The 72,089-nt window shown below is 38.9% G+C and overlaps 1 protein-coding gene across 2 annotated transcripts; it reads right to left on the reverse strand.

Annotated features, from left to right (window-relative positions):
• Positions 1–16,618: 16,618 nt before the first annotated feature.
• On the reverse strand, positions 16,619–43,345 carry cdh19 (cadherin 19, type 2). Of its 2 annotated transcripts, XM_080515027.1 has the most exons (13): positions 43,182–43,345; positions 39,616–39,678; positions 34,529–34,908; positions 34,126–34,420; positions 31,647–31,766; positions 30,307–30,474; positions 29,006–29,196; positions 27,659–27,915; positions 26,385–26,521; positions 24,473–24,594; positions 23,814–23,931; positions 21,623–21,874; positions 16,619–19,483 (listed from the first exon to the last, which is right to left on the reverse strand). In XM_080515027.1, exons 3-13 carry the CDS (start codon positions 34,826–34,828, stop codon positions 18,963–18,965), a joined length of 2,481 nt encoding a protein of 826 aa, XP_080371153.1. In that variant the 5' UTR covers positions 34,829–34,908; positions 39,616–39,678; positions 43,182–43,345; the 3' UTR covers positions 16,619–18,962. The 2 variants fall into 2 exon arrangements, with proteins under 2 accessions (XP_080371153.1, XP_080371154.1); XM_080515028.1 differs by lacking the exon at positions 39,616–39,678.
• Positions 43,346–72,089: the final 28,744 nt, after the last annotated feature.

Consider the following 72,089-nt stretch of genomic DNA (forward strand, 5'->3'; position numbering starts at 1 on the left):
TAAACTTTGAAGCTTGCGCTGAGAACCTGCTCGCTGCACCCTCTGCATTATTCATGATGCAGGGACGAGAGCATCTTCAAATGGCCTGTCATTTCCTTTTACCCTCCATCACAATGGCCATATGCTGCACACACAAGGAGGAGGGAAGGTATGAGCGAAAGGGGGGGGGGGATCTGCAGCTAAGCCGAGCCAAACAAGAACGCATACATTCTAACGGATGCGCTCAGAGGTAAAAACCCACACAAAGGGTTCATGTAGAAGAGTAAAGCTTGGGAATTCAGAAATCTGCCATGACATATTTCAATCTTATGCCATTCAAAGCTAACCTCCTCCCACTGCCAACACCCCACGCAGCTACAGCTGCTGTCGTAAGTACAACCCCCCCCCCCCCCCCCCCCCCCCCCCCCATGCTCCTGTCAGCGGATAAGTCATGAATGGACAAACAAAAGGAACAATCAAAAGTTTTCTGCAATCATTTAAAAGATACCTCTAAGTTGTTGTTTTTTCTGTTTTGTTTTTTTACATGTGACATTCTTGAAGAATTACGCCAGAATAATTGCTCTCGCAGGAAAAGTGAAAGATGTAAATCTCTCACAGCGAGATGCAGCCATTTATTTATTTGTTTTTGTGGGTTTTTTTCCGAAGCTAAACAAAGTGTGGAGGCGTAATCATTGTTTGAGTATATAAGTCGCACGGTCTTCAGTTCCTCAATTCTTCTCCTCAGATCCATGACATTTTGTCAGCCACCCCGGAGTCCTTTCAGCCAATGTTCCGCGCATTATTTGTATTTACAGAGTTTGTTTGCGTGACAAAACCACACAAGGCGCGTCCCTCAGAGGTAATTGGGATTGCCGTCATTTGGCCTCCCTAATGTCTGCCATTCAGCATTAACATATCATTAGCTCTTTCTGGGACCATTCACTCAGAAAATTGGAGGTCTCCATAGACCCCCGGCTCCATCAATTGGCAGAAAAAATAAAGCAGCTGACACGTTTTCTTTGTAGTTCTCTGGAGAAAAAAGAAAAAAGCAGGTGTGGGAGTGAGGATGGTATTTCAAGGTGTTCTTGATTATACTCATTTATAAAACTTTTGTGTTTATGGCTGCAGCCTATGTGAAATAATTTACTTTTCTCAATGAAAATTACTGTAATTCCTGTCCTGACCTTCACCTTGAAGAGGAGAGAAAAAAAAAATGTGGTGACAGATTGCAGAACGTGCTCAAATTATAGACGGCTCCCGGAGACTGACGTGGGTTGTTTTTTTCTACAATAATTTGAAGCCTAAAGTGATTCGTTAAATGCTATTGTAAAATCCATGTCCTTGTTGAATGGTTGAGATGAAGTGTGCTGCGTTGATACCTAATGACAAAACATCTGGTCGATTGTTCCTCCACTGTGATGAAATTGCTGTCGCTCCAGCATTTAGTCTTTGTAAATACTTTGTTTTGACACCTATAATGGCACGAAGCCTAACTTGTTTTTGTTGCTGATGCACACACTAAATAGGTAGTGGTTGTAAAGTGAAGCTCTTCTCGTCTGGGGTAATTAGAGGTTAAAATTAAATCCAAATAGAGATACAAATGTGCAATGACACAAATAACTCGCTAACTAGTTTTCGTTCACATTTCCTGCAAAAAAAAATAAAAAATTCTTTTCAGAATGAGTGTGCCTGGAAATACAAAAAAAATAAACCTCAATATTTTATTTTCTTCTCCTTCAGTGAATGTCTTTATTTTTCCCAATTGATCTTAGTTTTGATAGGCATGTAATTACTGGCCTACATGGGCTTTTATTTCCCCAAATTCTTGTGCTCAGAATGGTTTTACTTTGTGGAATTTATTGGTGGACAGAACAGACTATCTGCATTCATTTATTTCATTTAACTCTAAGTGATTCCTGTACTTTGTGATGTGTGAGAAAGTAACAAGAGGAAATGATAAAAAAAAAAAGTCATTTGGTCATTTTAATAAAAATATTCTCTCATTATTATCTTTTTTTTTCTTTCCCAAAGAACTGGTACAAGGCTAAGTTTGAGAGCTCTGTTGTGATTTACTTAAAACTTTTCACTTGTTGATGTTATAAAAGATGGTGAAATTGTACTTTAAAGGCTACTTGGTCAAGTAGACAAAATGATCTTTGCTCTAGTATTGATTGGTGTAGTTTCAATGCCACAAGTAGCTGTACATATGGGAACAGTCAACTAGAAACTTGTACTTCAATGTTATGAAAGATGTTGGTATTAGACCGGCAAACTAATATTTTGATCATGCTGGAGATTAAAAAAATTATGCCATTCTTGGTATGTATTTGATCAGATTTTTTTCCTATTTTGCCACAAACTGCATTACAACTACCCTCATTCACATAATTTCCAAGTCCAGGCACTTCCTGTGCTTCCTGACCCCCAAAACAAAAGTTGTTGGAGCAGGAATCATATCTGTGTCATTGAATTTGTAACCAGCGTAGTTCCGTGTGACCATGTATTGATTTCTAAAGAACAGCAGACTTGGCCTTGAGTCATAAAAATGATACTCAAAAGTTCAGTCAAAGAGTCTTATCACTTTAATATTTTTAGTAGAAAACACAGTAATATAAACCAAAATCATTTGCCTTTGACAATGAATGGTACAAAAATATATCAAAGACTTTTGGAGAATAATAATGGTAGATATAAGGCCTCTCCTGTTTATAGAAACACATATATGAATGATAATAGCTCCGTTGTCAAGTTTAAAGCCGCTTTATTATGACACACGTGCCAGTTTAGTACATGTGCACTCCACCTTCTGTTCTTCTGATAGCGCTGGTTAACTGGACTGGTGACCCTGAACCGGTCACCCATCCATCACAGGACAATGTTTTGCAGTCACACCAACAATGAATTTACATTTTTGGACTGCAACTCACCAGAACCCGAACTTACCTATATGACAGTGACGACTTCAAATATATGAAGAAAACAAGCAAACGCCTCACAGAATATTCTCATGTGAAACAAGCGGGCAAACCACTGCACCACCCTATGACCTCTCTTAGAATATGTTCATGTGAAAGACTGACAGATAAATAATTTGCGAAACATTAAAACACACAATCCTGTTAATGACACTTTAGTGAGTGACATGTGCTTGTTGCAGTAGCAGTTTTCCTCATCGCTTTGCGGTACTGCTCTTATCACAAACTCGTTACAAACTCAGTCAGAGAGAAAAGTTTGTGCCTCGCAGGGTTCCTTGTATTAATCAAACACAAGAAAATATCCTCAAGGTTGCCACATAGCTGGCAGCTAAACAAAGCTATCTGGCCAGGGGACAAGTTGGAGCTCCTGATGGGCGTATCAACACATGCGAGCACTAAGTAAATATTTCCCATCGACGGCCAGTAGAAAGTCACTGTATGTTGGTAAAGGCTGTCTAATCCCCGCTGGTATGTGTTTCGAATTCAGCAGACAGAAGGAAGCTGATCCAATTCCCTGCATCCTGCAGGACACAGATCTGCATTTCCTCTGCACTTTGATGAAACAGCAGCCAAGCTGTCCGCCTCCATTAACAGCCCCTCTGATTTTACACCCAGCTCTGACAACTCGGTGTGTTTGTGGGTTTGCTTGAATGTGTGTGTGTGGGTGCGCAAAATAAATGCGTTGTACCGCATATGCCTGTGATGCACGTTTGGAGATGTTTAAGTTTATAGTGCTTTGCAGAAAGCAGCTTGAGGTATCATGACTGGGACACGTTGAATTTATTTTTGGTGTGTGTGGACAGCTTGAGATTTGTTAAAGGTTATAGAAAAGGTGTAATTTGCATCCACCTAAATCAGAACACGATAAACCAATGAAGATGCAGTAATGAGACGCACAGCTTCTGAATCATGTCACATTACTTTTTCAACAACAGACTATTTTTGTTCAAGTTTTACAAACTCACTTTAGTAGTGAGGATAAATGAGCCCATGGATAATTCAGAAACTACATAGAGACATATTACATTTTTAAGTCTTTTACTTTCAAATGGAATGAAAAGATCATGTAAATAAAACATTAAAAATATCATGTACATCATGTGATAAAGATGGCATTGTCAACCGGATAACATAAAACAGACAATCTGTATTTAATTTTGATAATCAAGACTGATTAACAAATTGGACAGACACAGGAAAAGTGAGTATGCTATACTTCAGTTGTCACAATAATAAGTGGTTTCTGTCTCAATCAATTACAGAAAGATGAAGACGAAAATATGATATAGAAAACACAAATGTAAATAAAATGGATGTCCAAATTCAAAAGTTTAAAATTGGCAAAGTTTAGGGCCTTCTGTTCTCCTCACTACTGAAACGAGAGATGTCGTTGTGCCAAGATCTAAAGAGCTCTCTGAGGCCTTTAGAAGAAAGGTTGTGGATGCCTTTGTGTCTGGTGAGAAATTCAAAAGATCTCCAAATGATTTAGAAAAAAATCTTTCCCAGAAAAAAAAAAAAAAAAATCTGCATGTCATGTTGATACAACATGATCAACATGTGTGGAAGAATGAAAACATGGAGAAAAAAAAAAAAAACTTCTGAACTACTGAAGTTGGTTTTTGCCTCATTTTTAAACTTGTCCAGTGTTGTTATGAACACGGGATTTCTCTGATTCATTTATCTTCCTTTCATTACAGTGATTAAAAAAAAAAAAAAAAGAAGATTTCTAGACAGAAATCAGTTTTTGGGAAGCATTAGAATAACACAGTAGCTATGCAAGGGCATGAATACTTAGTATAATAGTCACAATGTCCTCAGGTTTAAGATACCTTATCGTCTTTAACATGAAGAAGCCTTCTGCCCAAAGCAATGAAGAAAATAGAATATCTATCTAGTTTTTCTTTGGTAGACAAAGTAACACCTTCCCGAAGGCCTCAAACAGAATTCCTGACTCATAATGTGATATATCAAGATATGTGAAGGTTTCTGGATGTTTTTTCCTTTTTCTTTTTGCAGACAGAGCTCAGGTTGGTGAGCTGGGCTCCAATCATCTTGGAGTAGACTGTTAGAATGCTATTCTGGCGGTTTTTGTCCTGTACGGACAGATGAGACTGAGGGAGTGGATGAGGAGAGGGTCTGTAGAGCAATCGCTGCTACCTCGGTGCATGTTTGTCATGACGATTGTCACAGGGAACCGTGGCCACTGCTGTGATGTAAGAGCCGGATGAAAAGCAACATGATATTTCAATAAAAATCCACATTGTGAATCAATGTTCCTGATTTACGACAAGCAGCCTCAGTGAAACAGATTTGAAAAGAGTTGTCATGGGCACCGCTTACACCACAACAAAATATTCAATTTTGAAGCAGAATGAATTCATAAAAACACATATATACTGCTCATTCACCAGTGAGCTATGGTCTCAGTAATATTCTATACAACACATTTTCTTCCAAGTCACTACAAATACTGTGAGACTGTCACTTTGTCACCAGCAGCTATAAGAGCCACCAGCAGCAGATAATGTGATCTTATTGGGAGGTTTTTTTTTCTTTTTCTTTTCTTTCTTTTATTGGGGGAGGAAACTCTCTTCTCTTGGGCTTAATTTGCTGGGACGGTCAATCATGGACACATCGACATTCACTTGAACTCATAATTCTCCTCACAGTGGATTAAGTGATTTAAAACAACCTGGAACTCTTTTGAAATCTTTTGCCAGGCTCAAAGGCACCCGTAAGCTTTCTTCTGATGGCCTTAGAGGGCTCCTTAGATGTTGGCATGATGACACCAAGCCTCAATAGGGAAAAAAAAGAAGAGCAGACCCTAAATGTCAGAGGTTTGACTGAGACCGGTCGTGTAGAAAAGTACTCTAATTGATCTGGAAGCTCTCATGTCAATGTTTGAATTGTACAGTGAAAATGTGGCTATTTTCTTTTTCATTTATGTAGGTATCTTATCTTATGGATTATTATTGTGGTAAAAAGCACTTTGACATTATTTCAACAAGTCTGCTTCACTATTTAATGTTTTATTTTTATTATTGTTATTATTATTATTTAATGTTTTTCCCCGTGCATGTGTGGGTTTTCACCAGATATACCGGTTTCCTCCAAAAACATGCCAACAAAGCTGGATAGAAGAAGGACGGACAAAGGAGTTGCAGTCAATTGAGATTATTTATTCATTCATTCATTCATTCATTCATTCATTTATTTAGGAACTAAATGGTCATGAAAAAAACTGAAACTGACGCAAACAAACAGCAGCATTTTAAACCAAGATTCCTGCTGCTGCTAAAGATTGAAGCTTATCTGCCTGCGGGATTATGTCAGCAGGAGACCGGGCATATTAAAACAACACATGGCACTATATTTATTGTTATGTGCTGTCATCTCTTAATACATGTGTTATTAGCCAGAGACAAGGACACCATAGTGTAAACCAGCCCTGGTGTTTCACCACAAGAGTTTCTAGGTCACATCATTCTAACGGCATCAGTATAAACATGGCTGTTGGCTGGAATACTCACACTAAAGGGTCTGTTAAATGCCACGCGAGCTTGTCACACTTATGCAAAACAATGATCCACACAGCTTGAAGGGCAAGGCGGGGATGAAAAAAAAGGCAAAGACACCGGGCATATTTTTGTTCCACCTCCATGACGACGCATGTACACAGGGTGGTTAACGATGCTAAATTGGCCCGAAATTGGCCAATGAGTTCAGACGTGCTTGTAATGTGGCTTAAATTGCATGCCCTTTCAGGCAGGGGAACAAACCTCCTCAATGTCAGCGCTCTCTCTCCCACATGTTGAGTGCTTAGTTTGCCATGCAGTGCAAGATCCCTGCGCCTGTTTAGTATTCACCCACTTGAGTTTCCTAAAGGTTACCAAACCTAATTAGACATTTATGCGGGATCTTCAAAGGTCCCCTGTTATTAATGATGTGCTACTTCTGAGGACTGCATCGATGGCTTTTTTTTCTAACTCGAAGAGCACACTGCTCACAATATGCGCATACACAATGGGGGCACACCAACATCCAAAATGCAAGGAGAGACTTGGTGGCTGGCTGGTAGCGATTACTAAAACTGCTTGCTAAGAGTACTACATTAAAACGCTTACACTCACATATAAGCCCAAAGTACAAGCAGCAAAGCTCTCCTGCAAATTTATCCTGAAAGAAAAGTAGTAAAGCTAAGCTGCTTTAAGTGGTAAATCAACTACTAGTGACAAAACGAATCAAACTAGTGAAGTATGTCGTTACTTTATTGATTAATCCACAGAGACCTGAGACAATGAATGTATCCCTTTAGGATTGTTTGTAATGCATGTTTCTTTGTTTACACCTTGATGCATGTGATTTCACTTTCTCCCGTGTGTGTGTCTGCAGATCGCAGTGCATATCGCCCGATACAGGTCTTTTAAAAAAAGATGGCATGATCCAGCAACTAAATGGCAAAAAGTTTAGTTTTGTGTTATTTACTCAGACGATGTAAACTTATCAACTCTACAAAATTCAAACACAAAAAAAAAAAAAAAGAAATTATAAATATATTGTTGGCCCTATGTTCCAGATGTCTACAACATGCAGTGACATTTACATCTGAAAATGTTGCACCATGTGTGATTGTGTCTCTTCTGAATGCATGGGAAAAGGGGGCTCAAATCAGCAGTGACGCTATTTTGGTGACCTGCTTAACCTCAGCTGGCTCCCAGTGACTTTTTGTGAACGTTGGGTAGTTTGCCGTTTGATGTGAACTGTTTCTTTCCCTCTATCTCTGTCCTATAGTTTTCTCTCTTACTATCCAGTAACTCCAGCCTCCAGTAAACCGAGACGGTTTCTTTTACTTCCTCTATCTAATTTTCAGGGATATATAATCACCCCAAGATGGCTATGCTGTATTTGGCTCAGGAACATTTAATGCAGGATTATTGCTTAGTGTGTGCATGGGTCAATCAATAGGTCATTTTGAGGTTTTGTTTATATGAATTATACTTCAAAAGCCCATCGTGGGGCGGAGTGGCAGAAGTATTCAGACCCCTGCTTTTTGTCTAATGATGCAACGATATGAAATTTAAAAATATATATATTTTCACAGTCTATCTTAAAGCTGCTTGTGTGTATTTAAAAACAACTGTATTTTAAACCCCAATCAGGTACTTTTAATCTTTTTTTTTGTTAAAGGTTTCATTTTTGTAACTCCATTGTTCATTTCGGGACAAGGTGACCTTGTCACCTCAGGTTTCAACAAACTCTCAAAGGAGATTTAAACATACATTTTGAATCCTACACCCTATTTTATAATGCTTAGCTTCTAAAATCAAAGTGACAAGTCGGTCATCCATTAAATTTTGTGAAGTAAAAGTATGAAGTTCATGTATTGGCAATTATAAAGTGAAGTGCTGTACCTGGGTCAATATACTTTACTTAGTCTCAGCTTGTTAAAATTTGGAGCTTGGGATTAGATCATCTTGTTCTTGTTTTTTAAGCATTTCAACAATCCGCTGGATGAAAGTGAGGGGGAAATTAGTTAAATGTTGCAGTCCTCTCAGAATGAAGCCAGAGATCTTCTGAAAGAGTAAAGTCAAGCTCGTTTCAGTGTCAAAACTTTTTTGCCCAAAAAGAACGAGACCTCGGCCCTGTTTCTCATGACCGGAATTATAAAATACTGTGGGGGAAAAAAAAAAAAAGGTCAAAGGAAAACAAACAAAAAAAAAAAAATGTTGCTCAAAAGCCAAGAGACACCCCGGGCCTCTCCCGGCTGCAAATATGATTAACTAAATCTGATGAAGAAATTATTTTGCAATGTAATGTAATTATGCACTCGTGTTTACACCAAACCTCAGTCGTGTATTAGGTAAATGCAGTTGACAAGACACCCCAAATAAAATTCAATTTCCATTTATTATTTACATTTGGACTTTAATCAATTATGAATGACAGCTAATTAGTGGTGAGCTGGGGCCATCACTCTCCGCAGTGTCAAAGTCAACTAAAGCTACTGTATGTCATGAAGTGTGGACATTGACAAAAAACCTCTCACTGCTTTACAGATTTACGTGTCTTTTTGCTGAGGAGACTTCACTAATCATCTGTGAAAGTGCGTGCACCAGTGTGTTTTTGTGTGTGTGTGTGTGTGTGTGTGTGTGTGTGTGTGTGTGTGTGTCTGTCTGTGCGCGCGTGCGTGGGTGGGTTTGATAATAATAAGGCGAGTGAAAATGAAGAGGAGCTAAACTGTGTAAGTCATTTCTCATTTCCTTGCTTCGGCGCCTGTCAGAAGAAAAGCCCTGCGTTTTGAATGATGGTTCAGACAACAAAAAGTGAACAACAAACCTTGTGGCTCCGAGGAGGGATGTGGAGGGAAAAGAAGGAAAGAAAGAACGAAGACGAAAAGTGCCAAACATTCTTGGAAAAATGACAAATACACAGCTCTTTCTGTCTTCTTGATTTTTTTCTCTGAAAAAAAAAAAAAAATGACCGAACTGGCAAACAAAGAAAAATCCAAATATCAATGCTTTGATAATACCACTGAACATGCCCTGAAACATAGTGAAACATAATAGAGAAAAAAAAAATGCCTATACAGTTGGCACTCATACAGTTTGAGAAGGACCTTTCAAGGGGCTGATTTAATGTGAGAGCATCAATCCTTTAGCAGCACAGGGCCTTGACAGCAAGTGAAAGTAATCTCTTCTTTATTAATGGGACTTTTCACTTTGGACCCGAGGCCTTTGGTATTCCGTAATAGTAGCTTCATACTACAGACCTAAGGAAAGAACAATATGAAATCAGATCAAGTGGATGTGTTGTGAATGATAAGTGGAAAGTATTTCTTTGTAAATGCAGTGGCGCCCTTTGAGGACAGAGAAGGAGAGAGAGAGAGAGAGAGAGAGAGAGAGAGAGAGAGAGAGAGAGAGAGAGAGAGAGAGAGAGAGAGAGAGAGAGAGAGAGAGAGAGAGAGAGAGAGAGAGAGAGAGAGAGAGAGAGAGAGATATGAGATGAGATGAGATGAGATGAGATGAGATGTAAAAAGCTAAACTCTGAGAATAGCTGATGCACAGCTGACTTTCTTTCCATGAATGAGTGCCATGCAATGTGCAGACAGAGTAAACAACCTTCCTGGTGTGCACTGGCTTAAAAGCCAGTCTCGGTTCAAGTTCTCACACGCTTTTTAAAATTTTTTTATTTCTTCTAGATTTCTTTCACCGGACGTCTATCAAACCAAAACAAACTCATGTGTATCCAAAGTTCAGCACAGATGCAGCCTGTGGGGAGCAGTGTGGACATTTTTTTTATTTTTATTTTTTGACCCATGACTTCTTACATATTTTAGTTTATGTAAGCTCCAGTTGCTTCTTCACTGCTTGAGTCCAGAAGAAGTGGAGAAAGTGTTGGGAAATGTCCTCTTTAACAATTCTGGAGCTGAAACTAGAGCCTGACCTCCCTCCATGTAGACATCTTTGTAAGAAAACTTGATAATATCAAAATACTAATCCTTCCTGCATGTTTTTGTTTGAAGAAGCAATAAAGACAATAAAAAAAATGGGGATTCATACATATTTTGCATACATTATGTAAATATTGGTCTACTCAATGTTTGCAAGTTTAAAAATGGTGAAAATGTGATTGTAGATGCATGTAAACAATTATCATGAAATTGGATGCACTGAAGATTAGATGAGACAGACATGCAGAATAACACAAACTATTGATTTAGCGTTTCACGTTTGCCATGAATATAAAGGAAGTGTTCCAGATCGTGCTAAATCATAAGGCGAATTTATTGCATAGACTGCATTTATTTCTTTACACACAATTTTGATTTACAATGGTTAAAAATGTTTGCATTGTTGTATCTTATTTTAACAGTTTTATAAAAAAAAAAAAACCAAAAAAACAAAGGAGGTTCAGATCCGCTTTTAGCTGAAATGCTACTGTATTTTGGTGACTTGCAATTCCTCAGCTGGCCCTCCAAGACTTTTATTGTCCAATTAATTAGTTCATGTTTTTTAATCAATTGACAGCACTAGTTTTTACCTTAAACACTTACATTGATTACAATTTCCTCTGAATAATAATAATTTAAAAAAAAATCATCCTCCTGCTGCTGCATTGCACCCATCTATAATTATCTATTTATATTTTTTCTTTCATGTGCCAGCATTTCCTTTATTGTTATTAATGTTGTAATGTGGCGGCCGTTAGGACTCAGGCCTCTCACCCAGTAGGATTATGGGAAAAGGGGCGGGGTTTGAGTTCTCCCGCGCCGGGGTTGTTGTCGTACTGTTTAGTTGAGTTTTGGCAGTTGCTGAATAAAGACGTGTTCCTACCTTCAGCTCTGACTCATCCTTCGTCTTGCCACAGTAATATAATGTGCTATTTTCTTTATTTGTGTTCTAAATTTAACATTTTCTTATTTTTTTTTGTTTCTTCTATCATATAAAAACAATTGTTTCAGTGAGGTAAATGTACAGAAAGCATTTCACTGCACATTATACTGTGTATAATTGTTGTGTGATGAATAAAAGACTCGACCTGAAGCTTTCTGTTACATTTTAAAAGCCTCACCATTTTATTGCCTGTAAGTTTGTGTACTTGTGTTTGTCCTTCTGAACTGATCATAGACTTGTTCCAGCCTGCATCTTTTCACTCGTGTTCTTCCTTCACAAGCTTACCTTAGTGTATTTAATCTTGTCACTTTTGTCTTTTGCGCTTTTCTACTCCCAGTAACTTTTCCTGTTTGTCCCATGACAGTTACTTTTTGTTTTGTTTTTTTCAACTCACTTGTCCTGTTTCCTTTTTGTTGGCAGTTTGTGCAACTTTGCATCTCTTTTGTGTTGAATAACACCTTCTCTCTTCAGTTTGACCTGCCTCAGTTGTTTTATGTTAGGATCCAGTGGGAGTAGTCCTGACAACATTGTCTTGAGTGATGGCGTCTTATCTATTCTTTTTTTTTTTTCCTTTTTCCACTAAACTTTGAGCTATGCGCTTGAATTTATTCAAAGGACATTTAGGCCTGCACTGCAGATTGTAGATGCATTTTTAAAACAACTAACCACTGCATATGAGATGCCTCCTACGCCACGAAATATTGATTTTCACAATGCAAGGTTTAGATTTCACACCAAACTAATGTACGGAAAGTTTACTTACGGCTAGTTATTTTAACTTTCATGGTTAAAATTATTTATTTAGTTTGCACCTCGGTATCATGAAATAAACATTCTGAGATATAACAGTGGATCGTTCTAACCATCAATGACATTTAGCTGATGAGATCATTTACCACTACAAAGCAAATACAGTAGGTTGAGTACAGTTAAGTACAGTTGGTTTATGAATAGACTCTTAGATCAAAAAATAAATACATAAGCCTTCCAGTTCACTGTGTACAGCAATGACTGGCTTAAATACCACGAATGATTTCTGATTACAAGAGCAACATGAAGGCTTTGAACCTTTTAACCTAAGTATGTTTTAAAAAAAATAGTACATTGAAAAAAAAAAACATCATCTTTCCAGGGTAGTTTGGCTTTTTAATTACAGTGAAGTGGAAAAACAGTGACTGGCGAATGTATGTACAACAAAAACATAATTACCTCTTCTGAGGATAAAGCTCCTTCTTTTAATTGTGAGAAGATTATGCAAGATTGTGTAAGATTTGTTTGTGAGTTGCAATGGTTTTGAACTTTTCTTTAAAAAAAAAAGCCTACAGGTAAATGGATTGTAACAATACCTTTGGTGGTGCATCAGAAGATGAGACTAACACGATAAAGTTACTATTCTTGGTAGTTAATTTGTTAGTTAAACATGCTAACAGAATCTCACAAATTCATTCTGTATGTGCATCAGACCCCCAAAACACCTCTTGAATTAACATGAGGTTATATCGTCACTATAATAGACCCATCATATTTAGTGTTTTACATTTGTCACACAAGCGTGTAACTTGATGTTTATTATGTATTACTTGGTTTGAAGTTTACCTAAACCAACATTTAGGCAAACTCGATCATAGGTTTTCAATATTATTGTTTCATATCTTGTTTTTTTTTCACAATTCACATTTGGTACAATGTCATATTTCTGCAGACCTGACTCCTATCAACCACTACTTTTGTATTTAGGCCCCATTTACACAATTTAAGTAAAAAAAGCATAATTTTAGCATTTTTTTTTTCAGAAAAGTGTAGCATTTACAGGGAAATGTTTTGAAAACAATGTGCTGAAAACAATGTAGCTTTCATGTAGTGCCAGTGGTTGTTGCTTATTTTAGTAATGAAACCACACATTTTCAACACCATTGTCCTTTAAAGACACACAAAACGACACGAGTGCTCATGGAGTCGCTGTTTTTGTGTTCACGCATAATCTTTTGGACCCTACTTGGCCCAAAAACTCAACAAGACCTACATGAATAAAATCGACATGCCTTTTTGCAAGTGTGAGCATCAATATTCTTGGTCTCTTCATTGTACTCATTTACTCATGTAAATAAACATGTCCTGGTTTGTCTTTTAGTCCGTTTCATGTTCACTACAGTCATTACATCTGTCAGGGTTTTATTTGGAGGATTTATGCTGCCCCCCTTCAGTCTTTATCGACTAACTTTCTCACTAAAGGTCGTCTTTTGTGCATCCAGCTCTGCACTCGGGTCCTTTTCCAAACTTTAAAGTACAGCCGGATCTTTCAACTCCTCAAAATAATCCTGCTCGCGACACAATATCAAACTGTCAACTGCCTTGTACAGGGTGCCACTTATTGCACCACAGAAACGCCACCAATTAGCTTCTGACGAGCAACAAAACAAGTTCACAAAGTTTTTGCATGCCATTATTACTTATTAATCTCATTTGAAAGTGTGACAATCCCCGACACGTAATAAAGCGAAGCTCATTAATAGACCAGAATAGCAAACGCTCATATGGAACTTGCAGGAAATGTACTCTGTAAATCCTAAAATATTAAAGTTTGCATAATCTTTTAACACATTTGTTGTCAGATTTGACTCCAGCATACGTGCAGGGGTGATGGTAGCGTGATTCTTTTTTTTTTTTTTTGAAAGAGTTCACAAAGAAAAGTCATTTCTGCTCTGGTGAGTGTATTTTAAATCCAATTATTGTGTTGCTTGTTGCCTTTTCATGCTCAAATACCGCTTACTCCGACATCTCTGGGTTAATCGCTGAAAAATGTACAAAGGTTTGAGCATATATTGACAATCCATTCATGGTCATACAGACATATCTAATCTTAATCTTTCTAACATCTTGCCAAATTAAATAGATTGGACAGAAATGGGCAGTCTCACTTCTTGCAAACATGTCTGTGCAAGATTTAATCAATATCAATCAGCCACGCAGATTCTGAAAAAACAGACCATGTACTTTTTTTCAAAGTCATTACTCCATGATGGGGAACTGGATTCTTTTCAGGAAACTGAAGGTGAGTTTATCACATTAATAATTCTAGAATGATTTTTCTGTAATTTTTTATTATTGTTTTTTTAAACGTGACTTAATTTCATGTCCACATCAGCTTATTTGCCCTGCTGTGTTCCGTCACAGGCTTCAGTAATATACAGGTAATAATACTTGATTATGAATATTCCTGTGACTGGAACGTTATGCACGGTTTTGATTGTCTTTGCAGCAAAACCCGTGATTTCTTTATGTTTCAGACAATTTACTGCATCTGAATAGAAAAGCCAATATCTTTTGATTATGTTGTATAACTTCAGAATTTCTCCCTGAAAGAGCCTTCAAAGGAATAGCTCAATTTTTAACCTGCAATTGGCCTCCTTTCAAATTACCGATATTTATAAAATCCACCTGAAAGGAACTTGCAGTAAAACCTTTCTTGTTTTGGCATGGAGACCGTCTTCATAAAATTTATTAGGTCATTAAAGTTGTTGTATTTCAATTTCTGCCCAAGTGCCAGTTTGGCTCACGGGATGGCAGTGTCAGTCTCTTGGTGTATTTGTTGGTCCTTCTCCCACTTCGCTTCACACTGAACTATCGCCACAACTAGTGGAGCGACCGCTCTGTAACTCGACACAGACTTTCCTGGTTCTCAGATGCTGCATTTGGTGAAATGGCACAGCCTCACACCACAAAACTCTGCCTTTGAATCAAACACTCCTGCTAATTAAGCTCCTTCTAAACCTCATAATTCATTTTCCTTCTCCCAAGATCTCCGAGTGTCATCTGTTCGCAGCTTCTATATTTTCTGTGAGCTTTGCATTGTGAGATGAAATCAAAACATATCCACATTCAAAAAGTCTGTTTTGAACGGAGTATTCTTTAAACTACACGGAATATCTACATGGGAGGGGACAGTGGAAGCATTTATTTCGTGACTTTCACTGGATTGGAGCTCCAAACATACACTAAAACAGCATTATGCTACTCAGAATATCATCCAAAATTTGATCTTCTTTCTCTATAATTATGTTCACATTACAAATTGCACATGAATGATTTTGTCTTTTTTTGAGTCATTGTAATCTTTTTTTTTCTTTTCTTTTTTTCAAAATGACTCTCAGAATCCTTCCAGGCATCTATTCAATCACCTCACAGTCTGCCAAATGAGAGTCCGTCTCAAAGACCCTCCAGTGAGCATTGTGGCGCTGCGTGATGAGTTTGGCACTGGGTTTGAAAAGAGGAGCTGAATATATAACCTGTACGATGGAAACCAGGGGACAGAGATGGTTGACGGAGAGAAATCCTCCACGTCGCTGTAATGGGTGTAATTACACAAAGAAAAGGGCTGTTAGGTTAAATTACCCATGATCTTCACCATGGATAATGGCAGAAATTCAGAAGGTGAAATGACGCCAGGAGCTGAATGACTTTTGACATTAAGGTACCATTGAAAAAAGGAATTATAACAGAGCCTTTAGAGACACAAACTAATACCCTACATGCTAGACTGTGGAGACAGGTTTGAAAAGACTTTAAAAAGGCCTTTTTTTATGAACACCTGTGTCTTTAGAAGCCTTTGTGAGACAATGATTCAGTCTAAAAAGCACTGGCCAGATAGATTGTTTGCAACAGTAGAAGCTATTTGAAGCTCAATTTGAGTCACAGCGATGCCTGGAAATCGTCCTGCTGAGTGTCGCGCCTTCTCATACATGTTACAGCAGGATTCTAGCAATTAGTCTCCGTTGTCATGTTGTCTCCTACCTTGAGTGTTTTGGCCATTTTCTATATAGTTTTGTATATAATAAATCTCTCAGTTGTTCCTTCATCTCTCCCATCCAGTCAGACGTTCCCCTTCACGGGCAACAAGGAGCCCAATTAGTGGTGGTGAGAAGACGAAAGGGGGCGGGACCTCATCAGGGCAAAATTACCTCCAGTAACCCCACAAGCAGCCGCCCACTCAGCTTACTGTAGTGTTTGTCAAGTGACCATGAAAAAAGACGAGTCGTGCACAATATTTTTTCTCCCTCTCTCCATAGAGCTCCAGTTGTTGTGTTTCTCAAGAGTTTCAGCCCCTTTATACATTTCATATCAAGCCTTTGCAAACTTTCCTCTCCTTTCAACCTTACTTTGCTGGAAGTTTTGCTGCCAGTCAGCCATGTCTCCTCTCTTCTGTTGCTGATTGGCTGACATGGACTCTCTCAGGGCTCGACAAAAAGCAGAAACCCATATCATACAGCATAATACATGTTAAGCACTTGATATTTAATGGATACTCTCTGTATACAAGTCTCCATTTCATTAAGTATAAGAGTAATGTCAAAACCGGATCTCCGTTAAGAGAAAAGAAAAAAAAAAGTAGATTCGTACACATGCATGTGAATTTAACATGTAATATAAACCTTTGTTGGGCAAAACACCAAATACAAAACAGCAACGGATAATATTACAAATACGCTAAACGGGAGAAATGCTCAGGTCAGTATTAGTGCAGTTAATGTTGTCATATCTACAAAACAAACCTTAAAATATAACAAGACAGGTCATTTGGGAATATTCTCATCTGCAATGCTGATGATTGAGGTGAAAATTGGTTGCATTATTAATGCTTTTTAGCATAGCTGACCATGTGCACTAGCATTGCATAAATCACTTCAGCCTTTCCAGGGTTGCTTTGGTTTCACAGCCTGTAAATGGTTTTTTCCAAATCCTCTTTTGCAGATGAAGCAGGAAACAGTTTTCACTTCCTGCTCAGTGCGTCAGAGGGCAGAACAGATAGTTGGAGAGTTAACATGTGAACAAGATGGAAGATCCATAAACCATTTCACAAGATCTCATGGAGAACAAATAGGATCCAAAACACAAAGCAAATACTACACTTTTGATTCTGTGTTCAATGTAGAAAATTGCCAAACCAATCACTGTTAAAAAACAAAAACAAAAATCTTGGCTCTTATGTTTCCAGCTCATTTCTTTCCCTTGTAACAGGCTCTGGTGTACAATATGATTCAAGAAGATTGATGACAACTTCGCTCTGATTTACTAAGATTCAGTGTTACGAGTGGTAACTCCCTCAAATTGATTGCACTTTTGGTTTGTGTGCGCTTTAAGGGCAATCAAATAACACATCACGGACACAAAGGAGAACCTCAACGAGAGGTTTGTGTGTATTAAGTACTGTTTACATGAGAAAACAGCTTCTTATTTGGGGTTTGTTTTCTTGAGTTCACTGTTGAGGGATTGGATAGAACATTGCAACAAATAAATGTGAACTTTGAACTTGAACTTGGGAGATGATTGCTCACAAAGTCAAAGCTGAGGGGGTTATAGGAGCAACAGAAAATATATTCCAATAAATTCCTCAAATAAAAGTCTGGGGCTGAAGAAATTCCTTTCTGCTGGTGGCAGAGCCAATTTGCACCTTCCTGTTTAAACATGTTCAAATCGACACAATCATGGAGACAAACCTTTTGAATTGCATTGTGTGTTGTACATTAATCTATTAGCATAAACCGCTGCTAGTGTTTCCTGGCACGCATGCCTGATGTTGCATATTCATGAAGACAAATGCTCTAAATTAATAGTGTGTTAGTCGATCCCCTTCCACATGTGTGCATACAATAACAATTTTGGCTATGTTTTAATGTATTCAAAACCAGGTTATTGGGGTTTTTTTTCTCATTTGATCTGAACACACAGGCACTTTGAATGTAAACATTAGTTTAGTTAGATATTGAAGCCTTGTAGTTCTACTTTAAGACAAAGGCTCTCTGTTATGTTTGTGTGGGCTTCTTGTTGCTCAAATTTTACATTTCGTTTTTTTAATGTTTATCTTTTTGGTATTTCCTTTAAACACAGTGACATGACTGAAGCAGAGTCACCAAACGCACAACATCCTTTGAATAATCATTCCATTGCACCAGATGGTGATACAGTATGGAGATATGCCTTCATGTGGCAGCAGAAACGAGAACAAACAACTTTTCTCATAAAAGTGGAATAGAAGCTATTTTGCCCAAGATACGAGCAGAAGTCCTTGCCTGAGATGGCAGTTATTAAAACAGCAGCAAAATTAATGTTTTCTGAACTCAATAATCACAAAAACGGCTGCAGGACCCTGGGGGAATTTGCAAGTTATTTACAGTATTTTATACAACTAATTATATAGATTATAAAGTACAGCAAGAATAAACTGATTCAGTTATATTGTCACAGTGGTAGTGCTGGCTTTTATGTGAGTTTTATCTCCAAATAAAGGCACTGACATTTAAAACAAAATTTTTTTTTAATACAATTACTGTACTATATACTGTGACTATGGAGCTAAAGCCAGCTTCGTCTAGCACAAAGCCTGAAATCAGCAGGAAAGAGCAAACCTGTCTCTGTCAAAAAGCCTCCCAGCACCTTAAAAGCCAGATGAAAGAAAATTACAGTGAAGATAGCTCTCCCTTTAAAAAAGAAAAAGAAAACAACGGTTTTGTTCAAGTCAACTTCTGACATATTTTTGTGTCATCTGTTGAGTGCTTATTGGATGTAGCGCATTCGCCTGTCATGCAAGATTTAAGTTAATTAAAAATTAAAGATGTCCTTAGAAAACTGTGTCTTCCTCTGTGCCACCATACCAAGGCGTGAGCCTCACTAAACAGGGTCTGGGATGATGAACCGCCTCTTCAGATTCACTCTCCGACGTCACAGAGTCCAGTGAGCTCAGAGACCCTGTGGGGGACCCTGACCCTTCGTATGCGTAAGTTCGGAGGCAGTCAAATGGGGGGACGTAAGGATCCTGATCAGCTTCTGCCAGCCTGTCCAGGATAAATTGCCTGAAGACCTCGTCCTCTGGGCCGATGAGGTGTGACTCTCGGAGGGACATCCGTATGCTGGCCCTGACATCCTCCCTCCGCAGCCTCCTGTCCCTCCTCCTGGGGTGGGGGCGCAGCGGGATGATGGGCTGGCAGAAGTCCAGGTTCGCTCTTCCAGCGCCCTTTCCTCCATAATAAAGCACCTTCTGCGACACCGTCTCAGGCAGTTCCAGATCCTTCACCTCCACCTCTCGTCCCTCCTGTTGCTTCCGCCTGTGTCTTCTCACCATCAGCATTAGAACTGACAGCACTGCAGTCACAACACAGTCGGAGATCATTACAGTTAAACACCAGGGCATGAGCTTAGTGGAAAAAAAAACATTGACGCTGCCTGATGGAGCCACACGTAGAATATAAAAATACTCAAAATAAACACGAGACAAATTATTTGTTGTGCATCTTGTCAAGGATGCAAAATCAAAGTGAGGACAAATGAAGCAATAAATTATGCTTTCGAATTTCAGCTCACACATTAAGAAAATTCTGCATATGGCACCGAAAAGTAAGTGTTTGTTTTTTTTGTTTTGTTTTTTTTCCCACCGCTGCATATTTACTGGCTATTGTTTTCATCAGACAGAATGTTAGCATAGCAGGTTTTGTCATTAATCTTTCATGTGATGGGCACAGGGAGGACACAAAGCAGCCGAGGTCATAATAAAGCTCTTCACTATGCAAACCCATCAACGTCCCAGGATGGCATTGCTGCTGATGTATTGCAACCAATACGCTCATTACCTGACATCATTGCTCTGCAAGCTTTCAGCATTTTAAAAGCGCGTGTTAAAGGCACGCTGGTGAGTTAATAAACACACAAACACAAAAAAAAATGGATTTAAATGAAAGCGCAAATTTGTTAATGAAAAAAAATCCTGCTGTTTAACACACAACCATACTTGCCAACATGATGTGAGATGGAAGTGCTTTACCTAAACAGCTCCGCTGCAAAAGAATAACTTTTTTTTTTTAACATTTCAGTAAAATTGCGGATTGATGGATTTCTTCAAAGACTGCCAGAACATTTTGGAAGTTTGATCTGTTGGTTACCCGACCAGATGAGTCGCATTACAATATGGTATCATTCAAAATCGTTAATGTTTTCTTTCCTCAAATATCCTCAGTCTACATCATTAGTGAAGTCTTCTGTGAATCTTCAATGCAAAAACAACCACCTCCTGAATTCGCTTCACTCTTGTAGTGTAAACAAAACAAGTTATATTTGCAACAAGGCCTGTAAAAGGAGTCATCTTTTTCAGCCAAACGTCTGTCTTGTCAATCATGACGATGCCTGGAGGAACGGCAGCTTTGTTTATCCAGCAGCCGCCTTTACATTGATGTCGTTTGGAAAATTTGAAGACAGATAAGTCAAAATCAGCACCTGATGTGTGTTCATTGGCTTGAAAAATAGGTCGGTGATATCTTTTCTCCCCTTGCTCCCCAACCAGGATCAATGAACAGTAGTCAGGAAAAAAAAAAAAAACAAGCACAGAAACAAAGACCTTGTACTTCTGAAATAACATTATTCATAATAAATGTTGACCTTCTATATATTAACAAAGCTGAATGTGACTTCTGGTGAAGTGGGAGAAATATACGACTGGTCTTAGTGCTATATTCACACATTTTTCAAATAAATAACTGATCGTCTCATCTTTGCTGCTGTAAATGTGATAAAGTGTTGATTTCTAAACTCGAGTATTCAAGTCTTTTCCGGGTATAATGATAGTATCATTTTGTGGCTTTCTCGACCAGGAATTAAAGTGTGGGAGAAGGACCTCTCCATCACAGAGCTGGTCCGCAACCTCCAAATACTTTGTCTCATGCCAATCCGAACTGTTACCCTTGTGGTTTTGCTCTCAAGCTTATCGTACAGGTGCAATTTGTCCACATTGCAGTCATAGTAGTCCACAAGTATATATTATAATAATAAGTATAATCTGGATTCCTTCCACCCTTAAACAGTTTTTGAAGGGTATTTCACAGGTCAAAATATATTATTTACATTATATTATTATACATATTTCATAATTTAACTATTTCTCACTGTGTTTCGGTTACATTCAGCACTAAAATGTGACGAATTATTTACAAAAAAATATATAGAAATGTCCACAATGTGTTTATAACTGATTGAATATGATATCACAAAATATCATATTTCACCATTAATTACAATGATAATAGCAAAACCTACATGAATGGCACTTATTTCAAAGTGCCATTAACTCAACTTTGCTAGTTTGGGAGAAAGGGAAGAAACAAGGAAGTTACTAAATATGGTCACTAATGGATCAAGATATAGAGTTAGCATCTCCCCGAGAGGCAGCCTGTTCCACACCTTGAAAACCACCATTGTGCACTCAAAAAACTACTAAAGGCTCTATTTGCTTACCTGACAGTGTGACCAGGCAGGCCAGAATCCCTAACAGGGTTTGAAGGCTCACCCCCATCGACAGAGCCAAGGCCTGGACCCCTCCTGAGGGACAATGACCAGCCGGCTGACAGCTGCACACACTGATGGTCAAAGTGCTGGTGCTGGAGAGTGCCGGAGAGCCGCTATCCACCACCACTACAGGCAGGAGGTAGTGGGTCCGGTCCTTGCGGGTAAAAGTACTCCTGCGTGCCACGATGCCGGCAGTGTTGTCTGAAAGTGATGTCAAGAGTGAGAGATGTAAACTTGGGCTTTCTTAAATGGATGAAAACATGAGTGCTGCTCCCAATGTGAGTGCACACATTTCACGGGGTGGGGTGGGGGTGATTTTGAAAATAGGAAGAAAAACAAGTGAGCCGACACAGTTAATGTGATTTCAAAGCTGATCCAAGTTTTCTGAGAGCCCTCAGAACACCTTGTCAAATCAAATATTTTGTGTGTAAATAAGTTAACTTGGGAAATTTGCTCGAGTTCCAGGTGCAGACTTCATCAAGGCACCGAGAGAGAACTTCATTAGAGTCAAATAAGCCTTGTGGCATATGGAAATGTGTTTTATTAAATGTGGTTCTTCTTGATTCATTATTCATTTTCTGCTTGCTGACTGGACCACTGTGCTTGCGCGGCTAACCACCCATGCTGTGTACCTGCATACATTTCATCCTGACTCATTCAAACATGCTGCATACTTAAGCAACATTGTCCATGGTTTTCTTTTTTTCTTAAAACCTTCAAAAGAAGGCTTGAATGCCCAGTGACTGCTAAGACAAGCAGTTCAAATGACCTGCTTGAGGGACTCTCAGTCTCCAAATATACACATACTCATCGATTTTCATCCAGAAGTGTGGCAAAACACATCTTTTCATCTAAAGTAAAAAAAAAAAAATGTTGCTGTCAAAAAAACATTTCCTCTATCTAACATTGTTAGAAGTTGTAGTTTGGCAGTTTTTCCTCCATTTTGTTCTTCCTTCAGTAATCACACAAGTATGGCCTTTTTCCATTTTTCTGAATTGACCGACAACATAGAAGGAAAATGTCATTAATTTTTGCCGTGGCATTTCTTGGTTTATCTTTTCAGAGTATATATACTCAACAAGCCACAATGAAATGAAAAATCTATCAAAGAGCTTAGATTTCTATTATTATGACATATATGATGTATTATTGTATATGATTTAGTACATACAATTGCTGTTATTGATAGATGTTATCTACTGATAATTCTGGGTTTTGGCTTTAAAGAAAAGAACCAAGACACAGGGCCCCACTCTTGGACACACTTTCTATTAAGCAATAGCTTGGCATTTTGGGAAAATATGCTTGTTTGCCTCTTTTTTTGCCAAGAGCTAGAAGAGGCGATCGATACCACTCTCACATGTCTCAATGCAAACCAGGAGGCGATACACCAGCTCCGTCTTGGCAAAGTTTAGCAAAGACTACAAATAGGAGACGAACAACAAATCTGTCCAAATGGAAATGAGAAATGTTCCGAAGGGGGGGGGGTTCACAGAATCGCACAACTTTAATGGACCAGTGAAGTCACACCACCTACCCAAAAAACAACGCAGCACATAACTTCTAAAACAAAACAAAACAAAAAAATGTATTTGGTCATTGTGACACTCCAATATATGAGCAACAATAATAAGTTTAAATAGATTCATGCTGGCCAACCCTACTTCTGGAGAGCCCCCGTGCTGCATGTTTTAGCTTCAACCCACCTGATTGTATTGACAGGCTCATTAACGGGCTTTGTTAGGTGCTTGGTGATGACAGAATGATTAGATTCGGGTGTCTTGAAGCAAGGAGCAAACTAAAGCATGCCGGGCAGGGGCTCTCCAGGAATAGACGTGGGCACCCTGATGGATAGTATTAGAGGTCGTGATTCTTTTTTAGCCATCAAATATACCCAGTGTTTTTACTTGTTTTATGTTTTTACTTTTGCATAACTGGCTTCTGGATGTCGCTACTGCAGTGGAGTGGACCCGGTGTGTATTTTGCAAAACAAACTCTTTCATAAAGAGAAAATAGATACTAGAGAATGTAAAAATTGTTTTTTCTTTCAGTAAGCCAGACAAAGCCGCCGTGACCTGATTTGGAATCCAAAGCTATTACGTGATATATTTGTGTGCCTCATTGTCTAATCGACTGCAACCTTGATTATCTCTGATAGTGAAGTTTGGATTGATGTGCTTCTCAGGGACCATAGAGAAGTAAAAGTGATGTCCTTCCACAGGGTCGTCTGGATCCACAGCACTGAGCAGCTGAATGAGCTGAGAGAAACAAAAACACATCAGTGAATAAACACAACAGGCACATGGCAGAGTTACTAAAGTTTATATGTATTAAACAACCTTTTGGGGTATTTTTTCAGATGCAAACAAAAACATTCAGAATATAAATGCTAACAATTTTATGAATGCAAGTATGGCAGTGGTTCCCAACCTTGTGTCCACACCCCCTTTTTGGGGATGCTGCAAAGAGACCACAATAAGGTGCAAAGCTTTTTAAATCAAATTTGCACATGTCAAAGAAAACCACAACAGGACGATCTATAATGTAAAATAGGCCTGGAGAGCCACTGCCACACTACTTTATGAATAATTTCCAATGAGTCAATTTAGGAGTTTGGTTGAGAGAGAGGGCAAACATTCTTAGGCAGAAAAGCTTTGAAAAAACTGCAATCTCAGTGCAAAATAAACAGAAGCACTACAATGTGATGGAACAAAACTTTAAGCAACCACATTCATGTTAATTTGGAATTTCACCAAGCTACAATAAATCACAAACATCAGAGCCTCATAATATACATACTTCTCCTGCCTGCGTCCCCTCACAGATATATGGCTGGTAATCTCTTGCAAGCCTTGGCACATTGTCGTTTATGTCCAGCACTTTGATGAACACCACCACAGAGGAGGATAAATGGTTCTGTGCTGTAGGAGTGAAGACAGACATTTGCTGGAATCCACTGGGTGCATGTATCACAGATGCTTTGTAAAAGCGCTGTCAAAATAACACTTAAGGATAATCAATGTTCAGTTGAATTGCATCATGACTGTCGGGCAAAAAAAAAAAAAAAAAGGCCATCAACTTCACACAGATTTTTACCAAAACAAGACAATTCATTGAACAGTAAAAAAAAAAACCCAAAACTGACACCATCATAATGATAAAAAAATTATAAAATATTACTTTACTCAATGATACATTATTAAGAAACTGAGGCCCAACAATGTTTTCAAGGGAAAATGAAAACCTTTTGTTGCGTTTTTATGTGTCGCACGTTGCATGTGTGTGTATGGTTGCATCACAAAAACAATCAACAGCACCCACTAGTACCCCAACATGAAAAACACAGCATGTTTGAGCGTTTCTGCAGCTTCAAAACATTGCCATGTAAATTCGAAACTTTTCTGAAACGAAAACACAAAAATGATACATTTTCACTTGAACCATTGTGCAAATGGGACCTGAGAAGTTCAATAAAACTACTTGATATAGTTCATGTTCAGTAACAGGCAATGTATAAATTGTCAAGAAATTTAAAAGTTAGTTGAATAATAGAGAAAAAAATTAAACATTTAAGACATAGAATAAATGGATAGGAAAGTAAGAAGTTCACATTAGTTGAATAAAATAATGAATAAATGGTTGAGATAGCCACTAAAAACAATGTGTAAATGTGAGAACAGGAAATATAGAGGTTGAAATCATCCTCAAAAGACTGTTCAAGCATCCAGAAACTTCATCTTTAAGGGCTTTCAGAAGAATCTACCACATAGTTGGAGTTTGCACCAGTGGACAATAGTGTTGCCACCATGTGGAATCAAGTCAATGGGATGAGAATTCTGACTGTTGTCAATGCTTTTACACTAGAAAAACACTTGATTCAAGCACTCGAGTATCGACAGGCTCGATAGAAAGGCAGCATTGGCAGCAGTGGCAGAAATAGAGTCATTAGGATGAGATGAGTCTGGGTAGACAGTGGCAAGCAATGTTCCGTCGACCTTGAAGAGGTTCTTGAGCACTATCCAGAGATAGAGAATAGATCATGAGATCAGCCTCAGGCTGTAACAAGCAGTAGATGCAGTTGCTGTTCCAGACTGTCATGGTTGAAAGGGGAGCTGAGCTCTCTGTATATCAGTTGATCTACATCTCTGCCCTCACCTACGTATGTGAACTTTAAGTCATGAATGGAAGTATAGGATCACTTATTCAAGCAGCCAAAATGAGATTTCTTCACTGGGTGGCCTGCCTGACCTTTTGCGCAGGGTTTGGGTCAAATCCAAGACGAAGCACGAGTGTTACATTTTAATGGAAACAGTTCACATGGTGTTTTGATTTGGAAGTCCCTGGACGCCTCCCATTGGAGGCGCACCAGTCACAGGCGACAAGGTCAAACCAGGACCTGCTGGAGAGATTATATCTCTCAGTTGTCCTTGGAATGGCTCGGAGTCTCTGAGGAGGAGCTATAGGAATTTACAGCAAGAAGGAATTCTAGGCTTATCTAATATCCGCAGTGCCATGAGGTGCCACATGGAATGAGAAGGTTAGCAGATAGAGTGGCGGATATTTGAGCTACTTACCACATTCATGGGTAATCCTATGATGGCGACTACGGTACATTGAGCTTTGTAAGATTGCAAAGGTCAACACACCGCTGCAGTATACTATGGACAGGTTTCACTTAGACAGTGGTAAATACTTAGAAAAAAGTCTTTACTTGTTTCCTTGGCTTCAACAGTCACGTTGTGCCAGCTTGCAGCCTCTCGATCCAAACCTCTTGCGACAGTTATAGTCCCATTGTTTGGGTCTATTTTGAAAGCTTTTGTGGTCTCACTCCTTTTGTCAATTGAATATCTGGAAGAAAAATCACAGAGATGCACATTTAGCAGGCAAGGTTGTTTTCTGGGCACACAAAACTATTGCAATACCAGGGAGAGATTAATTAGGCAAACTGCTCAATTTTTTTGGTTCAATCTATTGACAGATGTCCAACTAAACGGATATAGCCACACAAGCTTGTGCGATGCAACAAAAACGTTGTAGGAACACACACATTTCATGGACACACATATGTGTATGTTTTCAGTTTGTTGTTGTTTGTTGTAATGACATTGATATACTGTAAAAGCAGGTTGATTGGGGACACAGAGGAAGAGAATGGTTTTTGGCAACATCGGCTCATTGTGTCACTTGATTTTTTTTTTTCTCTTCAATTGAAAATAAATCTAGCAAAAAAACACATTTCTTGCTATTGCATAGGTCCTTCACATCATCATACCTTAAGCACTCATTAATATAAGTGATTATAGTACCACGGTGAATTAGAGGAACAGAGTAATGAATCATTTCTGAGAGCTACTTCGCTGATAACAACATGGGAAATAAGCCAATTTGACCACCGCAACCTTAATCATATTTACTGGAACTGTGGAAACCCCTAAAATGTCAGCCTGAATTTATTAATCAATGAGAGACTGTCACCAAAGGGACAGTAATAGACGCTACACTGAGGATGATCTGCAGCACCTGCCACTCTTAAGCTCTGTTGAGATGGACTACAAGCACCAGCAGTGCTGCTGTTTCCTTTGCAACGTGCCCCACTTGCAAATGACTGCAAATCTCAATTCCATATGCCACCTCGTACGGTGCTTTATTACATTCCCACGTCCTAGCCACGTCGCTTTGTGATAATACCGCAGCAATAGATAGAAAAGCCTGTGAGGTATAAAAAAAAAATGGCCATGATTTATTCAGTAGGGCTCATTTCCTACTAAAGTAATATGAGATAAATATGACCATGTACAGGGTATCTAGAGATCAAGGGTAAAAATGGATGCACTGAGCCACTAACACTATTTGAAATGGAATGATTTTTCACCCTGTGGAGGAAGCTGTCAAAAGACGATTCACCCCCACCCGCTTAGGTGTCTCCCTCGTCATTGTCATACTGGTAGTTGGATTTTGGATGGCAGATGCCATTCTTCAAATTACCTGATGGGATTGTTGACTGCGTCAGTGTCTCTGGCGCTGACACTGCCAACCACAGTCCCCACAGCAGCGTTCTCAGGAACTTTCCACTCGTAGAGGGGTGAGAGAAAGACAGGGGGCTCGTCCACGTCCTCCACCACAACCTTCAGAGTCGTTCTGTCCATGAACTCGTCCAAATCCAAAAAACGAGTGTCATTTGTGTGATCGTTGACTGCCTCCGCAGCTATGACGAAACGTCTCTTTGATTCATAGTCCAAAGGCTGAGAGGAAAGAAATCCCAGTTAATATTGATACAGAAAGCAGTTTCAACCCGAGAGGACCTTGTTTCTCTCCATTAAACGCACTTAAAGAGTCACTGCTTTTCAAATGAGACGGATGATCATTCCACTGAAAGCAAGACGTGACTAAAACCGGATGTTAAAATTGTTTAGTCGATGCCAATGAGCAACCAGCTGTGAGCATGCACTCAAACAATGCTTTGCTTTTGATTAACATCACAATGGTAGAAACAAGAACGCAGCATGCAAACCATTACAACATTCTTACAATGAGTCAAACAGTCATTAATGTTTGTTTGTAATTTCATTATTGCTGTAACTAAAAATTCAATTCCATCTAAAGCGTCAAAAACATGAATAAGTTCGGTATTTCTCGCTACTACATGCCTTAGAATCAAATTTATTTAAGTGGTTTTTTAGAGTACATGTTTTGTTGATTTTTCAAAAAAAAATTTGTTTAGACTGATATTTGTTGCTCCATGGATGCCTTGGCAATTAATGTTTCACTATATCGAATGTGAAATAAACACAAGGAATGCGTTTCACTGTGTGGTTTTATGCTGTGACATGTCCGCCAGTTACGTTTAAGCAGCTGTTGTCGCTGTAAATAGCAGTGCGGAGCAATGTTTAAGTTTTTTTTTTTTTTTTTTAATTAGCTTGTTTTTTTGCTTCATGTTAATTAAACTTAAAAAGAAAGGTGGTAAACATTCTTAAAGTCATGTTTGAGAATAAAGTGGTTTTTCTACATATATATTCTGGATAATCTTTGTGGAAACACACTGATGCAGAATTTGTTTTTATTGCATCAGCTCTCCAGACCTTCTACCTCCAGCCAGAAAATAGAATCATCATTATTGGAAACCAGTCCTGGAACAAGTGTGTTCCATGTAAACTATGTTGAATGATTAACCAGTCACTTGTCAGAGCACATGCAGTGTGTACACTAGAGGACCCAGTACAAATCCCCCAGGGGTGCCGGTATTGAGTGTAAATGGTGGAAAATTAGACAATTGTCCAAAATCCACAACCCAGTTGCGAAGAGCAAAGTGATAGATATTTTACATGGATTGACCTTGTCCAGGAGAATCACTCCTTCCTGTGTTCCTGGGTCTGTTTTGATGATAAACGTGGAGGTTTTCTCCAGGTCATCCTCCAGACTATAGGCCATTCTGGCATTGATGCCAATGTCTCCATCCTCTGCCATAATCCTGCCAACTGTGGTGCCAATGGCTGCATTTTCAGGGACGGCGAAGGCGTACAGGTCTGAAGACAGGGAAACATTTTCAAAAGTCATCCACATCATTAGGCTGAGAAGGTGAATGTCGGAACAGAATATCAAAAGGAATACAAAATCTCTCTGCTACCAAAAGTGGAAATTGTGCAAGGTACAATGATAAATTGAGAAGGTGATTTTTTTTCTTTTTTGTTGAGGACAATAACATATAAAACATGAGTTTGTCCACCAACAAAAAAGAAAAAAAACTTGGAAACAGAACATGACAGTAAAGTTGTTAATAGCTAGTCACAAGAGCCTGCTGGGGTGTAAAATGATAAGGAGGAAGAGCATTGTGGTGGAGGGTCAATTTGTGTGAGTCACAGATAAGTTGTGGCAACTCCCCATAATCCGAGCCTAACTCTAATAAGAAGATGAGAAAACGTGATAGTGTCTTACAGCGACTCCATTTGGACGGTTGCCATAACTAGGAAGGGACTCAACAGGCAACCAGCTGCTCTTAAAAAAAAAAAAGCCTACTGATAATCATTTACAATTATGTGACAAAATAGAGGGCACAGTTCAAAGTGAAGTGTGGCCATACAATATTTATAAAGCCTCTGGACCGAACATAGAATCCATGGGATACAGTATTACGTGCATTGAATGCGAATGTGACGTTAATAGTTAAAAGCATCATCCTTGCTGTTCTCTTCCTACAGAATTGATTTCTTCCCACAGCGTTCATTTAGTGAGGTTTATCGCTGAGAAGGCGAGGTTTGTTTCCAAAGGTCATGACAAATGTCCTTTCATGTGTGAATGATTAAATTCATCCAGAGTGTGGCACACATGCACATGCAGATGAGCAGCAGAGCAGCCCCATCTCCTCTCGCTGTCTCTTTTACTCCCTTTCTCTCATTCTTCGACTGTCTCCTTTTTAATTTTGGCTGCCGGGCTGAGAAACGTGGCGTGCACAGCCGACTGCAGCGCTGGCAGCACAAACCACCCACCCGAACCAGAGGAGTGTGATCAAATAAATACCTCGTAGGTATAATATTAAACATGTCCTCACAGTCTGCAACGCTTTGTACTCTTTCATTGATTCCCCGAGTGTGTATGGCCCGGCGTTTGCATCACTGTGAGTCATGTAAGTGACTCACGGTGCTGGAATGTGGGTCCATTGTCATTGACATCAGTCAGGCTGACGGTAACCGTGGTGGATGAGGAGTAACCGCCGCTGAGGCCCAACATATCCTTCACCTGCACCACCACCAGGTACTGCTCCCTCGCTTCACGGTCCATGTCAGGCCAGGATGTCACGATGATCCCTGCATGTAGAGGAGGCACACAGAGGCAGGATCAAATGCATCTGTGGGTGATTCTTTATGCCCCCCCCACCCATCAAAGTTAGCATCCACAAGTTGAGAGCACTGCTGTAGAGTAACAGCAGCACAATAGATGTCAAATCTACAAATCTAATCAGTACGAGAAATAATAACAAGTCCTTCAGATGACTTAACGCTTCCTCTGTGGGGCCAGGTTGGAAGCTGAGGTAAACAGAATAACAATTAAAATCGCAAGATTTAGAAAATGAACTTCCCTTTCATCAAAAACAAGACAGTTTGCAGCTGAGAAATTAATTCTGCTGAACTAGTCTCAATTGTCTTCATTTTGTGTGCTTTCTGCAAACTTTACCAGCTGTCCCCTTTAAAGTACTTTTAAAATTAAATCTGACACTTTTTGAGTGCTTTAATGCATTTGTATGGAAAACTGGGAAGCATCTGACTACAGAGCACACAGTATATTTGACCTCCTTAAAAAAAAAAAAAAGTAGTTGTATTTGCAGATGAAACCATTTATTTTTTTGTCTTAATTTTCTACCATGAAAACCAAATCTAAGTGGCGATAAAAAAAACAACTAAATATCCCCACACTTCTCCTCATAGGTCAACTGAAGCCATGAGCAAAACTACAACTTGTGGTTTGGAGTCAGCTGCTGCCTCAATGAGAACCAACAATCGCTGATCTAAAAAGTCAGATTTTTTTTCCCATTTCACATATTGTATTCATTTACATTTGAATATGTTCGCTTTTTTTATTCAACATCAATGATGCCTTCCCCCCCAACTCTTCACAGTTCATGTCAACGGTTTGTGTGGGAAGCTTTGACTGACCTATGTATGACACAAGAAAATTGTGTAAATGTACATTCACGGACGTTAGCTGAATCAATTTTCCATTGTGGTGTGAACTTCTACTGCTGGCCTAAAAAGTAGCTTCATTGGTCAATAGTTGATTTAAAAGAAGAAAAAAAAACTTATGGAAAATATATGCAATTTTTCAAAGTGAAGAAAAGTGTCAAACTTGTCTAAAAAGCCCAAAGACATGATATTAAAAAACAAACAAAAAAAAATAAACTAACATGGAGATGAAATCCAGGCTTTGTTTGTTGAATTTGAAAACCACTGAAATGAAAAACTCTCTGTCCGCATTCTCGTACCTGTCTTTGGTTCCACGGAGAAGTACGGCTCCCCCTGCAGGATGGAGTAAATGAGCTTGGCATTGTTTCCAAACATGGGATCATCAGCATCTGTGGCTGTCACCTGGGCCACTGTGGTGCCTGGGGGAGGAAGCAGGGGTGCAAGGGGGATGGGGTGGGGGGGTGGGTCACACAGTCAGAGTTAGCTCAGGCGGCAGTTCCAGTCGACGGGGAAATAAAGTGATTACGCCACAGTCCCGCAGGGTCTGTCTGTCTGGCTCAGGGGGGGAGCGGTGGAAACGGAGAAGGGGAGCAAGGTGGAGTTAGGGAAAGGATGTTGAGGAAAAAGGCGCAGGGAGGAGGGGGGATGAGGGGGCTGCGTTGGCCTTTCACAATTCGAGCGAGGCTGTGCAGGTGTGCGTGAAAACCTCTCCAGACCTATCCAACATCTCACCGTCCACCTGACCCTACACTTCTCCCGACTTCGCACTCATTCAGTTTTACCTCTCTATCTTCTTTTCACACTTGCTACCCTTTTCCACGGCGGCCATATCCTTGTCCTCACCTTGCTTTCTATGCTATTTTTTCCATCATTCCTCTCATTCTTCACTCAGTCTTTCACGCTGGATTTATCTGAGCAGTTCTTATTTGTCGACGCCCTCACTCCAACCTTCCCCTCTCACTCTCTCTTCCCAAGTCAAATGCATTATGATTTATCATGAGCAAGATATTATGCTGCGAAAGCAGATTACATATAAATTGAAATGGTAATGTTTGTGGTATGAAAGGGCAGTGGTTATAATAACATTATTTAAGAAATGTATCCATAAAGGCATCTGAGCCACGATATGAAATGCAATACTTTTAACTTCCTGAATGAGGACAGATGACAGACATTCACATAACCTTTTGTTCATCATCTTCTGTCAGGATTTAATTTTAGGAAAATTAATTTTGGGTGTAGGTCGTTTTGTTCTATCTGTATGAAATGAAAAGTTTTACTTTTGTTTGAGAATATATCAGCTCTAATTTTATGATTTGTACATTAGGTTCCCAGAAGAAATTCCATCATGAAATCGTAAACATTTAGTGGATCGCAAATGTAACTAATAACTACTGAAAAGAACTCAAACATTTGCTGCTCTACAATACTGGTTGCATGGCGTTAGCCACAAAGTAGCGTATACTATGGAAACTCCCTCAATAGGTAGTGAAACAGATCCTATTTATTGACGTATTTATGTATTTATTGATGCATTTATTTATTTATTTATATTAAATTTAAAGCATTTAATGGTCCTCTTAACTTTTTATTGTTAAATAAACTTTACGTATATCACATACGTATCCATTAGTCCTAGCAATGTTTACTTTTACTTTACAAACTAGCTAACAGTTACATTTGCATGCTGCCATCAATGAATCAGGCACATTATACTACAAGATGTGGGTTTTTTTTTTATTATTAATATAGCATTACTATATTTGTGAGGCACAAATGAATGACTTTAAAGATGTATCTTTACTTCTGAACTTGTAAAAAAAAATACATCTGCATGCAAAGAAACTCCACCCTGGCCATTAAGAAAGGCATAAAAACAGTTTGTGATGCATACTAAATTAAACCAATTTTTCTATAGCTAAAGTAGCCTAATGTCATTAGCCTGACATGCTTGGGGCCTGAGGTAGGAAAGGTTTGTAATGATAAAAGCAAGTGAAAATTCCACTGGTGATGGGATCTGACACATAAAACACACAATCCATGTTACATGTCAGACTTCCGGAATATCGGATGTAGGTGGTATATCAGGCAAAATCTTAAGAGAAGTACATGTAAATAGATTTACAATAAAATATCCATTGCTTTTAAGAGCAGGTCAAAAATGAGAAAGCAGAAAACCTATTATAACAAATTTTCTTTGTTGTATTCCAAACTCTAGCTTTGTGAGGATATTCCAGATTGTTTTATTTGCTGTGAAGCTTCATTACGTTAGATAGCATTATCCACCAGCATGTCCATTTCTATGTTACCACATGCCACGTTGTGCTTGTGGGGGCTCAGCGCTCCATTCAATCACTCCATGGTAAACACATGTAAACAAACATGCTTCTTGGCAGATTGTTCTCATGTTAACAGGAGTTAATGCATGCAAAGCCCACATTTGATTACTTCAGTTTGACATCATGTCAAACAGGACTAATCTTAATTTTAGGACCTTAGTAAATCAGTTTGCTGGCTACAAAAAAAGCTGTTATCCCCACACATGTAGAATTGAACTAATTAGACGATATTGGCTTTACAAGAATCTTTGTTTTGGTTTTCCAGAGTGATACTAACTTTCACATGTTAGTATAAGTCAAAAAACACTAGAAGTTTAGATGACCACGATCAAACTTTCCAGAAGGGGACATTTGGTGACACTTTTAAATCATACTGGAAACCAGTATAATAGGTGTTTCAATATCATGGGGAGCCTTTTCTATCTTTCGTCAAGCTTACCAATTGGACACATCTCTGGGATGCTGTACACATACGGCTCGTTCTGGAACTGGGGAACATTGTCATTGATGTCCTGCACCTTGATGATGAACTCAGACTCGGGCTCCTCTGGCTCATTGGACCTCCTGTTGATAGCCTGGGCTTGAAGGACATAGAAGGCCTTTTCCTCTCGGTCAAGCTTCTTTCGTGTTCGGATCTCACCAGAATATTCATCAATCACGAACACGTCTCCAGCGCCTTCGCCTGAGAGTATGTACTTGATGGCAAACTCGCCACGGTCTGAATCAGATTTCAGCTACAAAGAGAGAATATGTGCAAGCCGGACGTTAAAAGGAGAAAACATGCATTTTCAAAGAAAAGTGCCACATCAAGGACATGGCAGACATTCAATATGAAGCGGTACCTGGCCAATTACACGAGGAGAGGGATCTTCCTCTGGGACAAACAGCTGTTTCCAGATCCAGCCTCTCTTCAGGCGACGGTGCAGATGAGTGGGCCCCTGGGCCAATTGTTGGGCTTCCAGACCCTGAGTACCTCTCATATCGCTCAGCACTCCGCCAGGAATCATTGAAAAGACCGTCACCACAGCCAAAACACTCGGAGTGTTCATCTTTACCGTCCATCGGTACATTTCCTCTGCATTTCCCATAGCTAGTGGATAGAAGATGGAGGTGTCACGACTCCAGTACAACTGATTCTTCATTCACCAATACAGTATCTCATGATCCAGGAAGTGCTGCCTCCCATCTTGTCAGCAGTCGGTTTGTATGCATGCTCACAGCTCTGAAATAAAAAGTTTACAATTCAGTTAATGTCTGCAGTGACAGATTCGGTGCAGAGCCCAGGCTTTGCAAAGTAAAACTGAAATATCTATTAGAGTGACATTAAAAAGTGTTTAATTATACAACGTGTATGGGAAGTTTCACTGTTTTATTGCTACAGAAGAAACAACGTGGAATTAAAAGTAAGCTCATTATAAAGCGGAGCTAGCAACAGTGTTCATAGTCTTTTATTTATCACTAATAATATACTTGTGCCCCCAAAAAATCTGGTAAAAGTATAAGTTGATTTCACGTATTGCTTATTCAAGTGGAAGTAGTGCAGCCTCTAAAATGTGCTCAAACAATTAAAATGTGAAAAGCAGCTCTTTGAAGGACATGTCTAGAGGCCATTTTTATTCTTTCAGCTGACTACTTTAAGCATTTCTTTTATGGAGGACCGGCGATGGGCATCAGTGCCATAATATGAATGTGAGCCCCTGGCTATGAACGCCCTGAAGGCCTCTCGGTGTACGCCTTCTGTCAGAAATATTTCAATTCATGTGATGGCTGTATAATAGCCTTATTTAATTTTTCAACCATGTGTGAGCCCACAGATTTATTCGGACAAATTAGTGGGTTGGAAATAAGGATCATAGAAGCACACAATTACATATACTGTAGTTATTAGTGAGCACCTACAATACAGTGTTCTTGGAAACCTATTGGGGAGCTGCACACTATCGCACAAACAAAAGCATCAATCTCTATACTAAATCATGACTAAACAAGCTTTGGCAGGAGGAGACAGTTTATATGTATGTCTAACCTACCTCCTCATTATTAAAAGCTACAAGTCAGAATTTTAGAAAACTGTAAACAAAGTTAATCACAGTTGTGTACTGCATTAAAATAATGACAAATATACTCCAATACAATACACTCCAATATAGACCATACAACTCATTTTAATAGCTTTGCAAGCTTTTTCCACAATAATAACCTCTCAGATTTTACTTGCTTCTTTCTCGAAGGGAACATTGATTTTCTCTTGAAGAATATTTGCATTATTCCATAATAAAAAGATTTAAAATATAGTAAAGTAAAATTAAATTTTTTCACTTTTGTATATGATTTGTATTGCTTCTAGCTGTAGAATTATTTTGGAATTTATGGTTGTCTTCAAAGTTTATCCCCACAGTTCTACACAGTGAGACTTATAGAATAATATATAGTAAGTGAGTAATAAATATACAAAGCCTAACATGTCTCCCAATGTATACAATATTGTTAATGATGTGGGTGCTTTCTCCACTGATATAATCAATATGATCTACCCATGATAGTGTATAATCAGTCATAAACATGAAGAATTTGAGCTCAAACACATAATTAATTGTAAAGCCAGATGTTTAGTTCAAAGTCACTATTATTTCCTTCTTGTTTTCCCCCAAAATCCTGGATTTATTTGTTTTAATATTCAGACAATTTAATTGCACTGAACCATTTTTTTTCAAGGATTTCTAACTCTTGGTGAACAGTATACAAAAATGTGTGCATATCTTTACATAAATCATCAATATAGTAAGCCAGTACAAAAAAGTTCATATATGGTGATGAGGAATGAATCTGCAACTGCTTTTCATCACATTCACATACATCACGGTCAATACACAGCTTTCTCTGTGGTTACAACTGTTCCGCATTTGACGTCATTTTTGCACTCTTACGTCTGTTGTATGTAAAAAGCACTCATGAATGGACAAAAGAAACTGTTCTATGTGTCATTCCTCTACCCATTCGTCCAAGCTTGCAGTGAGCTGGAGCGTGTCCCAGCTGACATTGGGGGAAAGAACGTATACACCCTGGACAGGTCAGTGCACAGTCCATTACAAGGCCAATACATAAAGCACAACATCACATACCGAGGGCAGTTTAAAGCCACCAATCAACTTAACATGCATGACTTTGGATTGTGGGTGGTTTCATTGGAAGGCAGTACTGCTGACCACTACATCACTACATGGTGCCTGGCCACCCCAGCAATACCACAAATGCAAGCTAAAACCAGACAAACATATTGCTTCAAAAAATATGTAAGGATTATAAACAAAGTAACAAAGTGTATCCCATGTAATGCTGCCTTTATAGGGCAGAGATCAAACATAAGGCCTGTGCATCCAATCCAGCCAGCCAAACTAAGCAAATTGTGAAAACTGCAACAAAAACATTGATTTGTTTTTTTTTTTATAACATATTTATTAAGATAAGTGGACACAACTCAACACTTAGACCCGAGATAAGACATCAGTGATCCTGCCATGAAAACTAACTACCTTCTTGCTCAAAGTCCTATTGTCAGGGTTAATTTGTAAAAACATGCATAATGCAACAGCGATTGGATATGTTGGTTTTTTTTGACATTTCACTGGATTTTGCACCAAAAGGTTTCAGTAAAATGGGCTTTGTGTCGAGACTGTAGACATTGTCAGGAATATTATTTATTTTGATCTTATCTTATTTACTTATTGATGAATGGTGGAACATTGAGCACTTTGTTTTTCTTCGTCACTGGACCAATATCTGCCTGTCTGGTTCACCGTGTGTATTTCTGATATGCCATATGCAATCAGAAACCTTGAACTTTTAACCTGTTTGGTTTTGAGGAAAATATAGACATTTTCATCATGTATACTCTCGTACATAACAAAGAAAAAGCCGAAATTCAAAGATTATTATGGCAATATTTTAACTGTTTCACTGACTCAAGATGAAATCTGGCTTTATGTGGCCCCTGATCTAAAAATGTGTTTGACACCCCTGGTCAAGATATCAAATAACAGGTAAATCATAATTGCCAGATCAAAAAAAAGGTTAAGGTAATAGAAAGTAGTGGATAATTCTTAAAACAAAAAACAAAAAAAACAACCTATGATGTCCTGAGGGAATCAACTGGAAACAAGTGGAATATAGATATTGATACCTATTTGAAATTGTAGGTTATATTAAGGCTGCAGTGTGTTCAATTTTTGCCATATATGTATGTTACAGTGCCACTGAGAACTTAGACTGATAAACTAAAAATGCAGTTGTTTGCATTATTATAAACTTGTCATGATAACTGCTCAGTGAACATGTCACCCGCCATTCATACACCATTTCTGGCAGCTGCCATGCAAGTTAAAATCAATATTGTGACTTGGAGGAAGCTGAACTCGTGTTTGTCTGACATTTAGCTAAAACAATTAAATAAAACTGACTTATATGAGTCCATAAAGATTTTATCATATCAAATCCCCAAATCCAATGAAGAAAGCTCGAGTGAAATTTTATTTTACCGAGGGGAAAAAAAAGGGCAAACTCTTTGTCTGATCTGGTTCTTTCTGTTTGGCATCCTGCACAAGGCAGCTGAAAACAGCCCTCTGTTTTGAATTCAGACAAGGCTCTGCATTGAGCTTGGTTGGTTGGGGCGTGGGGGGGGGGGGGGTGCAGATACAGAGCATCATTCCTAAAGCATGACACTGCACTCTGCAGCTGACTAATGAAGACTTCTAATTAGATCAATGTCTCCACAGACATGGAAAACAGAGACACACATGCCTCTGACAAACTATGAGTCAAATCGATGCACCAATTATAACGTGCACCCAGATCAGGGTCAGGAGGGTAAGGACAATGAAAGTCAGACAAGACAGCAAATTAGTTAAGACCACACAGATGCACACTCTCACTCTAAGAATCCTGTGAAACTTACAGACACTTTTAACCCGAACAAAGTCATCAATCTCCTTTTTTATACATGTGGATAAATTGTGTTTTTTTCCCTTTCTATTTGCTACAATAACCATCAGCTGTCAACAATGTGTTCACATTTCACTGTCTCGGAGCCACCTTGTCACCTCAGGTTGCAAAGGATTATTATCACTTTTAACAGTAAAAACAGTAATTCCTCATTGTTAGCAGCATTATTTCTGTCTCGGCTGCGTGGGTGCATCTGGTTTCAAACTATGAATCATTGCTAACTTTTGTCTCACATCGTCACTTACTTGGGAAAAAGCAGCACAAATTATTTATTGAAACAAACCCTGAACCCGACTTTATACTGCTCTCCGGTCACGTAGAGAGCCATACATCAGCACTCAGTGGGATCACTTGTTATTAAGAGCTGGAAGTCACAACAGCCATAATTCTGAACCATTTTAATGGAGTTTTTTTTGACACTGTAATATCAGCACATAACATACCCACCATCACAATGTAGATACTTTAGTCTGGAGTGCGAGACTGGAACCCAAGTACATGCATTTTTAGCCCGAGCACAATATTTTAAATATAGAATATACTTCACCAAGTTGTTTTCCACATTTATAGTACTTGCAGTATAAATGCTTTAATAGCTCATAATGTTCATGTTTAATCTTGTAAAACTAAATTATCTGCCAAGACCCATTTGTAATGAGCTGATAAAATCAATTACTGAAGCAGGCGTGTATATTTGAATTTTCAATTTCGACATGTAACATGAATAATTGTAAGTATTTGTGCTCATGTGTGCCTGTACAGGCTGTATTCATATCTCCGAGCATTGTGGAGTGACATTCCAATTAGTGGCCAGTGAATCGTGAGCTGTTATGGTCTTTTCGTAAGGCTGCCAAGCATGTGCCCATACAGAACGCCTTGAGCCAAAACTAGACAATAGCCCTCAATGAGGTTACTGGGAGCAGCTACTCACCTGCCAACATGCCAAGGAATCTGCCTCAAAATCTTCCTGGGTGTATCAGGCTTTAGAGCACGGCTGAAATAAGTCACAGGTCAACAGATGTTGAGATGCCAATTTGCCAAGATGAGCCTTTCGAGAAATAAATGATGAAATCCTGGGAAAATATAATGAATATGCACCCCCCCCCAAAAAAAAAGCTTCAGGTTCTGCAAATAGCTAAGGTGTTGGGAAGCAAGTAAAGCACATGTCCATGTGTGACAGCTATCCTGATAGTGCTTGATAACAATGGGTCCCTGCCAAAGTTGGATTTTAAAAGCATCATATGTGTGTACCCACTCCATAAATGCCTTTTGGAAAGCACATCTCTATTCTGAGCTTCAGGTGCATGAGTTCGGGAAGAAAATAAATTTATGAAAAATAAAAAAAATTGGAAATATAAAGAGAGGGGGAATATAATTCTGTGGTCAATTTTCCTCTTTCAAAAGAAATTCTTGTTCTACATGACATGCAGTACATACAGCGTGCCCTGTGGTTGACAGCCATTCATTACCTCTAATAGGCCTTTCTCCCATTTTCAGCAGACCTCCTGTAGCCTGTATGTACAGAATGCGGCTCCGCCACATGACAGAATGACAATGAGCTGCGGTTTCACCATGTTAAGCACTAGATGCTCTGAGACCGTCACATCATTTTCCTGTATGGTTATGTGTTGCAGCTAATAAAATGTCGCTCTTTTGCAGAAATGGTTTTCGGGATGCTATTAAAATGTGTCTAATGTGCCAACGCAAATGTGGAAACGCAGCAATAAAGTAAAAGGAGATTCCACTTGACTTTGTGCTTGACACATCAATCTCAATACAGGCAGCCAGCAATAACTGAGAACTAATGCCAACTTTGTATGAGCATTAATTGGGCTGTTTTTTCAAGCATCGCTCTTCTTGTTTAGTGCTAAATGTAATAATTGATTCAAGAAAAACATGAAAAGTGGAAATATAGATTCTGCCTTTCCTTGAAATCCTGAAGAAGAAAAGAAAATCACCTGTTAAGCTTCACTTCTTTAAGATCAAGCTTCCAAGACAGGAAAAAAGGTCCTTAATTGGTCATTTGGGAGGCTGTCATGAGACTGGCTGTTTGGTGTTCAGCTCCATAAAACAATAAGACTGACGTGGAGCTTTTTCCTTCCTAATTCAGGACCTCAAATGAGTCCAGAGACTGAACAAGAACAACAGGGGAATGTCAAGCCGCCGTGTACTTGTTAATAAGTGATTTGTTTGGCTTTATTATGCACACAAGTGGAAATCATTGCTGTTTAGCAAAATGTCAAGAATTTCCACCGACATTAATCAGGAAAAGGACGCCGTCCTATTATTTGTCTCCTTTATATTTCGTTGAAAACAATTAACTGATGCTGCCTAGTTATTATGGCGGAAAAAAAAAAAAAAAGATCAGTGGTTTTAACTAGAGGCAGTTATCTTTAAAAGACTTAATTATGACAAGAAAAAATGAAGTTTGTGACAAAACTTTCAAAGAATTCCAGACATCAATGTATTTAGAGATAAAACTTATCTGCATGCACTTTAAGGTACTGGATAAAGTGTTGAGCTGCTATGTTTATTTCACAAGTCGTGTCAGTCAACTTGTCTGATGGCTGGGAAGACACTAATGTTATTTTATGTTTTCCCACATTTTATGCTGCAATCATAATGCTCAGGCTGCATGATGCTGCAGCTGTTAGTATCTCAGCCTCGAGTCCTCAGGCTCCATGGTATTTCTGTCTACAGGTGGGTTTCCTCCAGCAGTGCTAAAAACATGCTGGGTGTGTTTGACTGTGATACACAGGCCACGTATCCACGGTGTAGCCAGAATTACCTCCTCCAATCAGAACAACCAAAATGATCTTCCAGTTACATAAAAAAAACAAAAAACAAAAACAACCTTCAATCTCCAGTAGAAATTCAACAAAAAGTAAGAAAGAACAGGTTCACAAATGCAGCGGAAATGGGATTCATTATCGCACTTTTCATTTTAATTTTGATTACTGAGAACCTGTAAGACAAATTGATTTAATTTAAAATTGTGATGGAAGTCCAAAGCATTGTTTACCAATGAAGTTGCTACATTTTTCAAAAGGGCATCGAATGTCGAAATCCATCTTGTGCAAATGTGGCAACCAACAATGCGGTTGGTTGTCCTTTGGGACATCATTTCATTTGAGATAAATTGTGGTAAAGACAAAAACATTGTTTGAAAAACTTAAATTCCACATCAGTTCAATATCATAACATAAAATTAGACCAGACCACTGAAAAAAAAATGCTTTCAAAATCCAACAGTATCCACAGTAACAGCCTCAAATCAAGACGTTAGTAGAACACACTGCAGTCGTTTACTTGTGAAAATCAGCTCTGGTTTCACTATAAACCCACTGTGTACAGAGTGTGATATTTACATTTTGACATGAAAAACAGTAGATTCCCTCTTATCTTAAAATCCAGAGATTTTTTTTATGTCAGTTACTTCTGACCTCAATTTTGAACATTTTGTGACCTGTGGTTTTTAACGGCACCTTTGACGGGTAAAATATAATTACCGTGACAACTAAGTCCTTTATTGTGTTTCCACACAAATTGAAAATGTATATTTTATTTTGAAACTTAAGTGACACACTGTGGTGTATCACTCAAAATTATGTGTGGACTTTTTAACTACTGTTTATCAGCATTAATACACTAGCTTGCTTGTGCAAAACGACACAGATCATAATTTTCAGGCTGCACTTACGTCGCTATTTTGGAAGGACGTCCATGTTTGAAACGGATATTTTTGCACTCAGCCATTACTGATGTAATTTGATCTGATCCCATCAGCTGCTTTGATTCTTTCACCATAACTCAAAATTATGATTTCAAAAGTGACAAAAAGAACAAAACTGAATTTCACACAGTTTTGACAAAGAGTTGAAAATAAATCTTTATAGGAACAATGTGAGACTCAAGGTGAATACAGATGAATTAAAAGATTATTCCAGTATAGTAACAAAGTGACAATATTTGTATTTTATTACTACAGATTTCTGGCTAAACACTGAAAGATGTTTTCTGATGTAATAGAGGCATATTTGCGTTTTTCGACCAAAACAATTGAGCTAATCAATAAAGAACATGTGCAATTGTTTTCAATTGTGCATTTCTTTTTTAACATGAACATTTGGTGAAAAGTGGAGTTTTGTTGCTGGTTGGTTCCACACAATGGTCACTTACTCAGAATGAGATGGAAAAAGTGTTTCTTAGTGTCTTTTTTATTTTCATTTGAATAAACCCGTCAGACTATCTGCAGCCATCTTTAGAGAGACATTAAAGTTCCTGATTTCTTTCTGTGACACACACAAAGGAATCCTGGATTCATTTAGCATTCATATCGAATAGTCTTCACTCCGGCTTTCAGATTGAAGACACGCTATAACTCCTTGCATATCTCCTTGTAGCCATTCTTGGAAAATATGTAAAATAGCACCTAAACAAACATCCTCGGACAAAAGAAAGTCCCCTATAAGATGCATAGTGTCCAGCCACACCCACCTGTTTGTGTGAGTCTCCTGTCCCTCAAGCCACTTTTCGCCAGGCGCCGTCAAGAGAGATCATCGCTGGGCGTGATGAGACACAATCTGCTTAACTAAATACCCTGGTACTGGAAAGCAATTCAGTCCACCACAATAGCAGAAGCGAAAGCCCGTGGTTCTCACAATGCGTAATCCCCTCCACTGATGACCACCCCCCCTTTTCTTCTTCTCCGTCGTCTTTCTCCTCATTTCTGTCCTCAAACTTCCCGGGGAAGAACAAACACAGGCTCTATTGTCTCGGACTCACATCTGAACACAGCAGAACACTCGGGGCCTTCATCACCATGCAAATAGTCACAGCCCGGACTTACAAATGCATTTCTATCCTCTTTTTTTTTTTTCCCCACCCCATTTTGGTGAACAATCCCGTGCTTATTAGAGTGGAGCAAGAGCACTGAGAGGAGGGTAATTCATCTACTGTAAGGTCACTATTTTTGCAAGTGATAGGACGGAAACAGCCTGTTTTTGTGACATTCAAGCCAAAGTGGCATGCTGTTCCGACATGCTTGGTCCGTGTGGGGCCACATTTTAAAGTTGACCTCTCATGACATGGAGTTGCAAAATCACTGGAGAGATTGCCTACGCTCCTCATTCCCCGAGCTGTTTTCTCCACCTGGTAAATGGGCCCAACGTAGTAAATAAAGAATGAATCAACTGTACCACACTCCTGCTCTTCTGCAGTTTTCAAGCACTCCAAACTGTATACGGTCATTTTTGTGTGTGTCACCATTTGGAATATGACAGAATTCAATTTTTTGATGTGAAATTCATTCAGCCAAATCACATTAAAAGTGACCCATTTAACTTTCAGTGGCAGAATGAGCACTTTTTGTCATCAAGAGCAAAGAACCAAGCCAAAGTTGTGTTTGCATTATTGATGGAAACATCTGTCGGACAGTTTGCAGCAGGTTCTTTGCTTTTTGAATGTGGTTTTCAAGAAGTTTGGGTCTCCTGGGCTCAGTTCAAGTCACTTTCCGTCTGTTTACTTTTTTCTTTTTTTCTTTTTTTATCAAGTTTGAATGCAGATTTCTTGGACTTCACATTAAGTTCTGCTTCTAATTTTCACAGTTTAGTGATATTTTTGGCTCCTATTATGATTAATGGGTTAATCGGTTGGATACAATATAATTCAACATAATGGGTTAGAATATTTTGTTTTTTAATTAGTTATTTTTTAATTAGTTAGTGTTATTGCCCCTTGCGGGGCTACAGTGGTATAGTGGCCAGGTAGCTGTAAGCTAAAATGGTGAACCACCAGTAGTAATTTTCAGACTAAAAAAAACAAACTAACATGTGAAACAATATGTGGACGATATGATTGGAAAACAATATAAAGCAACACAATATACCTTACAAGGTAAATTAATACAACTTGATTGGAACCAAACCAATACTAAATTATTTGTTGAAAACACCAAATATGTATTTAAAACAAGAGGTTGACTGTTATTTGGATAAAGGGGGTGTGGGAGATGCAAGGGTGGTTGGATAGTTTTTCTCAGAAAGGAGTAATTGCACAATATCAGCATTCTCCCATCCATCATCCATCCATCCATCCATCCTTCCTGCATGCTGCTTCTACATCAAATTGAATCACCTCACCCTGAGCTGAGTAAATATAAAGCTTTTGTTCTCTTTTCTTCTGACATTTTCACTCCTGACAGATTGAGCGAACCGCAGAAACGTCCTCTGTTTTTCATCTCTATTGCAAGATCACCTCATCAACATGACTAAATACTTTTGTCCTATCTCACGTAGCTTCGGTCACCACTGAGCGTCACTGGCACCGAAAACACTAACTTCTTTCACACCGTGACTTTAAGGCCTGCTCCATAAACAGTTTTATTGGATGCAGCAGCTTTCAGACAACGTCATCTGTCCATCTTCAGTTGACATTATGATATAATATTTCGGTGAGGTGTAAAACCAACAATGCCAGAATTTACTGCCGTGGCTGTGAGAGGGAGCCGAGTTTTACTGCTCGAGTGTAAAGCATGCTTCAAGGTACACGAGGCCTAGGAGGTGAGTAAACGTGTCCAAGTTTTTAAACCCAATCTCCGAGGCCCCGCTGGTAATTGTGGCCACTCCAATTACCCCACAGTTTTCTCATTCTCGAGTAATTTTGGTTTGGTTTCGCAATCATCTATTGGGTAAAAATACCAGGAGATTCTTTGTAACGTGCTTGTCATAAACATGCTAACCTCTGAGGGTTAATTAGAATGTGAACAATGCAAATGGATTCCATCATTAGAGGGATGTGAGATCGCAAAGCCAGCATAGTTAGGCATAAATGTCTCCAAAGCAGCCACACTAGCCTTCCTCTGAGCTTTTTGACAGGGTGGAATTTGTTATTTCGGAAGTTGTGATTAGTTTTTCCTGTGAACTCCACTCCCTTTCTGATTCCATATCAAACAGAGAAATGTCAGGACCTGCACTGTGACATTTAAAACCCCCATTGTAGACCTTGTCTAATTGAGCCTCCCTCATTATAATGATGGAGTGTAGGCCGACCACTGAAAAAGAACATCTGAGATGAAAGCTACGGTTTAGTGCCAGGCAGAAATATTTACATTCTCCCTTCTCCTTTTGCCTGTGAACACAGCAGTGAATCCGGCTATCTCTCAGTCTCCTGTGACATTTCGGTGTCGTCAAATAATGGGCACTGGGTAATGGTCAGCATATTTGTGACAGGATAAAGGTGAGTCTGGTGGACACTGCGTTCACTGGCGTGTCATACAATATAAATAATGTAAGGTGGGACTGTAATATAATGTAGGATTGTATCCAGTGCTGTCCACTATCATTGAAAACATCATCCTCCATGTGGAGGTAGTGCAGCTCTGACATTAGGATGATATACTTTCACATGTCTCACTATTCTGTACTGATGATGAATGTCTTTGAGTATCTTTGTGGAAAAAAAACAAGCTTTTTCCAAACCAAACAAATAAAGTTGGAAAGCCGAGGTCACCGCAATTGAAGCGCTGAGTGGTTCAAGCTTCGTCATGTTACAAGCAGATGTGCCCTTCACAGCTTATGTTCATATTGTTTCCCTGTCGCTCTGTAATTGGAAGAAGAATAAAGCGTCATTGGTATTCTGCTCAGTCCACTGTGGTGAATTTGATGAGGATGTCACATTAAAAATGCATGTTCCTCATGCGTTCTTTGGCCTTTGTCTTTAGCCATGGGAAACAGCGGACACTTATGACAAATAAGGACAGAGTGACGATGCCTGAGGTGGATCTCTCGATTCGACAGGAAACATCAGCGTCTTCTCGCCTCCTCCACACAAGGCTGTGCATTTGTCAACTGCCAAGGCTGATCGAGGGGAAATAAAATTGGGTCAAAAAAGAAAAGTTGGTGGACTCAAAAGATATTAACTCTGAGAAAGGCATCAACCAAAACGAGTGTTTTTCATGTGGTATGTGAAGGTTGTGCACAAAGCTTGACATATATATTTAAATTCTAGCCAAGCAGTGGACATGCTTTACTGCATATCTACAGTATATGTTCACAGTAAACTGTTGCTGTGTAGTAAAGTAACCCCTGAACGGTGGGTAATGGCCAACTGTCGATCAGCTGCTGGGTGATCCTTTGCAAGACATCTCAGATGTCTTGCATCCACCATGAATCTGTCTGAAATGAAACCTTAAGACTGTACGTTTGAGATCAATTCGATGACTCAGTCCTATATTGACCAAGCACTGGAGCAGACATGTCACTGAGATTTAGGAGGGTATGTATAATGTTACTTTCACGGGTTCAAATAGTCCAAAACTGGCCGAGGTGCAGGTGAGAGCGCCAGCAAATCACAAGCAGAGGAGATGGAGGGTGGCTGAATAAAAACATGAAAAACTTCTGGTTTGGCAACAGAGAAGAAATTTGACTAATTAAGTTAAAGAGAGGAAGATACCTGCAGTTATTTAAAGAGTGTCAGACTTACTGTGAAAATGCCTCATTTCATTGACTCTGGAGATAAATGCACAACCAGGTACACAAACTAAAAGGAATGTATAAAAATCAAAAATAGAAAGAAACAAAAGCCAAAGTTCAAACCGAATCAAATAGAGAGAAAAAAAGAGTGAATCATACACACAGATGACAAGTGCTTCTGCCGTTTCCATGTAAATGGGCATCATTTTTAAAACATTGCTGTGTAAACACTAAACTTTTCTGAAACTAAAATGTCAAAAACATGCATTTTCACTTTGAAACATTTTTGTGTAAAAGGAGGCCAGAGACACAAAAGTGGAGCAAAACATACATTATTATTAAAGTCATATTTAATTGCCTTTGTTTGCAATTACTGATTGCTTTTCATTTATTCTGTGAATTTTGATCTGTGATCATTTTACGTAGCTCTTCAGATTCAGAGTTGGTCTGAAGAATAAAATCATGAAATTGCATAAAATTACAGCTTTCTATATTTGATTCGAATTCTTACCTTCATACACAGTACATACAGTATGTTGACACAGATACAATGCCGCTTTCTCTCAGTCACAAATGACTCTTCCTGGTCTAAAAATACCTCCAATGTCTGGAGCCGGTGTGCTGGGACTGGTGAGTTGTTGACTCCACTAGATATATACCTGCTGCTGCTTCCATACACACATTGATAATGTTGTTGTTATTTATTTATTTAAATTTACTAACAATCCTCCCATTTGTGAATATTTCCAAAGTGCCAAGAGCTGAACTCCTATTACGCATTACTCTTCAAGAATATAAAAGACAATTGCCTATTTCATGTGCACTTAGGACTCTTTGTCATCTGCATGATTGTACTTTTGATGTTGTTATTTTTGCCTTGTTGTCTGGATGTATTGGAAGCCCATGCATGTTGATTCTCCCAGAAATCAAAGAAATCTCTACTTCTAATCCAAAACAATTATTTTTTGAGCTGATCCTACAACCTTTGCTACATCACATTTTAAATACTATTTCTTATGACTTGCACAAATATATATAACGTATTATCCCTTTAACATATGGGTGGCTGCTCAAGTTAACAAATCTACAATGCAAAATATCCATAAATCTAACAGACGTACATTTCCTATTGACAGACTCAAAGGTCTATGTACATAGAAATATTTGGTATGCAGTGAGCTGACATGTGTATCTCAGTGAGGACAAAATAAATCTGAGTTTTAGAGCTGAGAAAACACATTATACAATCTAATCCTCAGTTATTCACTGAGTTTTGAAAGCTACTGATTGTGTTGAAGTTGCTTCTGCTCATGCATCTTCTCCATGGTGTTGGAGTGCATTTTATGTTGTGCTGTCCACAAGTGACAAATAAATACAAGGTAGCCTATAGGGTAAACACTTTTATAACACCACCCTTAGATGCTTGGAGGCTTGAGATTGTGTGCAACTGTACATTTAGGGACTGTACTGTAAAAGTTTAATAGATGAGTTGCAAGGAAATACATGTCCCTGCTGTCACTTGAAAATAAAACTTTATTAAGTCTCCGCTGTAGCCCGAGTCTTGATGAAATTAAAAAACTCGTGTTTTTGATGTTCACACAGTGTTAAGTATTTAAGTTGACAGGGTAAAACCCTCTTTGCTCGTCACTGCGCTGATAAAGTCACATTACAGTTTTTCTATTTAATGTCAGCAAAGTTCCAACTTCAGAACTGACAGCCTTTCTCCGAGGATTCGCTCAAGGAGCAAGCAGACTCCTTTCTGTTCTCGGGGGAAATATAGTTTTGAGTTGAACGTGCGGTATCCATCATGCTGATGAAATGCATAATTAATTCTCATCATTCCTGTAATCCTTCTCCAGCCTTGACCGCAGAGATGAAAATTACCAGCCAAGCCCACGTCATTTGGCAGGCTGATGTCTATTGTAGTTTTCTCACTCCGTGGCGTTGAAATGCAGATGATAAATCAAGTATTTACACAAATAAGTTAAAAATAATCGATTCAGCGCGCCACACTGTCATACCCTTAGGGACGAAGGTCCCCGGGAAGAATGTACAATCCCCCTGGCCCGGGTTCATTTGAGACGCAGATTGTGTCTGATTGATCAATGAGAAGCACTGCTGAGCCATCAATCTAACAGGAGTAGAATAGGAAAAAGGGAACATTAACATGTATAAGCTGCCGTGTCCCGGCAATGTCCTCTACCTTGAGTTGGTGGGAAAGCAACCACCTCTGGGGACATGAACAAAAGTGGTAAGTCTTAGACCTGCGACAGGAATGCGTTATATAAGGACAACAGGGACGATGTCAACATCCTGTCTGCTTTGTGATCTCATCTCTGTCAGAGTGGAGGCTCCTCATCGCCGCATCTCAACAAAAAGTAAATCTATTATGGAGCTGCAGCATTACCGCACTGCTTTTTTCAACAGGTTAGATTCGTAATAACCCAAGAATGTGACACAACTTTGAAAATCACCTCAAAAGGCCCTCCACGTAATCATAAACATACGCTGTTAATAAAAGCTTCAAACAGGCACCTTTTCAGCCACCTCTGGGCAGCAGTATTAAAGGCAAATGGGTGATTAATGAGAGATTTGTGCTGGTATTGCTGGTAGACAGCTGTCCCATATTGAGGCAATCATTGAGCAGAGTAGTTAAAAAATATTCGTCAAGGTCTTTCTAGAGAGCACTTTGCCTCTGAGATGAATTAATAGTTTGTAAAAGGCTGCAGTAGAAAAGTAAATACATGTTCACACGCAACAAGCTTCCAGATATTCAAATAAAAAAATATTAATTTTATTAATCACCCTTGTTCAGAACTGATGCTTTAATGTTTCTAGCATATTGGTCTCTGTGCACAGGTGTGTGTGGTTTCATTACGACAACAAACAACAGCAATCACTAGAGGCACAACATGAAAACTACATTTTCAGCATTTCTGCCGTTTCTGTGTAAATGGGTATTGTTTCAAAACATTGCTGACGAAAGTTTTCTCAGATGAAAATGAAAAAATTGTTGCATTGTCACTTGAAATGTTGTCACATGCCTTATTCATTTTAGTATTCATTTGAATTGTCCAACAAGAGTTGTGATTCTAGTTCTTGCATGGGCAACATCCATCAACATCCATCTTTCCATCCTCTATATTTCTTAATCCAGTTCAAGGTCGCAGGGTGCTGCAGTCGACCCCGGCTGAATATGGTTAAAAGAAGACTACACCCTGGACAGTAACCATCCATCACAGGGCAAATACAGAGGTACAGACAACCACACCAACTTACTTTCACACCAACTGCAATTTAGAGTCATGACGTTGCATGTTTCTGAATCGTTGAAGAAAATTAAGTATCTAGAAAAAGCCTGTGCAAACATAAGGAGAAAATTCCAACTGCACACAGGAACTTGACTTGAACTGAGGATAATCCCACTGTGAGTTAAAGGCACAAGACAAATGTGAGAGAGTTGGGCAACTCCAGATGGGGCAATGTGGTTCAACCTCTGTTTATCCTCCCACGCTATGAAAACGGCTGCTGCAGGTTAATGGATGTACAGTCTTTCAGCTCAGAGATTCAGACTGAGTGTTTCCCAATGCCAAATATTGAATGTGCTACCAAACAGAGCATGACTTTAAACTTGCCCTGGTTTTGGAAGTGAAAGTAAGGCTTTATAAGACTCAGTTTCCTGAAAGGAAAATCTTACGCGAGTCACAGTTGAAGCGCTTCTCCCGTCTGGATCAGCATGAAACTCAATTCACTCATCAGCCCAAATGACTGATTAAAATGCTGAAGGTACAAGCTTGCATACCTAACGCTCTCAGTGGAGCAGACGGAAAGCTGTAGAGAAAAGTTAAAGCACAAACTAAAACTTAAATCAGGTCACTTTGAATGTATCTCAGAGATCTGAAGTCTGTAATTTCTTCACAACTTGTGAACTATATATTCATTTATTTTATACGTGAACCTGAAATGAACTCCTTCTTGCATGGATAATAAATGCCGAAATATATCACTCCATTAGATCACGAATTTTGTCCACTTGGACATGGTACACTAAACTCATAAAGTTGCAAACACTTAAAACTGGCCTATGTGTCATTGGAGGTGCACAACAGTGGAGTTGAAGTCAAACCACCATCTTTCCTTGTGATGCTCTGATGATGCATGGTAATGACTGTTTAAATAGGAAAAATCACATTATTAAAAATGATTTAGATGAAGTTGTTAATATTTCCATGTTACTCGGACATTGTTTGTGAGAATCACCCAAACAAGATCTATGTGTACGATAAGATTGCATTGTTTCCTGGGATTGAAACAAATTTAAATAAAAGTAAGCTGCCACTGCATGAAACTACAGTATATATATATGTTACCAGTCTCATACAGAGACATTTTTACAGCCAAAAGCAGATCATCCGAGGGTGTTTGGATGTTAAAGTGCTTTCCGAAAGACCATCTTGCAATGTGGTGAGAACAAGTGGTGAGAACAGCATGTCATGTTAGTTTTTGCCACCTTAATTTTTGCACCTAATCTTGGAGGTTGAGTAGGTGACATTCTTGTTGCTTCTCCAAATGTCCCCTCAGCCGGGGGAGAAAAAAAAGAAGAAAAAGTAGCATTTCATAGCACGCTGAGCAAAAATAGTATTACCACCATCTGTGCACCCGGCTCAAGTGTAGATTTGTTGATACGTTGAAAAGTTGATTACTGTGGATCGTCTATGATAAATATGATGAGTTTATAAATGAGTTTAGGCATTACACTTACAGTTTTCCATTATTTTTTTTATTTTTTTTTTAATTTTTTTTAATGTACAAAATATCTGCTCAGAGAACCGGCAGTATAAGCTTAAATATTGACATTCAGATTGCAGCAGACTTCATAGTAGCCAGTCACACTAATACTCAGCTTGTGGCATTATTCATTCAGTCCCACAGTCATGCATTGGCGCAGTAGCTAATCTCTGCCCCCAAGGCACTTCAGCAGTAATGCACCTGTTAAAAAATCCCCATCCGTGTCATTCTGAATTGTAAAAAGATTAGCTAATATTTCATAATAGTTTGGGGGATTTTCTGGACACTTGTGTGTTTCTCCCGGGTGAGAAGGTTATGCTCACTCAGTCACTTCCATACTAGTGTTTTTTAAGGGGAAAACTGTTTTTAAAACCGACATGTCCATTTTTATGCCCTTAAATCATAGAAACGAACTATATAATTCTTCTAATATTAATTTAAACATTAAAAAAAATTGCCTTATTTAATTTAAACATAAACCTGATGACAGACAACTGGAAAAGCACAGTGAAGTCTCTTGGCTACTTTTTGGTTTTGCATGAAGGCTTTTAATTGGATTGCATATAATTCTGTCATGTTATAGTCACTTTAAACACAAGTATTAATTTCTATCTATAAAACTCAAATGGGAAATTTTTGTGAAAAGACGTGTAGGTCTAGACTTTGATTTCACTTTGAGGATAGGTGTGCTGTATGTTTTTGGCCTGATTTACTGAAATCCAGTATAAAAGTTGTCAAATGGCATGCTCATGCAAAAAATATTGCCTTATTCTTTTGAGGTAATCAACTATGAATACAACCAAGAGTGACATCACGAGCAAACACAGGTATTTAAACAAGGCTTTTACGTGCATTAGATCCTGTTTACATGGCAGTGTAAAGTTGTAAACTGTGTAATTCTGGTATTTGATGCATGTGATCACCATGAAGTGTTTGGATTCATCAGTTTTTTCGTGGACAGAGCTTCTGAAGATCTGGCCCTAAGTGATAACTGACCATGTTTGATAGGGTTGTTTTTGTTTTGCACCACTGAAGCTGCTTAGGATTCTGCTGAACGGCTTTCTAACGGCACTGAAGAACAAGCTGTTAAAGAAAACAATCTAACCAAGAGCACACACGCAACCTGATAATAGAAGAAGACGGCCTCTTTACCAACAGAACAAGCTCAAAAAACAAAAGCAAAATAAAGAAGTAAAATATACACAAGCATATTTTATGTGTTTTCCTTTTTAAGTAATCTGAAGATTGAGGAAAGACCCCAGTGACTTGATCACTTCCTGGTGAAGCTCAAACTTGAACTTTTGGCACCTGATGTGTCTCACATACCTTCTGAATCCCCCTTGATGCCATAACAAGACTCTGGAGTCACATCAGTTCGAGCCAGTGCAGGCATTAGAGGAAAGCCTTCACATACTGTAAATGCTGGTTTTTAGATATTTTCTCTGAACATTTAGCACAATACATGCACAGGGTGTCATGTTTGTTCTATAATATTGTGAAAATGTTATGACATTAAGTAAGCTTCTTCTCTGCTACCTATAAACATTGGCATTAGTGAAACACTATATCTATTTCTCCATCTGAAGTCTCGCTAATCAATTTCCATCACAAAACCACTTCCCCGCAGGCATTTGTTGCTCTTAGAGTATCAGAGCCCTTGTGCTTTAGAGGCAGGGATATAAATCATTTTAAATTGAAGTGAGTCCAACTGAATCAGAGGCCGAATGTCATCTTTTATGATGTACAGCATCTCTGCAGAGAAAAAGGAAATCAAATTAAATTGTTATAGTTAAATCTTTACACCTCTAACACCTGCAGATCGAGGCTGTTTTGCTTGCAAAGCTGATAAAGGTTGGGTTTGTTCATTAAATTAATACTGAAGAAACCAGCAGTCACAGTGCTAAAACACTGATATTTACACCTCAGAAGCTATTTTGACCCATTAAGCAAAGTCACACCCCGAACCTGCAATTTAGTCAGATTAGATTAAATAAAAATTCCACATAACATAAATTAAAAATCAGTCAGGAAACCAGGAACCCTGAAATTAACGGTACTATTTTTAAAACCAATTAGCGTGTGTTTTTCATTTCCTCTTTCATTAAGATCTGCCTTTAAATAGAAATAAACAACAATGGTGTTGTAATGACGCTTTCTACGCTCTTTGGAACTGCTCACAAGTCAGAGGGATAGTGATCAGATCGGTCAACTTTCTTGCAACAACTTCACAATAGCTGGACTAATTTTGTATTTACCCAAGGACACATGATTTCATTTTTTTTTTTTTTTAGAAAAAGATTTTCAGACTTCGAGAACACAAGCTTTTGTTAGCTGCAGATTGAGTAGAAATACCCATGTGAAGTATGAATAACTGGGTTGTATAATGGCAACACCAAGAAATAGACACAAATAGAGTCAGGATAAGCGAGTCGAAGAGATGTTGCAGTATGATTAAAAATATGGCTAAATATTCTGCCATCAGCACTAAACAAACCTGACACTCTTATCTTATTTCCAAAAGTGACTCTCTTATGTTTGACTTGTGAGATGAGACGGGCACATGAAGCTTCCTGCTCCAGACCCTTCAGTACTATTATTGCAAGAGCTCATTTGGGTGTGATAGCTCAAACAAATGCTCAGTCCAAGTTTAGCCCCCAGTGCCTTACAGTTAATTGCGAAGAAAACAGCATTGATGTTGCACATCAGAGATCTTTTTTTTTTCCTTTGGAGCATTTTGTAATATTTCAAGTCGGTCAGATGTAACCTAAAGCACAAAGTGTTTATAGCATTGAGGGGGATTTAGTGATTTAAAATGCAGCATTAGACTTTCCCATAACAGCTGCTAGTTTGGTCATTATTGCAGGCGTATGTATAATGTGAAGTAATTACCATAATATTGTGCTCATATTAGTGCGAATGAGCGAGCGGTCCACTCATGGTGTGTGTGTGTGTGCATTTATGCGTACATGCATGATTCTGCGTGTATTGCTGCACACTTCTCACCTTCGTTAGTTGCCAGGTAGTGGATGAGGAGGAAGGTGCAGTTAAAAGACACGATGCTAGTTCAGATTGGCCTCCATCCATCTTCTAGCATGTGCAGGGTTGCAGGGCACCAGAGCCAATCTCAGCTAAGTATTTGTGAATGGAGGCAACACTCCAGTCAGGTCACCAGTCATAATCACACACTGACATGGACAGTTTCGGGTCACCAATTAACCTCATTTGCATGTGACTCTAGTTCAGATTTCATCAAAACCTACAATTAAAGTGTTATTCAATTTTAAAATGAAAATTTAAAAAGAAAAGGCTATAATGTCATAATATCAACTAAATGGTTTATATTATTGACATCTTTCATTCAGGAGAGATTGATGCACAAATATGCATTGCATCCTATATGATCACACTAAAAGAAGTGCAGTTTGTGCCACAGCAATATAAAGCATATGGCTCAACATGCTACATTGTTAAAATGTAAAATGTAAAAAGTTAAAAAAAAGGAAAAGATGAAGGTAAAACCACTACTGTTTAATGTTTTCAGTGTTAGATCCTGCTATTAATTGATGTTGATATAGTTTAGAAGCACTATCTATATATCTAAATGCTCCACATTTCAACATAGTTTTTACCTGTAAACTAAATGACATGACTTTACCTAAATTTACATTAACCCTTAACATTGACAAACCTATCAACTAATCTATTGTGTTTCATTATTTTATTTGACTGGACATGTCATGGCATGCCAGCCACTGATTTACTCAAAGTGTGTTTCTGAACGCACAATCAATCCATTACTTCCAATAAATGGATATAAACAAATAATAAGCATCATTTATTTGGCTAATTTGATTGAATAAAAGTGTAGAAGACACAGGGGAGACGTCGCCTGAGGATAGGATGAGGTGGGTTATTGTTTGCCTTGCAGCAAGGTGGAAGGTGTGTGTTACTGCTTTGATAGACAAGCCGACTCTGTTGCACTTAACGTTTTGTTTCATGCATGCTGGGAAAGCCGTCAACATCCTGCAGCTCTGATCATGTACGGCCAGGCCCACTGATTCCTTATGATAAATACACTTTTCTGACATAGAATACAGTATTTAAATTGATTCCATCGAATAAGTTATCCTGTATTTACACCATGTAATAAAAGCGTATTGTCGTACACATCATATTTACACATTACTCTCACCTTGACCATGCATCTCTGGTGAAAAAAAAAAAAAGCTCTACGACTTTGTTTTGAGTAAATTTTTCTTTGGCCATGACAATCCTGTCGGGGCCCTACATTGAATGTCAGTCTGGGCAATTGATACGATAAACCCAATTGAAACTTTCAATCTCCCTCCTGCTGATAAGAACAGAGGGAGTCTGCAAGAGGGAAGGAGGAGGACGAGGGGGGGGGGGGGGGGGGGGGGATTCTCTCCTTGATGGCCTAGTGCCAGACCTGTGGAGGAAAACAGCATTTGTGAGCACATCTCCTGCAGTTCAGCTCAATGCGTTTTCCACAGCAGTTGGGTTTCGGTTTTCAGAGGGAGCACAAGAGAGGGAACCTTCGTGATTTATGGTGTTTTAGTAAAGCAGTGGGCAGTTCAAAAGGTGTGAACAAAATAGATAGTTTCTTTGGATATGGGAACTGTCCACAGATAAGTGCAGCTGATAATGAAATCTCAGTGGTGGAAGAAGAACTCGAACCTTAAACAGACATCTCCCCACTTTTACATGTCAGACAGAGGCAGTTCATCAGTCTGTGAAAACTGCTGTACAAAGCCTTAAATTGATGTACAGCAGGCTAGTCAACTTTGAAATGATTTCTGATAAGAGATTCCTCAAGAAGCCTGTCAGAGCTTCCGCTTGGAAACTGACTGAAAGCCTGCGATTGAGTCTGGATGTCGTTTTAAAAATAATAGGAATCTGTGTTGCTCGAGTGCACCTTGCAAAAGTCACAATACGTCAATCTAGTTTTAATTGTGTTTGTGGAATTCTCAATCTCGATACATATAAAACTCTGCGATGTGTAGTACAAGTCCTGCATTGGAAATCCCACTTAGATACCGACTGAAATTCATAATAAGAATTTTGGAATATCAAAAGTAATGGCAACTTATAGAGTGTATATAATACTATTTGTACAATTTGACCAACAGCATGCAAACATTAAAGTTTTAACCTTCATGATTTTTAAATACCTCATTCCAGAACTGTGGATCTGCAGCTATAACAGCCTCTCGGGAAGACTTTCCACATAACTCTAAAACTGTTAAAAACATTAATGAGGACGGGCATTGATGTTGCACAGTTAGGCCAGCTTCCAGACTGTTTCTGTTCTTCCCAAAGGAGGTGAATTTGGTTGAAGTCACGGCTCTGTGCAGACCAGACGAGTTCCTCCATGTCACAGTGGGAAACCCATTTATTAAAGACTATGCTTTACACAGGGGCATCGTCATGTCGGGATTATAAAAAGTGTTTCCTAAAGGCCACAAAGCTGAAAGGACCATTGTCTAAAATATCATTGCATGCTGGTGCAAGAGGATATTCCCTAATTGGATGGTCATAAAAGGCATACTGTGGCATTTATAGGGGCAAGTAGCCTCAATTTGTGCTCAAGCTTCAGCAGAAAGCTACCAGATTTCTAATCAACAGTATGATTGGGTTGGTCATACGCTTAGGCACAAAGTTCACAGGTTTGAATCCAGGCAGGGCTTTTCTGTGACGCTGCATGATGCATAATATTCCCGTGGTTTCATCCCACTGTTCAAGAACAGGTTACTAGATGAGTCTAATTTGCCTGTAGGCAAATTGTGAGTGTGATATATACTGGTGATCTGGCCAGGACGTGCCCTGCCTTCGCCCTCTAGCTAGATATATTGAAGAGGATCAAGTGGTAAGGGATATGGATGGTGTGAACAAAATCTACACACACACACACACACACACACACACACACACACACACACACACACACACACACACACACACACACACACACACACACACACACACACACACACACACACACACACACACACACACACACACACACACACACACACACACACACACACACACACACACACACACTTCAACATCACAAAACAAGTAACCGGAAATATACATGATGTAAACTAATGCCCAGTCCTAAACCACCCAGCTGCTGTCACTGTGTCTATAAGTGTATCGATTCAGGGTCCTTATCAAGCGGCGTATTCGAAGCCAACGGGGTGGCGAGGATTGACTTTGCAAATCTCTGCCTCTTGTAACTTGCCTTTTGGTCTAAGCATGGCCTCTTCGGTCCATTTCATACTCCGCTGTTCAACCTGTGTGGACCTCTGTGTCTCTTTGCGAGCTGGGACTGGAGCGGAGCCAGGCTCTTTGGGGTTTGCCAAATGCCAGGTCAAATTTATTTCACCTGACTCTGTCAGTGGTGTGACGTTTCTGTTTGTGGAGGAGGGGGGGGAAACAAAAACAAAACAAAACATGAGTGCATCTTTTGTGGAGTTTCAAACCACTTAAAAAATTAAAGTGGGGCCGACTCATCAGCATATTCATATGTCACACAGCTTGTTGGCTTGTACATTTATGTGATGTTTCATTGATGTACCTTGTGTAAGTGTTGCATCATAGATTACAAAGAATAAAAGTGTGCTAACATCAGTACCATCAGAATGAATTGAATAATTGCAATAGTTGCACTGTCTCTTGTTATTTCATGATGACAAGAGACGGAGGCATACGTCATGTCTCACTTCCTCACAGCCATGTGAAGATGACACAAAGCGATAACAGATACCGGCAGCTCCTATACCGAATAGGCATCATGTGCGTCATGTTGAAGAGTAATCTGAGGCAATAAGTGCTGTTGATAGACTAACTGCTGTCCAGAGAACAATCGAACTGAAGCGGCAGACCATGAGAGGGTCGTCAAACAACATCCGTCACATTGCGTTTCACAATTCATGATGTAAACAACTATATTGTGTGTTCATTCATTCTAGCTACTTACATTAGCAGCTTGGTTGTATTTTAAAAGTATAAAGAGCATGTCGAGTGGAATTCCACTATTCAGCATGGGCCCTGATTACATTAGCAAATGAATGGTTCAGAACATCCACCATATGGCTGCCAAATGTTACTATGTCAGACTTTATAATCAGAGCATTTTCTCAGTTCTCAACAGAAGGAAAATCGTACCTTTTGATATTATGAGTACGAGCTTCTAGCATATTACATTTTTGTCGAATATATTACTTTGGTGGCTTTAGAGCGCTTCATTACATTATTGTCTTTCCCACTAAACACCCATACGACAGTGGGCCACTGTGTTCTCATTTGTGCTGTGAAAGTATCATAATGAACGACTGATATATTTACACTTTCCATTAGAGCATCAACAAACTTGTGATTTACGCCGGTGCGTCGGCAAACCGCCCATTACTTGCCTGCAACTCCCACTCTCTCCTCCCCCAGCTGTCCCCACATCTGAGTCTGCAAACATTAACTGTGCTGGACTATGGAGTCGCCAGGCTTCAGCTGCAGCATTTTGATGACACACCAAAATACCAGGACAGTAACATTCACCCTGTAAACACAAACCAAACATTAGCAATCATATTACTAGCCAACATATTCTCTTGGCACAGATTTTCTAATTGCCCATTAGCATTAATCTAACTGTTGGAGATGTTGGATGGGTTGGTGGGTATGACCTTCCTGAATCTGAAACAATCTGCTGTTAAATGTGTAAGTTTGAGCTTCTTATGGGACTTGTGGGAGTCAAGAAATACATCTATTTTTTACCATATCGAGATATCTCTGAATTACAGGCAGGTTGCAGTTTCAAATCCCTCCATGATTATTAAATATGCTCCATTGTGTCCTTGAACCCACTTGCTCCCAAATGTGTGAATTAAAGTGCCTGCGAGGTAAAGTCACAGAACTGAACTATAATACTGTAAAAATCCAGTTTAACTACTGACTTTTAAAGTTGTCTGTGTGGAATCGGCGTTACAAGTGAAGCATTTCTAACAGTTGTCACCCCCCTATCACCGCTACACCTAACACAAATGTTGTGAAGTATTATTTCCATTTTCATTGTCTTGAGTAATGTGGCTGATTCCAGCAAATGGAACAAATGTGTGGTTCATGGTAGCTTCCTGAGTGGGCTCATAAAAGCTATATTCACATATGAATATTTAATATTGCAGATTATGAAAACCACAAAACATTCAGCTAAGATATGGTGATTTTAGCATAAAGTAATTAGCAATCTCAAACGTCTCAAAGCATTAGTCCGAGAGTTAGTATATAGAAAAGCTTTCGGTTTAGTTGAATTAATATAATCCTGGATATTTCAGTCTGGTCCAGGCTTGAACATCACCTCACTGAGAGAAGGGTCTTTTCTGATTTTAGCCAAAGGGCTCCAACATCAAATCCGACACAGAGATTCTTATGATGACAAATAGCTAAAGAACTCACAATCTGCAGAATAATAAACACAGATGATGCAAAGTATTGGGTAATTTTAGAAATATATTCTGATTTCATTGGCACACGTTTACAATAAAAAAAATATCCACATTAAAATATTGCATCAACATGAAATAATGTTGAAATAGTTTAATAATGTAGCTTTACCGCATACATTTTAAGTAATCTATATTTCAGATTATGTATCTTATTTATTTCATATTTGTTTTGGTTACATTAACATTTTTAATGTTATTGATTAATTATTAATAAATCCAGAAAAAAAAATCTCTGGAATTTTTTTTGTATTTAACTTTTGAGAGGAACTTATCGAAATGTATGCAGTGCAAAGCAATGGGTAGAAAAACAGTTGTAGACTGAAATGTCAAATTAAAAGCTTCTGTCTTGTAAGAGCAGATTTACAGAGGAATTGATGGGGCTCAATAAGCTCAATAAGGGGGTCCTCATCCCAAACTTTAACTCTGTGTTAAGTCAACAGATTTCTCACATGTAGTAAAAGTACTACCAGAGCAACTGCAGACAGTATAAATTGGTATGAAAATGACAAAGCACAGCAACAGTTGCTGTATGTTCCAATACAATAGACACAATAAGCATGAGTCAGAGTGTAAATGAACTATGTGGACATTAGAAAACAGTCGTCTGGCACAATATTGACTAATGCACATTAATTATAAGCATGAGTAACAGTGTTGATACAGATTCAAAGGCATCCAAGTAAAGCAATCTGTCAAACCTGAATTTGAATGAGACTGTGTTTACATGCACAGAGCCGTTTCTGCCAACACTTGAGGTATTAACCCTCCCAGACTGAGTCAGATTGTTGTTTTTAATACACGAGGAAGGAGATGAGGATTCCAGCATTAGGGCTGTCATCCTCTTGGCACTTATGAAAACAGACGGAGCAATCAGAGTACGATTTCTTTTATAAAACTAAAGTGTGTTGATGGCTGGCTGTAAGATTTTGGTTATGTGCTGCTTCTCTGCAATTTAGCTCCCGGAAAAAGTGAATGAACTTCAGCACTTGGAGCCCTCTCTCTCTTTCTCTCTCTCTCTGGGCTGTGTTTTGCTACAGTATAATGCATATTGCATTAAAGGGGTATTAGGAGCTTTACAACGAGGAGAAAACACGGATTTAGATTAGATATTCTCTGACTGACTGAGATTTATTTGTCGGTGTGAGAATGAACAAATATTCAATTTGCATATGATCAGATATCAGAGCTAATGAAATGAATCTAATGAATTTAAATGGGCGCTGGAGTCACTGTGCCGGTGATGCTACAGTTGACCCGATCAAACGTCTGTCAGAGGACAGCGTAATGCATTCTGGTATTTGGTTTGATCTCAGCTTAGAGCTCACTAATTATGCATCTGATTACGAAATGGATGAAATAATGCTCTGTAAACAGGAATTTAACGTCAGTCAGTTCTGTCCAAATAGTATAAATACCAATGAACGAAGGAGGAGTAGGGCAATGCAGCCACGACACTTTATTTTGTGCATTTATGCACACAATGATGATTAAGATACGTGTTGTGTATTGTTGGTATAACATATCCAATCAGCCAAACGCTCTGACTTGATGTCAAGTCTTTGTTTTATTTGAACACACTATTCTACACTCTGAAGTATATTGAAGGCAGCTTTCTGCAGACACCTAATTTAAGCTATCACTCAAACATTTACTGGCTGTTTTTATCATTACAAATGTATCACTGTGGTACCCTGTTAGTTTGTTCTCAGGAGATGTTTGTATTCCTTGTAGGAGCAGTCTCCTCGGGGCACAAACATTTTCAGCGCATGCAATACTTTTTGAGGTGTATTGCCTCTGAAAAGCTTCTCAAAATCATAAATCAGCGCTGTGAATGCTCCAGGGAAGACTTGCCTGTATTAATCCGCCAGAGCGATACAAGGTCAAGGTCAGTGATCTCATATTTGTGTTGCCAAGCTGGGAATGTTTCAGTGTGGATGTTTCAAACCTGTCCCCTACGTGCTGAATGGAGTTCATAGAGACTGGGCTCTGCATGGCTCTCTCTCTCTGCGATGTGAAATGTGAGGCTGGGGCCTAGCAGTCCTAAATAGTCTGGTGAGGGCAAAGCATCAGAGAGGACCTTCACAAAAACCTCCAGTCAGAGACCAGGGCAAATTAATTTCTGTGCAACACCTACAACCAAAAAAGGAGATAAATTGTGCACATTTAACATTTGAATGAACCTCACTCATGCCAAGTTGCAAGGAAACTGAAATATGATCATGACACCGACATGCCCTCGTTTTTTTTTTTTCTTTCTTTCTTTCTACACTCCAAACTTGTGCAACCCCTGTGTGTCCAGGTGTCCACGCGAAGGTTTGTACACAATACAGTGTGTGAGTGGATAATTTGACATTACGGTGACATTTGGCTTCTGTGGTTTCTGCCTACACTTCTGCCTTGCTGCTCTCCATCTCCTTCACTTCAGCCTCTGCTCCCTCGCAGTCACTTCTTGAATGCTCTTTTCTTCCCTCTTAATCTATCCTCCCTCCATTCCTCCGCAGCCTTTGACTCGGTCAGCATCCCTCTGGGCACAGCACTGTCTCCACCGCTCCGCTGCTGTAATTGGTGCTACTGAAAAGTTGTATGAATTGAAATTACAGCCAGGTTTTGAGTCGGATACATTTTGAAACTACCCTCTAAATGAAATGATACAAATATTAATGTAGTTTGAATGATTCAGTCTGAGCATTGCTAGCATTACTGTTACTGTGCACAGAGAGCATTATGTGAATATATTGTAATCTGGTAAACTAATATATGTATTATATATTAGGGATTAGAAAGGAGCAAGCATCTTGAACTGCAAGATAGCTTAATTTGTATTTTTTTTTGTATTTTCTTTAACAATTGTGAGTATTGCAATGTCGAAGGCTTCAAATACGCTACATGCAAACATTACTTTGCTAAGGTGAGATGTGTTTCATGCACTTCAACTTACAACTAGTCAAATATCAAATACATATTTTATTTACTACTTCCCTACAGCCAACTTTTTACCCTCAAGAATGTATCACTTTAGAATATCTTTGAGGTCAGGCTAACACATCTATTTTTATCAAAAGAGGAAAGAGCAAGAAAAAAAATCATTATTAGAACTTAGTGACGGTTAAATCATGTAAGTAGCTATGTTGTTTACTTTGTTCCAGAAGTCATTGTACCCTTGCTTCAATCACAAGAAAAACAAACTTCTTGCTGAATAAAATGTGCATGTATGGTAAACTTTATGGCATATTTCTGTCACAATATAACAATCAAAGCAAAATATCTCATTGAGGATCAGCTCACAAAACACAAACTTACCATCAAATTATGTGGTGTTGTAACAGGACATTCAATCACCCTTTATTTATAGAGCACTTAGGGTTAGGGTTTCAGATGGTAAAATATGGTAAAAGCACGTTACTTGTTAAAAACAGGGGCCCTCCCTTCTTGTCCACCCCTCACAACCCCCCTACCATCACCTCCAACAAACTAAATGTGATTTAAAAAGATTAAATAAAATACAACACAAGTAGATACGTTATTGTTTAGATATCAAATAAGAGGAGCTCATGAGAAATATATTGTCGGAGGACGGGACTCTCATAATTCGTGTTATTATGAGAAGTGAAAAGTGTATTAATGGATCATTATTAAAAGGTGGCCAGACAAATTAGATAATGGTGGGCTGCCACAGTCACAAATAATTAGTTGGAAATGCTGCAGAAATGTGGACTCAGTACATATGCAACTTTATACAGCTGAAATCCATTGAATTCTTTGCAGTGTGACAGATAAAACAGACCACCATGGAAAAACCCCCACTGTTTTCGTAGAGAAAAAGGGGAAAAAAGAGACATATAGTTCAATATCCAATTGTTACTAAAGCTGTGAGGAGTGAAGGGAGGCAGGTCCAAGATGTCAGAAGGCGAGACTTGACATTTTCAGCCTGTTTGAGAATCTCCTCCATGAGTTAATCTTTGAATTGCTGAGCAGTGCTGAGAATGCAGAAGTATTCAAAACATCCCACAGTTTCCTTGCTTAGCATTAGCATACAGCGGCATGCCACCATATTGCCCCCACTGTGTCAGTGTGTTTGTAGATTACTGAGCCATTTGCATAAAAATAAGTAAGACAGCAAATGCAAAGCCTGCTATTTTGCCCTCACATAGGGGATCATCCCAGAGCCATGACAAATCCCAAGCTTTGTTCATTGACCCTGTGGGGTCAATTACGTTTGCAGCGAGAAGACAAGGGGAGTGCCTGAGGTTCACGAGACCGTAGTGTTGGCACGTTGATCGATGGCGGGGATGCTTATCAGCCACAGTCTGTTACAGACACCTAATTGCAATTGATCTATTCTGCTGTACCATTAATTGTAAATCCTCTCTCAATCACAGAGTCCACACTGCACGTGTTGTCGTCCAGAACTAAAACTTCATTCATCAGCGGGACTCCACATCGGTTTTCAATACGAATGTGCCATGGCAGACAGTGGCTGGGGCCTGAGAGACGTGCTGGCTCGCTCAGCTTTACGGCTGCAGCGTGACGCCCGTTCGGCTTAAAGGTCAAGGTTGATAACTAACAGCTGAGAGCTCTCATCAAGATGTCAGCACACCGAGTCCTGTTGTCAAACACCGCCATGCAGAGCAAATCAAATTTAATTGATGTTTTCATTATTTTAAGCTACTCCGGCAGTATTGCTGTGGGGGTGTTAATCACTTGCTGTACAGTTTTGCTTCTGTTAGAAATCTCTTGAAATAGGCAGGTGAATTACCTCAAACCACTTAACAGACAGTCAAGGTCTCTTGTGGATGAATCCCTCTGACACAGGTTGACTGTGGATTAAAAAGCTTCTCCTTTCACAGGGATTTACAGAAAAATTCTCAGCACCTAATTCACTTTTAAACAATGTGCATTGTGCTTGAAAAAACACACAAAACAAAATGGCCACAAATGAAGCCCAGTTAGCCACAGCGATCCTGCCTCAGCCTCAGTTTGCTCCATGGGTTTGTGTTTGGTCAATAATAATATGGCAATAAGCTTTAGAGATGTTTCTCTGGTAGCCCACAGCAACAATATAAAATCCAGGTTAAAGTAGCTTTAACATTCAAAGAGACTAACAATCCTGAGTAAAACTATATTACTTTACAAAATGCATACCTACAAGGAGAAAGACAAAAGCATATAAATAATTTAACTAAGATAAGTTAAGATAACATCAATTCCGGAGTCTAGAATAAGAAATTGAATTCAATAGTAATTGTTGCAGTATCAGGACAATATTTACATTGATTAAATGCTGCTTATTCCATATTCTTTTTTATTATGTAGATGATTCTAGCAACACTGCTTCAACACCAGTAACCATGATAACTTTTATTGAATTCATATTTCTGATGTCAAATTTTCATTCTTGTTATTTGGAGCAAAGAATTTAGATTTCAACTTGGTGATTATAATTTACACCGTATATCATGTGCTCATATAAAAACTTAATGATTGTTTTTGATCTGAAATAGGGCCAAAATCACTACATGATGCATGCTGTATATATTTATTATATATTATACATGAGTTTACTCTGCGTAAATAAATGGACAAATCTTATCCGCGTGGCATACAAAGATTTTATGAGTTCTGTGTAAAGACAGGTACCGCAGGTGGAATCAGGGCCAACACATTATTTAAATAAGTGATGAATCATGTGACCAATTTCCATACTTTCAAAGACAGATGATGTGCTACATTATGCAAACATTGCTGAAGAAACGCTCCCTTCTTTTCCCCTGCTTCATGCGCTGTATTCTAAACACAGTCAACCAGTGAAACGCATCCCGAGAGCTTTATTGGGATAAACATAATACCAGACAGGGTGACAGGCACAATGCAGCTGTAAGGCTAACGGCTGTGAAGCGCCTCCTTCCCTCTGGCAACACAGTGTACATAACTAAACAGAGCATCCTCAACAGCAAACTGAGGCTTGCCCAAAGGATAAACTCCTCCAGGAAGCCTTGAAAGAAATTGGTTATTAAATAAGTCAGACTGGAGATAAAGATGTCAGCAGTAATAATGCTTTTCATTTTGACTCTGATCTTATTTGTTCAGAGGGGATGGTGAGCTGTGCAGCGTCACCGAGTTGACGCGAGGGTTTCTCCCGCCGCTACGAGACTGATCAGTCAGCAGATACGTGCCGATGCAGCTGTGCTTGTAGCCCGTCACTCGCTGAAGATGCACTAAACCAAAAATATAGTGGAAGTGCAGATGTAGCGCTTTCATTTCATGCACAGGGCACACACAGTGTGACAGCTGATGTATGAAGTGGTGTAATGGAGTGCAGCTCAGGTGCTTGTCTCACACAAAAACCGTGGCACACACTGTACAGCAGACCCAGACCATTTGGTCATCCTTCTGTCAACAAACCCAGAGCCCGGTCTGCTCGCCTCTGTTCCTGTTAAAGACGATCCTGTTAGCACAAAGTGAACATCTGTGGGTGCAGAGAGTGTATAGAAAAAAAAAAAATACTAAAAAAAAAAAAAAAATGGAGCAGGCTCTTCTAAAATATTATTAACACTGTGTGTTAGATAAACACACAACATGAAAGGACACATAATGGAAATTACCTGGAGACACAATTACTCCGGGAAAAAAACTAATTAAAGAGATCAAAATAATTAAGAAAATTTACATAATTGTTGAGGAAGTTCTTCAGGAAAGTGAACAAACAGGAGCACAGTGGCAAAGTGGAAACTAACAAAGTAAAGTTTTCATTGCCTTCTGCCAAGAAAACACCACGCGTGGCCTAAAAGAAAGTGAGAGTGGTCACAGACCCATCGACTGTCATTTACAGGGTCTGACGTTGTGGACGCAGTTGGTTCATGTAGGAAAAAGATCTGCTAACTGTATTACCAAAACAGCTGTTTAAGAGCGAAAAAGCTGTATTTATAACGCACAAACCTGAAGAAAGTGACAGCAGATGTTTTAAAGAGCTCCATGCGTCTCCAGGTCTGGGGGTTAGAGACCCCCGGCGAAGACAGATCTCACAGCTTCTCCAAAAATCCAGCCCCTGGGCTCAAGGTATTACTTGATTTTGGCTGAGCTTTCTCTCCTAAAGAAAATATATAGACGGAATTTGCAACTTCTATTTTTAAATCATGTGGGCAGAATGACTATGTAACATACAGGCAAATCATATAATAAGCCACATGAAATTCTATGTTCCGATGACATTCGATGGTATGATCAGATATTTATATATACATATATTTGATTTTTTTTCTTTAAAATAATTTTTAATCAGGACTGATCTCACCTGGCTCACAGTCTGCAGGACTTTCTGGCTTCATAAAGATCATTTTGCATTCAGGATCAGTTTTTGTTGAACTTTATGGTCCCTTTTAAGGCAGCATTTTATTTTTGTGGTGGATTGTCCTGCATCATAATCACTTTCCATTCCTTAATTTATTTATTTAGCCTGTCCCAAGACAAGGGATTAAAGACATTGGGGCTTTCTCCGTTGTTGCCACAGAACTACGCTTCCTTCTGCCAGTTTCTCTCTCTGTGTCTTCAAGTGTAAATTCCAAATACTTGTTGGTTTTTGGACTGTGTTTCTTACAAGGCCTTTACACACTGGGTGCAATTTTATTATGTTTACTTCCAAGTCAACATACTTTTTTCACAACAGTATAGCAGTTAGTGTTGTCGCTTTACAACGAGACAACCTGGGTTTGAATACCGCAGTAATATTATAACAGGCACTTGAACTCATCCAAACAAGGTGAAGCACTTGTGCATCATAAATGCGACCCAGCACATAAAGAATAACATTTATATAATAATGTTTATCATTCATTCATATATGCACCTAGTAGGCTGGCAGAGATGTTTGTTTTTGTTTGTTGTGTCGGTCACAGATTAAGCAAATTCCAAAGATGTTTCCCAAGAACTCCTGATAAAAAAAAGAAAGAAAAAAAAGTATGTGCAATTGAAAACTGATAAACTGACTGGGTACCTGAATGTTTTGAAGATTAATATTATTCATAAAATAAGTATCACATGGTGCATAGTCAGACACTGTTGCACATACATAAGGACAGCCATACATAAGGATAAAAATGTCCAATAATAAACTGTATTTAAATGATCTCATATCATACAATAGTAACATTTAGAATATAAATGGGTGCATTAAAAGAAAAATGAAGGTCTTAAGCCTATTTAAAAAACAAAAAACCCACTCAATCTGCAGTCCTTCCCTGTAGACTCTTCCAGAAACATGGGGCATAATGTTTTTTTGTTTTGTTTTGGGTGTTTTTTTGTACTTTTGGAATAACTAAAAGGCTGGAGCCAGAGGACATCGGGGTCCATGAGGGGACCTAAGTTAAAAGCAAGTCAGAAGATAAGAAGGTACAAGACCATTAAAACAACAAAATAACAGTTCAAAAGGACTTTCAAATCAAACATGAAACACACAGAGAACGAAGGCAGTCATCTTAGAACCGTTGTAACATGAACTCAACCTCTGGTGCCTGTTAACATGTGAAGCTGAATTGTGGAGTAGCCGGAGGTGTGAGATATAATTTTTGTGAAGACCAGAAAGCAGGACATTGCAGTAATCAATGCAGCTCAAAATAAAAGCATGCATCAGCGTCTTTGTGTTGGCCGAAAAGAGAAATGTGTATTCTTGAATTGACAAAACAAAAAAAAAGATGGTTTCACTGCCTGTGTGGCATGAAGTGAAGAAGAAACAAAAGTGAAAAATAACAATTTTGTTTTCTTATAAATTAATCAGAAATTTGTGACCATGAAGTGTTTCTTTCTCTTTGCCTCGGGACCAACGACTCAAACTTGAGCTTATAAAGTTATCTACCATCAAAGAGCTGATATCTAGGATGCCGTTAAAAAAAGTGTATCAGTCAGCTGGTGACATGAGGACATGTGGTAATAATATACCTCTGAGTGTCTGCATAATTGTGAAAGTCAATACTGTGGCTCCTCACGACACTCTTAAGAAGTGGCATATAAATGAAAAAAGCAATTGGTCCAGGATTGATCCTTGGGGCACACCACCTTTAATTCCATGAACTCCTCAGGAGTACAAAGCAGTTCAATGTGATCAAAATAAGTACACAAGCTCGGCAACAAATGTAGCATGACAAAGGTAAAAACAAGGAAAGATCAAAAACATATCCTAATTTTAAAAAGTGTGATTTGCAACCCTGCTTTGCTTTTTAACAGACTTTAAAAAAAAAATTTTTTTAAGTTTGTCCACAATGTTGGTGAAGTAGCAGGGTGGCTATACTGCTATTTAACCTGGAAATGATACAAGAGAGACCTCAACACTGCGCTGACCACCGGAACAAAAATATATCCTGTGGATTTTGTTTTCAAGCTAATTGTTTGATGTAAATAGAATGCCAACATTGTTTGTTGTCTGTGTGATCACATGTGTCTTCACGAAAGAGAAAAAGAGCGACTTGTGAACCCGCTTGCATAAAATAAAAGCTCCACAGGCACCTCTAAACTGTGGGAGCTGCTTTTAACAACAGAACAAAATACACAAATATGTAATTAATATTTATTTAATATGGCACTTTAGGGCCTACCCCTGGCTTTGAAAAGTAAGGAAATTAGTAAAAATCCACGTGGAGCGGCTGAATAGGTTATGTAGATGTTTCGAACAAAGCTACAGAACCAAGCTTTTTGTGGTTTGCCATTTGTTTTTGCTCCGTACTCATTAGGTGCACAGCTATGTTGTGTACAGTACAGAGAGATTGCACACACTGCTCTACTTTTGATTCACCTAATAAAGGAAAACGTATCAATTAAATGGACACAGAGCCAAGGAAGTAATGAAATCAGGACCACTGGAGATGGAGGACACTGAAAAGTAGGCCAGGCATTATCTCAGCGGCAGACAACCACCTACAGGGTGCGCTCGTTAATCAGAGGGTGACATGCAGGCGAGGAGGAGTTCAATAAAAAAATAAATAAATAAAATACTTTCACTGGCGGGCTCGCAACCTTTACACTCGGAAATTTGGGCAATACACCATACCACAAGAAGCCACATGAATAGAAAAACATCCGGAAGGGTAAACACCATTCAAGTCCATTGAGTTAAATATTTATTAAGTCCTTTTTTTTAACCCCCCCAACTTTTTGCTTCAATTTGAAGTGAAATGAATCGCATTATGCTTACAAGCATACAACTAAAGTGATGAGGTCTAGATTGGGTTTGAAGCAGACTCTTGTCATGACTGCTATTTTAGTAGAGGACTTTCTCTCCTCGCGTCAGCAGTGTGTTGGATGCAGAAGGCATGTATGCATATATGTTTTACTCTGACAGAAAGTTTTACCATGCCCGACTCCTTGCAGGATTCTACACACACACATCCAATCAAACATTACACAAAGGTTCAGACGTCCCTCCTACAACTGACAACACTGAGTCTTGTCCTTTATAGGTTGTGAATCTGACAGTGTTGTTCAAGCAGATGCAAGCCTAAAGATAGCAAACTGCTTTTGTTGGACAACCTTTATGAAGAAATAATGTGTGAACATGTGAACTGGAAGTGTACTTGAGTCCCAGTCTTCTACATATTGCATTACTATGGCAGTCCCAGTTCATGACTGCCATCGTGTGTGAGTCAGTGAGTGAGTCATGAAGTTACACCACTGGTCAGCAGAATAGCAGCCGACCGTCATCCAGTCCAGTCAGAGATGAAGGTTTCACTCGCTGGGTTGTGATCAGGGACAACATTTCTTTTTCAGTAAGCGAAACACAAAGTGCAAAGCTGCAATTCAGAGATCCAGGGCTCACGTTCAAACTCATCTGTGGTTAGGTGCAGACAACAAAAGCCCTTTGGGAAAAGTTCAGGATTTGATTTGTGGTTTTTGGTCGAACGTTAACACGTTGTAGCTCAAGCCTCAAGTGACACGAGCTGATTTCTATGTTAAACAAGACCACAGTCTTTATAAACCGCATTAACATTGTGCTGCCGCTGCTTTAATCAAAGCAAATAGATTGAAGCCAGTGGAAAACAGTAAAAATGCTTCCCCGAATTAGTAACACCTCGGAAAATAATTTGATGATCGTCTTTCAGGTGCTCCCTTACGGGGGACTTGGCACAAGTCTCATACCAGATGCCTTTCCTGATGCAGTCCTTGCTGAGAACTGGAGGCAGCAGGATTTGAACTCACAAGCTCACAAGTCACAAGCTCACTGGTCGATCCTCTCGGATACCATGTCGTCAAATAAAAGAAAATATGCCTGAAAATTGAGTCGAATGGCTCTCCTCGATGGAAGTTGGTTTGCGAATGAAAAGCATCTCAAATGTCCCCAGACACCACAACAACAAAAAAAGCTCATCAACTTTGCAATGATGATTAAACAAAATAGAAATGGATGGAAGAGTAAAGACAGGCAGAAAACATCAAATTCCCACCTCATTCAGCCGTAACAGCAGATAATCCATGAAGTCCTCTCATCTCTGGTGAAAGCGAGTAACACTACTTATTATAAAATCTTTACTGCGGAGATAGGCAGAGGTGTCAGTCCTCAACATTACATTATTATGACTCTACTGGAAAGGAATAACTTCATCTCACCATCTTGATGCAATTTGACTGTGGAGTCCGAA

Source organism: Blennius ocellaris, assembly GCF_963422515.1.
Source record: "Blennius ocellaris genome assembly, chromosome: 19".
In the NCBI taxonomy this organism is placed as follows: domain Eukaryota; kingdom Metazoa; phylum Chordata; class Actinopteri; order Blenniiformes; family Blenniidae; genus Blennius; species Blennius ocellaris.

Bases quoted from the DNA above. Each gene is read 5' to 3' on its own strand.
- cdh19 (XM_080515028.1), bottom strand. From the start codon at position 34,828: ATGAAGAATCAGTTGTACTGGAGTCGTGACACCTCCATCTTCTATCCA. The intron at 31,767-34,125 runs GTAAGCTTGACG...TTCCTCCCCCAG, and splicing joins CCCAGAGATGTGTCCAATTG to GCACCACAGTGGCCCAGGTG. The intron at 27,916-29,005 runs GTCAATCCATGT...CTTTCCTCTCAG, and splicing joins GAGTGATTCTCCTGGACAAG to CCTTTGGACTATGAATCAAA.